The sequence below is a fragment of the Cupressus sempervirens genome, chromosome 4, assembly GCF_028749045.1.
Source record: "Cupressus sempervirens isolate cs-2001-9-10 chromosome 4, ASM2874904v1, whole genome shotgun sequence".
In the NCBI taxonomy this organism is placed as follows: Eukaryota; Viridiplantae; Streptophyta; class Pinopsida; order Cupressales; family Cupressaceae; genus Cupressus; species Cupressus sempervirens.
Genome location: NC_143121.1, coordinates 902509148 through 902581236, shown reverse-complemented (window position 1 = coordinate 902581236; position 72089 = coordinate 902509148).

The following is a 72089-nucleotide window of genomic DNA, read 5'->3' as shown; positions in this document are numbered from 1 at the left end:
CTTAGAGTATCCAATTGCATATTAGAGATATTGGTTAACTCTATTGACTTCTCTTCCTATCTTTTCTTCAAGATTCTTATGTCTTTTTCAATCATGCCTTTGTCTTCCATAGCTTTCTTCTTTTGTTTAGTTACCTCACATAGCAATATGGCTTGTGACTCTTGTTCTAACTTGAGATTTTTTATTTCCTCAACTTGTATTCTATTATTTTCCATCAGATCTATAATTAATAAATCAAATTCATTAGAGTCACCAATGGAAAATATCTTGATAGTATCAATCTCTTTATACTGTGTGTCATTTTCTGCAATAGCAATTCATTTCCTTCTCTTCAAGGACTTCTTTAATTCTTCTCTTGCTTCATCAAATTGATGTAGAATGAGTTCTATATCAATTCCTTGATTTTGAATAATATTTCCTAATTTTTAGACTTCCATTTCAGTATATTTTCTCAAATTTGCAAAGCTTCTCCTTCATAGAACTAGGCTTTGATACCAATTGTTGGAATTACAATAGGAAAGGTGAACTTCTGAGGGGGAGGGGGGTGAATCAATACTTCAAACTTGAACCAATAAAAATTTCACCATATATGCATCTCATATATTCAATAGATAATCTGAAATAATATGTAAAGAATATGCATCTAAATCATGTAAATATGCAAGCATTCACACTCATAACACCAGATATGATTACCCAAAAACCTCCTAGTGAGAAGGTAAAACTGGGGTGGGGATGAGACCCATAAATCTTTACTACTATGATAATAAAGTGTATCCAATGAAGGTTACAATTTTTTATCATGAAACATGATCTACCCTATGAAAGGTTTGCATTGTTAAAGGCTTACAAAGACTAATAAGTCTCACCTTATTAGAGGATTTCAACACCCTGTTAGAAGTGTGCCTAGTTAAAGGACTTTAACTTATAGCTAAGTAAGCACCCTATTAAAGGATTTTATATAGCCTGTTAGGACTACTCTATAAAGATATTTGGCTTAAATCTCTTGTTAGAATTTCTTAGCATAGATCCTACGGTTGGCACTTTCTTGCAAGATGACAAATCAGCTCTAAACAATATTTTCTTGATCCTTCTTGATAAGATGTCTCCTTTTTGTATCATTTTCTCTATCCTCTATTTTTCTCTAACTAATTTTTTAATGTAGTATCACTTCAAAACTTTCTAAATCACCATGAATTGTCTATTCCTACATGTAAACTTCTTTCCTCACTCCTTTAATTCCTTACACTCTCTAAAAGTTTAGATTTTTGTCCTCCTTAAGAAGACTTGGTGACTTAGGGTTAGTTATGAATCTATGGCTGAGATTCATCCACTTTTCCACTTAAACCTTCACATTTTCTCATTGGCTACATGTAATTGCATAGGGAATCCAAATATATATTCATCCTTATCTCAAAAATATTTAGATCTAATCCTAAGTTGGCTTAAAAATGGTATACATAGTTGTTTGTGCCATCATAAAAAAATATGTCAAAAAATATTTTACACGACATATGAAGTATCTGATGCTTGATATAAACTAATCTTTTTATTGTGACTCAACACATGCATTGTTTGAAATTCACTATTTACTTGGCTCTTGTGTCACTCGGCATCTACTAGCTACTTGGCACTTGAGTGACTTAGCACATGAGTGGCTTGGCACTCACCATGACTCGGCATGGAATAATACTTACATGTTGTGCATGGCATGTACTACTAGTTTGACATGAACTAAGTAACTATTATTTGGTGTTTTAACCCCAATTTTAAAACTTGGTAACTTGGTTCCCTTGATAAATTTTACATTATTTTTTCCTCAGCCTCCCTTAATCCATGTTGAAAAATGCTTTGTGGAGTCTTGTTTTAAGAAGGTAATATTCAAAGTAATTGTTATAAAAACAAGACAAGTCACACATGTGCTAAAACTTGAGATCAAGAAAATAAGTTTAGATGGTACAAAACATTCTTGAACCACTTTGTTCCTATTGAACAAAGATTAGTGATTGGATGATTCAAAATTTGAGTTTGCAGAACCTGAGTTCCATCTTCAGTTTTAGATAAATGCCATTTTTAGACTAGGAATGTGGATTCAAGATGCAAATTCATTTTTTCCATTTCAGACTCACACTCCAAATGTGGATTTTTGAGGTGTAAGTGATCAATTAAACCTAAAGAGTTGAGCTATCCAAAATGGAAGTGCAGTCTATATTTGAGTTCATAGTCCAAATTACATAAAAACTCATGGTGTTTGTTCAAAATATCTCCCATATTTCACATTTCAGTTGCTTAGCAAAGTGACAACTCTCCACTCTCATTTTGAAATCAATATATTGCTCTCATCATAACAATATGGAAAGCCATATTTCTTTACAATTAATATTGTTAAGACTAAATTCCAAGTTTATAATGGATGATGTGTATGTGAAGGATAATCAAAATAGGTTATATTGTGAGATTATATCATATACATGAAGCATCACAAAGTCATGATATGGTATAATAAAAAAGGCATAGTTGGGTTTACTCCCCATGAATAATTCATAAGTTCTATAAGACATTACCCAACGCAAACCCAAGATAATGCATCAATGCTTAAATGTTAGCATGTCACTAAATACTTTGTCTCTATAACATAATGTCACTTGGATTTGGAGAATTGGATGATGCAAATCCCAATTGAAGATATATGTTGGGAGTTTTAATTCAAACCATCAAACATAGGAACATGATTAATAGGATCATAGTAAATGACTACGAAAGGAACTAAGTACACACATAATGATAATGGAATAAGAAAATACATGTCACCATCTTTAGGGAGACACACACTTTACAAAGTGTAGTAAAGGATAGTTGTTATTAGGAAAAGATGAAAGATTTTAGAACTTTGAGTTGCATGTGGTTATGAGTAAATACCCATTAACCAAAACTGATATATGAAGTTATAGTCAACCAATGCATAACTATCAACAAGAAAATTCACTAGTTCATTTCCTCCATACTCCTGATGAAGAAGAATTGGATGTAGATGTTTTCAATTTCAATGGAAACTTGATGCATAATGGTGTGTTAGATAAAATCCACCCTCCAATATCAATGATGGCATTGTGTTGATCACCCTTTGCTAAAAACTAAGATCAATGGTGAGAACAATTAGGAAAGTCCTCACAAACCACCAAAGGTCATAATGTTGGGATCTTAGGAAAATTTTATTGTTAAAAATGTGTTTGAATTGCTTACACTCCAATATACTCACCCACAACATCACTCCACCATTTAAACCAATTTGTGTGCTCGGGTTTCTAAGATGAAGACCATAGATCAACACATAGAAAAGCATCATAATAGAAGGAAATATGAGCATGAGGAAGATAGACCAGTGGTCTTGAAGGATATTGTATTTTCTAGAAGAACCTAACCCCCATAGTCTTCAGTAAATGTATTACAAACCGGTAGATAGAATTTTTGAGCTTGGTAAACTTATGAAATCTAAGTAATAACAAAAGCCCATCCACTTATATGACATGGAGACTCACATACAGATAAAAAAATTTCACCTAAATTTATCTCATAAAGTTTCACTTATGGAGTAACCAATGGTCTTGCACTTGCACAAGGTAGATAACCAATCATTTGACATAATGCCTATGGTAATACGATAGTAATCTACAATGCCAAATGAGGGTCCAACTCAAAAATTGTTAAGGTTACTAACCATGAATGCTTATATTCTTCTACCTATGATGTGTCATCACATCATGTTAGGTTTTAAGTATTGTCATAATGTTTTATTTAAAAGAAAAAACCATTACATTACATCAATTTTTATGATGGTTTAAAATTGCTTTTGTGAAATTTCATAGAGGGATATTCATCAGTAAGGTCTAGTTTTAATAACTAAAAACCAAGCTTATCAAAGAAGAAAAAGGCCAAACTAGAGAAGAATTAGTTATGCTAACCATACAATGTACTCACCAATTCTATATATTGGAAAAGCATGGGATAGGGTGGGATTTTTCTTTCACGAGGGGAGATGCTTTTTCTTTTCTATAGACTTTATACTACAGGGGTAATTGGGGTTCTTCTTCTTTTTCTAAGCAAGAAAATTGTGCACTCCATGTAAGGGGGATTCAAAATGTATACGGTTAGTAGTTCTTGATGAATATCAGACTTTAAACTTTATTTAAAGTTTTAATGGCTATGCCATGTTTTAGTTTTCTATCATTGTACCTAAACAAGATTATTTTTGGAATAAGAAAGTTTGTTTTGGATTATTTGTTGTCAATTTAGTATTGAATTGATATTGAACTATTAAAGTCTCCTCCTGATGTTGGATAATTATATTGTGAATATGTTAGACAAGTTGTCCATTTTATCTTTTCTATTTCTTTTGGTTTTTTTTTAGTTTTTTTCCCACTATCCTAGAATAGTGTGCATAGCCTTTACTTTTAGGTTAAAAGCATTGTAAATCTCATTCTTTACAAATCTAGTCAGGAAGTTATACCATATAAAATTTAGAGGGTGCTTGCTCAATCCAATGGTAAAGTGACCCAACTATTGGTAGATTATTGTGTCTTCATTTTGGGCATTCTTGAGTCATTTTTATAATCATTTTGTGCAAAGAAAAATCTATTCACCAATAGATTTTGGTGATTCTTTTTGGGGAATTCAAAATTGATAGACCGATGGTTTTATTTCCTTGGTTAAAATTATTATCTCTACTTGCAAGAGATTGGAGACTCTTGTAAGAATTTTCCTTAGGGAAAAATCATCCAAGATCAAGGAACTCAAGCACAAGAACAATAGTATACCAAAAGAGTATGATCAATATGAGAATGAATATCTCAAAAGCATGTGCATACACACTAGGAGTGCCTGTATATCTAGAAAGAACTAGGAGAAAAGCATTACAACTAAACACATGTCCTCCATTGTGCCTTAATATATGTGGATCAATGAGAGGATAAACATGAGAAGGTGTCTCTCATGTAGAGATGTTCTAGACACCATGTGCATAATTAGAGTGATAACTCTTCTATTATCAACATAACTCACAATGTTACGCATACTCCTAGGTGATTAATAAATAAATAATTAAATAATGCATTAACCTAAGTAAATTAAGTATAAATAGTAAATACTTATCTACACCAACACCCCCTTAATTGCAACTTAGGGGAATGCACTTAAGCTTACGAAAGCTAGGATGAAATGCATAATGGGTCCTAACTACTAGGCAATGTTAGGTACCCATGTACAAAATCAAATGTTCTCTCTCATAAAGTAGAGAAAGAGGGAAAACTTCATGCAAAAAACCCTCCCCCAAAAAGAGAGATGAAAAGAAAAGATTCATGGATGGATGGAGTAATCAAGAACCGCCATTATGACATACATCAAGTATACACAAAAGAGAAGAATAAGAAGAAGAGAGACAAGTAGTCCCCCTTGCAAAGTAGAGTGTCAATCAGTGGTAGTTGTTCTAGAAGCTAGTCCATGAGTGCTGAATAATGTTCCTCTCCTTTACAAGAAATAATGGTAAAGGTACAAATGATATACTTCCCCTATGTATAGAAAGAATCTCATAGATAAATGTTATCTTTGAATCCTACTTAACTATCCTTGTGTTGATGCTAATAGTCACTACTTCCAACACTATTCGAAAGAATGAATGTAGAACCTATCCCAAAGAACCATCTATCTTCTCAAATGATAAAGAGACCTTCTACAAAAAAATTTCATAACAATCCACAATCATATCAACCTGTGAAGATAGATCATGTAGAGAATGGAGAGGAAGGTTAGAGTGATCCCACATGACCACTGAAGAAGATTCTTCTTCATAAAAGGGAATATGTATATCATCAATGGCATGTCCCAAATCCTCTATATTTGAATCCACAAACAAAACTAAAATATATGTCAAGAAGTCATCCACCGATACTAGAACTAGAAGACTAGGTGTACCATGTTGTGTTGGATCTATCATAATGTCAATGTGTGTATGTGGAATGTGTTGATGCTATGAACTCTCCCTACATATACCAAGAGGACCCCACATATTTGAATTTGTTGAAGCAATATTGCCGGTGTCATGATTAGTTTCCACAATGCATGAAGTAGTTTCCTTAACAAAGAGAAGATGAATGGAATCAATGATGTCTCCCACATCTTCAATGTGACACTCCCACAAATAGCCTTGCAATGTCTAGAAGGAAGTCATCCCATAAAGTTGAAGTAGGAAGACATGGAATATCCTATTGCACTAAATTAGGAGCATCTATGCCTATAACTAGATCAATAGAATTAAGAGAAGTATAACGAGGTTGGATCTCATCTAGAGTGGAAGGAACTATAGCTGAAGTGACTAATGAGAAAATGCCTTCTAAAAAAGGAGGAACCACGGGATCTCAATATTATTTCCAAAGAGCCATCCACATATCATAAGGTTGAATGAGCTTTTTAATAACATCCTAACAATTAGAAGTGATATTGAATATAATTATATCCAAGAGTCTATTAATAGGTGGTTTTTCTTTAGTGTCAAAGATTAGTTTGTTGGAACATAAATAAGGAAATACTTCCTTATGATCTCTTCTTAGATTATCAATGTATGCAATTAATGTATGTATGCACCCCCAAAAATGAAAAATAGATCAATTAACTCCCCTAACGTATGATTTGGCACTTTATACTTAGTGTGATTACAATAGCCAATTTAGGAACTATTTCTAAAAGTAGTATTTCTATCCACACAGGCCTATAATTTGATTGTAGATCTAGAAAGTAGACAAAACAAATATACACTTTCGAAAAGAGGGAACTTGATTATGTTTCCATATGAGCCTGTACTAAGAATTTAAAGTGGCCAAAATTAGGATTTTTGAGTTGTAGAGAAATTTAGGAATAGATATCTCAAACCACCTACACCAATGTGCAGATCAACAAATCCTATCCCCCAAAAAAAAAATTCTCAAAAAAAGGAGTCTGTGTGAGGAAGATATTGCTATTTGAAAATTTCTTCTATAATTATTTTTCCTAAATCATTGCTATTGTGCCTCCAAAAATCAAATGACTCTAGATTTCACCTCAGATGACTAATTTTGGTATGATCTAAAACTTAAATGTACAGATCTAAAATGATCGTACCAATTCTATAAATAGGGCCTTTGGGTTGCCAGTTTACAAAAAAAATGTTGCCTCAATTTTGACTATGGCCTAGGGTAGGAAAATTTATAGTCAATTCACTGAATCGATGCTCTAGACGCAATGATGAGGTCCACTTTGGCTCTAGACACTCTCAAAATTTGTGGATTCTCTAGATTTTGGTTGAGTTGTTGAAGTAAGAATGGTCTCAAATCAATAAGTGAAGAGAAATTCCCAAGTTTATGTATCATGTAAGAATTTGGTATAGCTTTGATACCATGTGATAATTTGCCTTAAGGAAAAATCACCCAAGATCTAGGAACTCATGCACAAGTAGAATAGTAGACCAAAAGAGAATGATCAATTTGAGAATGTATATCTCAAAAGCATGTGAATACATACTAGGAGTGTCTATATACAATGTCCTCTAAGATGCATATATAATGGTTGTAGACAGAACTAGGAGATAAGCATGACAACTAAGAACATATCCTCCATTGTGCATGAATATACATAGATCAATGAGATGATAAGCATCACAAGGTGTCTCTTGTGTAGAGATGTTGTAGACACCATGTGCTAAAATAAAATGCTAACTCCTATGTTGTAGAAACAATGTGCATAATTAGAGTGTTAATTCTTATGTTTTCAACATGATACCTCACAAGAGTATGCATACTCCTAGGTGACTAACAAATAAATAATTTAATATGCACTAACCTAAGTCAACTTAAGTAAGTGTAAATAGTAAATACTTATTTACACCAACTACTCTATATAAAGACCATGCCAAATGTGAGTGTTATGAGAAGGCCAAGGCCAAATCCTTCTCTAATGGAGCTTTATTCGATGGATGATAAAGTGTTGCACAAGTTTGTGGATAGTTATAAAAAAAGCATTTCCTGAGCTTTCTAGAAGAATGTGAACTTGGAAAAGGAATCCACATATTTGATATTGTAGAGAAGCCTTTGTGTTAAATACCATAAGTTGAAGACTTAGAAGTGCACAAAAGAAAAATATAATAGCTTGAAAAAGAACTTGACGTCGGTGATGAGGAGGCCCCAATGACTTCATCTCATTATATCTGTCATAGTTACTCAGTCCTAAGCATACAAGAAATCCAACTGAATTTACTCTAGCTTCCTACTGATACATTTCCAAAGAGTGGTGATATATCTAAAATCACTAGAGATGTGGTAAGAAAGAATGATGAAACATCATCCAAAATTTCTTTTTCTCCTCATATAGAAAGTTTCACCTACAAGACTTATGATGAGCATGCTTTCCTTAAAGATTCTATCAAAATACTTTTTGATAATGTCCTTCTAGAATATGAATCTTTTGAGGCAATGAAAGATGATGAAAATGGTGACTCTTTATGTGTGTATGATGGTGAAGGCCCTATTCTAGAATTTTTTCATTTTGAGGAAAATGCAGTAGTAAATATTATCGATATTGCTGATATTGAAAATGATGCTAAAGTTTTCTTTAAAAAGTACTTTGTGGTGACTTTAAGTTTTGCCAAAGGACTGAATGTGGGAATTAATCCAGAGTAAGAATTCTTTTTGGTTATTGGAACATTATAGCCTCAAGAAGAGAAAAAAAAATGTCCCTTGATACCTATTGTACAAGAATGTTCTCCTACAATGACTCTAGATGTTGGTACATTTTTAGCTTCAAGTTATGGAACTTCAAACTTGATTGTAGCCAAGAAGAATAATTTTCAAAGTGATAATAGTGAGAAATTGCAGCCCTTGGTAATGCTAGAAAGCCTTCAAAATACCTTGTGTGGAGAAGAGGAGATTATGAATTAGTTTTTTTTCTCACTCAACCAAGGATATTTTAGCATGTTACATTCTGGTATAAATTCTCTTTTGGTTGTGAATAAAAATGATTTTTTTTCAAACATGATTTTTATAGAAAATGATGATATAGTGCTCAAGAATGCTAATCCAAAGGACAAAGAGTCTACAAATGTTTGTGCTAGAAGTGCTATGTTTAACAAGGACAAATAACTAAGTGTTCTAAAAGATTTAAAAAGGCCCTTTTTAGTCATGTGTCAAAAATGAAGTTTAGAGCTTTATGTCTTTTGTCATAGATTCTCATTATCCAAAAAGATGTAATAATCAAGATGTGACACTTTCCCTTTTTCATGAAAAACTAATGGTGTGTGTGTGACTGATAAAAGGAATTCCAAAATTTATCAACTCCAAGATAACATAGTTTTAAACTATTGTAAAAATAGAAAAATGGAGGAAAAAGAAGAGTATTTAGTACAAATGGTGATTGATGTATCACCTGTAAAAGGTAAGGTTTGTCTACATGCTCATGTCACACTAATGATAATATTGGTATCATTGAAGATGTTTTCCTTGGGTTGGTAAATTAACATGATACCTTTGATATGGTATTTTTGTATGGTTCATGTGTTCATGATGATCATTCCTCTATGAAGAAGACAACTAACACATCCATTGAAGAGTAGCACTTGTCGAAAATTGCACACTACTATTGTGATGAGTCTTGTGAAAAGAAATGACATCAAATCTATGGCTGGTCAAGAGAAGAAAAGTTTAGTATTTGGGGTAGAAAATTGAGTATCTTGTAGTATAGGTCATGGGGACTCCAAAATGAGTGTGCTGATGTATTTGATCTAGGTATACATATGATGTGTGCTATTCAATTTGGTTTTGACCATGCTACTATTTTATACAAATAGTTTGAAGGTGGTGTGATATTCTCTTTTTGGATGTTGGATCACAAATCTTTTTAGTTTGAGCCTACTAATGATGCTGAAAATTATATGCTAGAAGACTTGGGAAACTCTAAAATTTATGATGAATTGTGGTCCTTCAAGCAAAATTTATACTTTTCCAAATTCTTGCACAACATCATTTTTACTTGCAGCAACAAAGAGTCTTTCCAAATGAAGTCATGCTAGGATCTTTCATGTAGATGTAACTTAATGTTCAAAAAAGGCTCCTACATTAGTTAGCTAGTGAATGGCTTTGTATAAGTCATTCCTTCACTCACATTCTTTTTGGTGAGGTCTCCTCACTAGTAAATATTTGTATATAAGAAATACCTTGCTTTGGTTTGTTGCTTCCCTACTATTAGTTTAGGTGCTTAGAGTAGGTTGTTTTTTTTTTCATCTTATTTTGTTGTTGCCTTTCTCTCCCTATTAGCAGCCCTCTTTTTGTCATGGACTTTGACTCTATTACCCAATGGATGACACACTGGTCTTTTGATCTAAGATGATGGATTCTTCATACACTTTTCAATATATGCTCCCCAGTTAGAGAAAATGTTAGTTGGTGTTTCAACCCCAATTTTAAAACTTGGTAACGTGGTTCCCTTGATAAATTTTACATATTTTTTCCCTCATCCTCCCTTAATCCATGTTGAAAAATGCTTTGTGGAGTCTTGTTTCAAGAAAGCAATATTCAGACTAATTGTTTTAACAATGAGACAAGTCACACATGTGCCAAAACTTGAGATCAAGAAAAAAAGTTTTAGATGGTACAAAGCATTTGTAAACCACTTTGAACCTATTGAACAATGTTTAGTGATTTGATAATACTAATTGTTAGAAATAATAGTTGACCAAGATAATTGGGGGGGGGGGGGGGGGGGGGGGTGAATCAATTATCCAACAATTGAAAAACTTATGTTCTTTAAAAAAAACTTAAGCATTGAAACAAAGTAAATAGAAACCATACAAAGATGCATATAAACAATTACACCAGATATGTTGACTAGGGAAACCCTTGATTAGAGGGAAAGCCCTGATGGGAATGATGCCCACAAGATGATGTAATAATATAAATATTCCTTGTAATAGGATGGACCCTATTAGGAGTCTATTACAACATTTATTACAATTAATCCTTGGTAGGAGATTCCAATCATGTTAGAAGTTGTGATACAATGTATGCAAGAAGAGCCCCACTACCCAAATGTGCAATTTCAACTACAAGAAGAGCTCATTGCTCAACCAACTAGTTTGCTATTATTTTCTTCCTTCTTTGTTCTTTCCTCTGTCTTTTCAACTAGGTCAATCATTGTCAGACCTTGTAGACTAAGTCATGAACCTCAGATCCTAATACCAAACCTCGGATCACTTAGCAAAACCTTGGCAATGAAATTTCCTTCACTTCCACACTACTCTGCTCAACTTCACATTTCATACTCTCTGTTGCTTTTCAAACATTCACAATTTACATATATTATATAGTGATAAACAAAAATATCATTCATTTATACCAAGTTCATCAAGAAATTATTTTATTCAGTTGTTAGTCCTTCTCAATTAATTATTATAAGACCACATTAAGAACACATTACACTTAGTGATAACACAAATCTTCCACCTTGCAACTTGAACAACTTTCTATACACACAATATTATTATGAGAAAGCTTATCCTCATCATCCTCAACACATCTCCATTTTCTTAGCCTCAATCCTCAAAATATAAACTCTACTAAGAGATATAAAAAGTTTACTAAAACATGCCTTTGTAAACTCTATGTTAGAATAGTTATCACCAAAACTTGCATAAATTCTTCTAGACTTATCCTTTTTACTTTTGATGTTAACTACATATGCCAGATACTCAAGTGTATCAACCATAACCTTGGTTGGTTATCATTCTCAACTAGTCATCCGTATCAACTTGGTCTATCTACTATTCTTCTATCAGATGCCACAAAAGACATTGAACATGCTATGTTGACATTAATGACAAACTTAGTCATGAATGTAACATATCATCATCAAACCAATCTTCTAACAATCTCTCCAATACTTCAACACTTAAGGAGGTTAAGAAGCATATACTGACACTTGATGATTATCCACTCCTTCATGATTATGTAGACAAGTTTCCTAATGAAATACCAATAATTGCACCACAATAAGACATCAACTTTTAGATTTATTTCATTCTAGGATCAAAGCTGATATCACCAACTTCTTATCACATGACTACTTAGAGTTGAGTGAGCTCTGATTGTAGTTGGAGGAATTGTTGGCCAAGGGTAATATTTATTCAAGTGTATCCCTGTGGGGTGTACTAGTTATCTTTGTCAAGAAAAAAGATGGATCATTGGGTTTAGGTGTTGACTACTAACAATTAAATAAGGTGATAATGAAGGGAGTGAGAGTGTTCTCAAAGATATATCTTAAGTCAAGATGCCATCAACTTTGTATTTATGAGGCCAACATTCATTGGATAAAATTTCATACATGTTAAGTGTATTATGAGTTCATGGTTGTACCCTTAGGGTCAACAAATTCACCATTGGTATTCATGAGACTAATGAATGACATATTTCATATGTACCTTGATCAGTGTGTCATTGTATTCTTGGATGACATATTGATATATTCTCAAACTATAGAGGAACATGAGGTCCATTTATGCTAGTGTTGAAGTTCTTGTGAGATCATCAATTATATGGAAACTTGGGTAAATTTGGATTCTTCCATTCAGAGGTGAAGTATTTGGGACACATCATCATAGGTGATCATATTGTAGTGGATCAAGAAAAAAGCTAAGCTATCATGGATTTGTTGATACATACTAGTGTTTCAAAGATTCATAGCTTCATGGGATTGGTAGGTAACTACCATTGATTCCTAAAGGATTTTTCATGTGTGGCTCATCCCATCACTTCTCTTTAGTGGAAGAGGAAGAATTATGTTTAGTTAAAATATTGTAATACAACATTTGATTCTCTTAAGGAGTGTTTGACTAGTGTACTAGTCCTTGCAGTGCCTAATCTTGTAGTTGACTTGTTTGTTTACAGGGATGCTTCTTCAAAAGGTGTTGGAGTATTCTTGATGCAAGAGGATCATGTTATTGTGTGAGTCCAAAAATCTCAAAGACCATGTGTTCAGATTAGCCAGTCATGATTTGGAACTTGTGGCCATAGTGTACACACCTATGGGACATAGGTTTGAGTTATATGGCAATCACAGGAGCTTGCAATATATTTTTATTTAGCCAAACTTGAATGCACAATAGCTCCACTAGATAGAGTTCCTATGTAAGTATGACTTTAATGTTCACTACATTAAAGAGAAATAAAATATCATTATAGATGCCTTAAGTAGGGGTTGACATGAGTTATTAGTTTTGTCTTTGGGAATAGATTTGTGATGTTGTATCTTGGAGGCTTTTCCTAGTGATACATGGTATGAGGAGGTGAGGGCAGAGACTAAGTCTAGATGTACCCATGAGGAGAGGCTTTTAGGTTAGTTTCTAGAGTCTTATGGACTGTTGTGACACTAGGGGCATATTTATGTACCATTTTCAAAAGCACATCATATACCATATTTTGCACATCTTAGGATCAAGAAGATGCATGCTAATCTTAGATAGTTGTACTTTTGGATAGGGATGAGTCCCAATGTTTCTAATTTTGTTTCTCAATGTCTTAATTATTAGAGAGTGAAGACAAAGCATCAACATATAGTGGGTCTTTTATAGTCGCATACCATTCCAAAGTGGAAATGGGATACCATATCTATTGGTTTTATCATAGGGTTTCTTATTTCATTATGATAACATGATTGGATTATGGTGATAATGGACAAGTTGTCCAAGGTAGCACATTTTTCACCCATAAGAACATCTTACACATCTTCTTCCATAGTGCATGTTTTCTTGGAAGTAATTATTCGATTGCATGGAATCCCTCATTGGATTATTTCAAATAGAGATCTATTGTTTACTATAGCACTGTGAAAATCTCTCTAGCATGCCTTGGGTGTGCATCTCAATTTTAGTTTGGCTTACCACCTAGAGAATGATGGTCAAATAGAGAGAGTGAACCAAGTTTTGGAAGACATGATTTGCGTTGATGTGATGGATAGGTAGGTGAAGTGGAAGGATTAATTTATACCTCATTGACTTTGCATATAACAATGGGTATCATAGTTATCTTGGCATGTCACCTTTTCAGGCCTTGTATGGTAGACAATATCATACCTCTTTGTGTTGGAATATTTGGAGGGCCAAGTAATTTTAAGTCTAGAGATGCTTTAGGATATGGAGCAATATGTTGTCTGCATTATAGAGAATTTTTACCTCTTAGGATAGGTAGAAAAAGTATGCAAATGGCTATAGCATGGATCATCACTTTTCACTTAGTGACACAAATTTTTTGATAGTGCATCAAAGGAAGAGCCCAATCCATTATTGTAAAGGGTCTAAGTTGGTGCCATGTTTTTTTGGGACCAATTAAGATCCTCAAGGGGATTGTCCATTTTGCTTATTGACTAGTTTTTCTACCATGCCTATTGTGCATCCATGATTTTTTCCATGTTTCTATTTTGAGGAAGTATATTCCTAATGTGACCCATGTCCTTGATTAGAATTCTTTTCAAGTGAAGGATGGGCAACTTTCTTTGGAGCCCATTTATATCCTTTAGCATTGGAGGCTAACTCTCAAAGGTTAGGACATAGAGAAGTTAATGGTCCAATGAGACCCGAGCAACAAGACTTCTCCTACTTGGGAGGATGCTACATGACTGATAAATTTATACCCCTATCTTTTTGTAGGCTTCCAAGAGTAAGCGTATGCTTACTGGGGGAGGATGTAGTGTCTCTCATGTTTTTAGTCTCTACCTTGTTATATTTTGATTTGAGAGATACTTGTTACTATGTTATTTTTACATTTGAGATTACCTAATGGTCAGATGTTATACTTTGATTTCTAGTATCATTGATGTTAGATTACTATGTTGTTCAATTGATCATACCTACACGATGATACCTTTTTCAGATGACAATATGTTTTATGATGATATCTAGTTATTTTGTTCTTGGACGTATCCTCTGATCATGTTTTTATGTTGTACTTGTTAGATATTTATCTCGTTATTGCTTTGTGATGCTTTATCAAAAGTGGGTGATGTAAATGGATTATGTTAGTATAATTAAATAACTGGCTAAATTAGGCAATCTAATATATTTATTACTTTAACTATATTATTATATGAAATTGCACTTTGTTGTATGGTTTAGTATTCAAGATTTATGTCCATGGTAGTGGCGCATTGAGTTAGTGATTTGACTATTCATATCTACCCAATATCATCCATGTATGGTCAATGTATTTTATTTAATTATTTAAATTAACCTTTTAGTGGTTTAATAAATTCACACTCATTTGCATTATGTGATTAGATCTGTGAGTATGTCTATGCATTTAGAGGTTTTCATTTGTTGTGAATGTTATTAAGGAAATTCTATGATTTTGGTTTAAAGGAATTTTGGGTTTATTTTTAATTTTATTTAATTCCTAATAGTTTTGTCATAGTTCAAAGCCAATTACTTGGAATGACCTATTTTTGTTTGGATGGTTTAGGCTTAAACTAGGTGACCTAGTTAATTAACCTAATCCATTATTCACTCAAAAAGTGATTATATATCCAAAAAGGAATTTTATTCCTTACCTGCACAAGGTCCCTCCCTCCTTTAGAGTCATGATTTCACTCTCAAGATCATAGGCTTGTAGCTTCTGAACTAGTTCCAACTTCTACTCATCTAATTATCTTGGTTTCATCTTCAACAACAACTCACTATGTTTTAATTTGTACAAAAGGCTCTTGAACTTAGTTGATTTGATGAATTTGTCATCCCCTATGAATTATTGAGCCTGAATGATCCTATCATCTAGCCTTGATGTTGTTAGTTCCAAGTCTATGAGTGTACTCTCACTCACTTTTGGTAATAGAAAATTGAGAGATTTTTTTTGAAATTCTCTTCTATAGGATCACATTTCTATTCGATGTAACAGCTACAGGTGTGGGATAATTATGTGATTGGTCTTGTTTGATCCAGCTCAAGGAGACCTTGGATTGTCATGATTTTTGGCAGTTTCCACAAGATTTTGATTTTACTATTTAGATTACCATTTTTTCCCTTTTGGCTATCAAGGAGGGCTCTCCTTTTTTTTTTTTTTTGTTTAAGCTATGTTTTTTCTTCCATTTTTTCTCTTTTTTTTGCAGGAAGCTGAGAACTAGTGTTCCCCTCCATTTATGAGGGCTAGCTCTACTTGGATGGACATGTATGAGCATTTATATACTTTCTAGGATGGGGGTTTGGGGTTTTACATTGTTATGCATATTATTTTTGCATACAATGTTGAAACCCAATTTTAATTAGATTTCTATGGCTGATTTATCCAAGGGTATAATAAGTTTTATTTTCATTCATTTTTGTCAACATTGAGTTTTTAAGGTTTTTTGCCTTGATTTGCATGTGGTGCATGGAACCTCCTCTTTTGATGCTTTTAGGTGTTTTAGGATTGGTTTGGTTGTCTATAGGTGTGCTTGAATAAATTATAATAGGTTGGATGTAAGTTTGGTCAACCATATGTTTATAAGAGCCTATTGTGCTCACTTGGTGACAAGTTGCTAAAAGTTGTTATTTGGTTTAGACTAGTGAAACATTGATATTTTAGTGTAGGATAGGTATAAGGAGTAATTTAGGACCCTATATATCTTATCTAGGATTGACGTGCTCACACTCAACCATCAAGTTGTCAAAATGAACCAAAATACTCATTATACAAAACTTGCTAGAAATTTTTTAAGTTACTCAAGCACATATATATCGACTTTTGAAAGAATGAAGCAATTTTTTGTTAGATCAATTATGACCACCCATGCTTGGGATATAAGCATTGATTTGTTTCTTGAAGAAGGTTAATAGAAATTTGGGTTGCAATTTTTTTTTTTGTACCTCTGTATGGATATATGTGGTAGTATTGTCCTATAACTGTATAGTTTCCTTGTTGTTGTACATCTTGTATGGATTGGTGGAGTAGACCAAGATCCATGGGAATGTAGATAATTTCAATAGTTTCCATTGTTAATAAGTAGTTTTCTTTCAAGTTACTAGTATATAGAGATAGGATTTTTTGTAGGTCTCTAGATTTTAAATTACAATCAAAGTGTTTTTTGACAAGGAATGGCTCTAACTTAAGAACCCACTTGTAGAAATGGATAAAACCATGGGGGAAGTAGGGTTAGATTTTCTACATAATGTTTTGTTTTCTTTATTTTTTTGCAATGAGTTCCTTGGATCAAACGGAAAGCCCTATGGCTGAATGTTGACAATAGGTGACCTAGGATAAGGGGTAATAATGCTTTTGTACATTCTCCCATAGCCTTATATAAAAGGATGAATAGTTTTTTTGGAAGCCCTAGACAATCCCCTAACAATATTCAATGGTGGAATGAGTACAAGAAAATATTGGAGACCATTTTGGTAATTGTTTATGCTCACTAGTCTAGAGGCCTAATTAATAGGCCTAAAATTATTGGCTGAAACTAGGGTTGTGGGTGCAACCAAAAGTTAAGATTTTGGAATCTGATAGTGTTCATAAGTACCTTAAATATTATCAAGGTTTTGTATGGGGTCATTTAGAGAATTTAAGATTTTTAACATCAAGTAGTGAAAGTAGGCCTAATAAGCATTTGGGTAATTAGGTCTCCTAGTGAATTTGAGACCAATTGGATTAGTGAAGGGACCAAAAGTATGGATAAAGGTTCAAAGTGACTCTATATGGGTAAAAAGGATAATAAGTATCTAAGTAAATTTTTGGAAATATCCTAGGTAGAATATTGGCATTCTGTGAGGGAAGACTATGAAGAGGTTTACGTATTTGAGGAACTAGTTGGACTAGTTCAGCCTTGAAATTATGGAATCTTTCAAAGATCAACGATACCTTGGAGGAGAAATTGATCCAAAGGATCTTGGAGATCCTAACAAGACTAACCATTGGATTTATAGAGAAAACAAGGGAGCATTTGGGGAGAGAAGAAAATCATGGATACCAAATCCTCTCCATTAGAGTGGTATCGGAGAAAACTTTTAGGTTGGTACATGTTTGATGATGAAGGAAGCTAAGAAGATGATAGTATGCCACCCAAGGCTATTAGAAAGGGTTCCATAGTGGACTTGGTCAAGGACCTATTGATAAAGGCCAACCAAGAAGAGACAAAGAGAAAGAAAAGGATCATAGGATGGGGAGATGAAAGTGATGAGGAAGATAAAGGCCTCACATGAGAGATGATAGAAAGTAAGGAGGAGGTGGATCATGATAAGAAGATCTTATTGGAGGTGTTTAAGTTTCCCAACAAGGATAGTATGGAACACATCCCTTACTTTAGTGGTACCCTAAATAGGGATGAACTATTAGATTGGTTGGAAGCCATTGATAACCAATTTGACAACAAAGAAGTGCAAGACAAGAAAATAGTTAGTTATGCTAAGGCTAGGCTCAAAGAACTAGCATTTGTATGGTGGAATATGATTCAAGATGACATAGTAGAATAAGGGAAGAAGAAGATAGTAACATGGGATGGTATGAAGATTTGAATGAAAGACATGTTCTTGCCCACTGATTATGAGATCTAGATGTATCAAAAGCTACAAAATCTAAGGCAGATGGACATTATAATAAGTTCTTACACTGGGGAGTTTAATAAGTTGAATCTCAGAGCTAGAAGACAAGAAGAGAAGGTGGAGAAGGTGGAGAAGGTAGCAAGATACCTTAATATCTTAAGGAAAGGGATGTAAGATGAGATTTCTATGATGGCCCCTAATAGAATGAAAAAGTGTTTCGAATGGAATTAAGAATAGTGGATAAATCTAGAAGGAGGAATGAGTCTTATATAAGGGGAAGAGGTAATAACAATACATGGTTTAGAGGAAGAGGTAACTTTGGAAGGGGGCAAGGTCTTAATAAACCTAATGAAAGTTAGCTTGCTGATAATAGTGGTGGTAACTAGTATAGGGGATCTTTTTAATGGACAACATATAGAGGAAGAGGACCTCTAAGAGGCATATTTTAGTCACAAGGAAGGTCTAATATAGTCTTTACTGGTACGTATTATAACTGCAACCAAGTGGGACATACAATAGGAAAATTTCCTAAGAAGGCTAGTTCCTCTTAAAGGGGTGAAAGGAGAAATCAATTGATTCAATAGGATCACACACAAATTCTTACTTCTCCCATTTCCAAGGTAGGTCCATTAGTGGATGGAGAGAACCTAATGCTATAGAGAACTTCGTTGAAGATTCCAAGTGTTGTAGAGCCTTCAAAAAGGAACAATATATTCAAGACAACTTGTAGGTATTATGAGAAGATTTGCAAGGTGATAATGGACTCTAGATTCATTAAGAATTTTATTTCCATGGAGATGATGGATAAACTAAAGTTAGGGAGGATACCTCATGCCACTCCCTATAAGGTTTCATGGTTTAATATGGGACAACAAATAATGGTGGATGAGAAAATTATGGATGAATTTGAGGTTGGTGATTATAAGGAAAAGGTCCTATGTGACATCATACCCATGGATGCATGCCGCCTACTCTTAGGATGTCCATGGTCATGTGATGTCAAAGATATTCATGATGGTGAGAAGAATACCTATGTGATAACTAAACAAGGAAAGAAATTCCAAATGGATCCATTGCAAGAACATAGTGAGGAGAATCATGTAGGAAGTAGTGTAATATTGTTGAGTGGGAGAGAGTTTTGCAAGGCTATGAAGAAGGATAGGGGGTTTATTGTGAAGTGATAGTGAAACATAAGGAGGAGACAAGGAGAAAGACAATATGCCACTAGATGTACAAGCATTGTTGGAAAGGTATCATGACATAGTGGATAATAGGTTTCCAAGTGCATTACCCCCAATTACAAATGTGATTCATTAGATCAACCTTATACCTAAAGAAAATTTTCCAAACAAAGAAGCCTATAAAATGACACCAAGTCAAAATGTAGAGATAGCAAGGTTGATTAAAGTTTTTTTGGATAAAGTCTTGATAAGAAAGAGTTTAAGCCCATGTGTTGTACCCATAACACTTGCACCTAAAAAGGATGGGAAATGGAGAATGTGTATAGACTTGAGGGCCATAAAAAAAATCACAATCCAATATGAATAGAAGATTTGACGGACAATTTATGAGATTCTTGTTACTTTTTGAAGGTAAATTTGAAGTTAGGATATCACCAAATAAGAGTAAGGCCTTGTGATGAGTTGAAAACAACATTTAACAAAAATGAAGGGTTGTATAAATGGCTTGTTATGCCCTTTTCCTTAACAAATATACCTAGCACATTCATGAGGCTCATGAATTAAGTGCTAGTAGATTTCATTGGTAAGTTTTTAATTGCTTACTTTGATGAAATTTTCAAATTTATTAGGTCCAAGAAGGAGCACATGAAGTATTTTGAGATGGTCTTAAGGAGGCTACACCATTAATTTGTAAGGAGTTTTCATGGCTTGGCCTCCTACTATAGGAAATTTGTAAGCAAATTCAATCATGTATGTGCCTTTATCTCAAAACTATAAAAGGTGGGATCAAATGTCAGTTTAAATGGATAGTAGCAGTAAACCAAGTATTTGAAATGTTGAAGAAGAGGATTTTAGAGCTACCTACCATTAGGTTCCCTAATTTCAACCATTTTTTTGTGGAGTGTGATTCCAACAAGTTGGCCATTAGAGCTATATTAAGCCAAGAAGGATAGCTTGTGGCTTTCTTCTCAGATAATTTGTATTCCACCTATGACTTGGAGTTATATGCTATGGTGCAAGTTCTTAAAAAATGAGACATTATCTCTTACCTAGGTAATTTTTAATCTATAATTAATAATCATGCTTTAAATTTCCTAAATGGGTAGGAAAAACTAAATCAAAGGTGTGTAAACTAGGTAGTGTAGACACCTAAATTTGATTACACTGCTTTGGTAATCTAATTTAGCCATCTCTAAAGGCATCATTAATTAAATTCTTATTTAATTAATCCTTTGCCATCCCTAGTTGATTAATTTAATTAATCATCTATAGTCCTAATTGATAAATCAAATAATCTATTATTTATCAATTAAATCCTTTTCTCCTATCTAATTCCAAAAATCCCTATTTATTAAATAAATCTATTTGATAAATGAAATCCTCAAATTCAAAAACCCCTAACCTATCTCTAATCCTCCATTTAGCCTAATCCACCCCATCCACCCATACTAACCAAGCTTAGCCACTAACTCACCCACCCTCATTAATGCCATCCACTTGCACATCTCTAACATCCCTAATCTAATCCTAAACCCAAGCCTAATCCACCCCCTAATGTTGTCACATTCCTTAAACAATTTTAAGACTTTCCTAGTCCAAACCAAAGTCTCCCCTCAAAGAAACCAACCACTAAGTCATGAGTGCTCTTACAAAACATAAAAGACTCTTACAAGTCCACTCATGACTCTTACACCCATCTTCCACACTCTTCCCTCTTCCACACTCATTCCTCTTACATCCCTCTTACATACTCAACCCCACTCATCATGCCTTTAACCAACCCTTTACCCTACCCTCGCACACTCATCCTCCTTGTGACAAGTGTCACCTTCCCATTGGTGCTAAACAAGCACAATCCATGTGCTCTCCTTTGAGTGCATCCTAGCCCTCCTTAAGCCTTCATCCATCCTTGCATCTAAGCCCTCCATCCCTCTACCCCTTAGCCTATAAATTGAATCCCATCCCAAGCCATTTCATCAACAATCTTTGAGCTAAAGTTACCATGCTATTTTGAGAACCAAAGCCATCAATCTTACCCTTATAATGCCAAATTGAGAGCTCACAAAGGTACCAATTTGCCATTACCCATCTCCATTGAAGCAGCTTTTGAGCATCTTGAGCATACATCCACAGGAAAAGGACACATCTACAGAATCCAAAAAGCATGGAGTGTTTTCTCTTGTGAGGTTTGCACTTCTTGTTTGCTTTCTTTGTCTAAGCATATATGTGAATTTAGTTTTTGGTTTGTGAATGTTTACTTTATTTGTTAATGTTCTTTGCATACTAATTCTTGTTCTACATTTTGGCACGCCCGGTGGGACCCCACTATGGGTCATTTAATCATCTATTTTCATCTATATGTCATTTTCCCTAACCATCTAATGTTTGTTGTTGTTTGAGTGTGTTGTGAGGGTGTTTTGCTTGTTTTTGCAGGTTAAAGAACACACTTAGGAAGAAGAAATACCATATGGAAAAAAAAATCGCATTTTTCAAATTTTTTTGCGTAGTTTTGGCATCTGCAACCTGTTTTATCTGCGAAAATTTGCGTCTGCGCAAATTCAACATCTCCGCCACCACCAATCCAAATCGTCGTCTACGAAAATCCGTATCTGTACAAATCGGCGTCTCTGCTTGTCACCTGTTTTCTGTGCCGCAAATTTGTTCTATTGTCTTTGAATACTAGCGTCTCTGTATTTTTACGTCTTCATATTTTGGCATCTCCGCTTGATAGATTGTCGTCTCTGCCTGCTTATGTTGCATTTTTGTTTTAAAATCTTTATTTCTACACTTTTAGTATAAATAAAAAAAAAAAAGAGTATAAGTGAAAATTTGACTTTTAGTGGTTCCGTAGGATTTAGACCATTTTAAGCATTTTTACGCGTAGAAAAAATAGCAAAAAAAGTTTAAAAAAAAATTTCCCATAGTTAAGCTCTCATTTTTTAAGATTTTCGCTAACTAACTAAATTGCTTTTTTTTTTTTTTTTGTCTCATTGCAGGTTGGAGCACATATGGAACCACTAACCATGTTTCTTGCAGGTTTTCATGGTTCTAAAAAATGAACTTGAATGCTTAACCATTTGTCTTTGAATGCATGTTGCTAAAAAATGAACTTGAATGGTTAAGCACATTTTCCATTGAATCAATGTTGCTCAAAACACACTCTTGAATGCCATGGATTAAAATCAACTTTCCTTGGAATGCATGCTTAAAACAACAAATCCAATCTTGAATTCCAAGGATCAATTAATCATTGCAATATCAAACACTTCATTTGGAGCTTCTAAAATTAAACAAAACAAATCTCTTTTCCACATGCAATCTAGGTAAAGTTTGATTTTTGGACATTTAAGAAACTTTGTTAAGTTAAAATACAAATTTACCAAAATCAATTTGAGTAGTTCCTTGGACTCACCTCTTTTCTAATCACCCATCAAATATTAACCATTGGTTGCAATCTTAGTGCCATTTATGGGGATGGGTCTACTTGAAAAAGGTGTTAAATGTTCCACAATCTAACTCACTCACTTGGTCTTTGAACGTTTGCTTTAACTTTATCAAAATTCTTAAATGACCAAAACTCTAGATTAAATCGATCACACTTCAAGTTTGGGCACTAAAATTGAACAACAACTGACATGGAGAGCCTCCGGACACGCGCTTGAAATTGAATCTCACACACTTTTGTTTTGGGCTTAAAACAAACTCACACTCAATCTTGAATGCCTTAAAGAAAATTAATCGATACTTGACGTGGAGGGCCTCCGGGCGTGCGAGTTTTCTTTTGTTGACCCTAACTCTTCTTATTGTTTGCATTCTTCAATTGATTTACTTTTGTTGGCGCTTCAAGTTGGAATTGAACATTGTCTCTTAAACATGAGTGCTTGCAAAGTCTAGATTAGCACACATAAGAGTCAGTTGGTAAAAGAACAAGCATGTTTTTTAGCCCAAGGTCATCCAAGTCTTCTCTCCCCTTGTCGTCTTTCGAGGCCATCTTGGGTGCATAAGATTAGGATCCAAAACCTTGTTTCTTTTTAGGAGGCCTGCTTGGGGATTTCATCACCCCTTGGATGACCTCAACTCCAGCGTTCCGGCAGAGTATAAGAATCAAAAGGTGAATCGAAAGACACCTCTCTTGGGATCAAGATTTTGTCATTCGGGCTAAGCCTCAAGGAACTTTATACCCTTGAGAAGTGAAAGAGGAGAAGTGGGTTACCGCTCCTCTTGGCTGTGTGACATCCTTTTGGTCTCATCTACGAATTTGGGCCTCACGTACCTTGTGTATATCGAGGACTCCCTAGCTAAACCAATTGTCAGCCTTGTAGAAAACCATCTAGGATGTTAATGTGTTTGGAGTGACTGATCGAAACATTTGTAGAACATACACACTCCTTGGCGCAAGTATCACATTCTGAGAACCACAAACTTCTATCTGGGTGTTCCTATCTATTGCTTGTTTTTATTTTACTTATTGAATGAATGTTTTCCAAACTTGGTCAATCCTAGCTTAGGGCACACTTAGTGTAGTCACTGCCTATTTTGGAAGTTGAACAAGTTGAAGCAAAACAACTGAGATTTTTCCCAAAGCTAAGAAAATTCAGGAATTTATGTTGGAACAACCCAAACCCCAACAGAAGTTTCACAAGGTCAAACTCAAGCCATCTCTAGCACACCAAGAACTTTCAGCCAAGAGAAAAGAAATAACACCAAGCCCACGAATTGCCAAACTCCACAAAGCAGAGGACAAAGCTACCGACGAAGCACTTGAAGAGGCCTGGTTAGAGCACACCATCAAATTTAGCCAACATCCAGGAGTTAATCATGCTTATGCCTTACCAACTAGGCATGATTTCTATGATTAGACACCCTTGTTTCTCCACATCTTCTTGGATAAGCTTCACTTTAGAGTCATCTTTGTAGAAAAGCCAACCATCTTAGGTTATCCCCTTAAGCATTATTAGCTCATCCATCTCATTTAGAATCATACCATCTAGCCAGTAATCGAAAATCTGCACATCTAAGCTTTCAAAATTGTTGTCACCTTGCTAAAAGTTTGCCATTCCTAAAATCTTCCAAATCCACCAATCTCACCAAGGCTATCCCTTTGACAGAGCTTTGTCTAGGGTAATCTAGCTTTGTCACTTGTTATCCCTCATCACCTTGAGCTAAAGGTTGGGATCTGCAAGTGGTCAATCTCGTGTTCTTCCTAAAGGATCATCAGTCTATCCTTAAGTTGACACAATCACCACCAAGCTTGCACATAGGAAAGCAGACCTTTTGTGCTTTGACAACATATCTTTGAAGTTAGAATACCCAACCCAATCCTCCTTAGGTTTTGTCATATAGCTTTGCCTCAACCTAGGAAATCATTTGCATAGAAAAGCCTTTCCCCTTTTGCATCTATTAGCATTATTGCATCTCATCCCTAGGAGCATTTTTCATGCCACCTGTCACTCGCTTAGCCAAGAAGAAAGAAACAATGGAGCCCTATCATTTGGATCGAACAGCCTCACTCCCCTTGAGCACTCAACCATCCTTCAGCCCAGAGCAAGCTATGCCATCACCTACTGACATCGAAGCTTTCATGAACCAACCAGGAAATGCAGTATTGGTAAACGCCATTATAGACAAAAAAAAAGAGACAATCATGGCTAATTTTCAAAGGGACAATGTAGGAACCTTTGACTTTGGAAGACCCCCTCCATTATCAGATCCATCTCACCCATTGTTTGGGCAGCTGCCACCACCCATAGGCTCTTATGATCCAAATTATCCTTGATATATTCCAAAAGAAGAGCCTCTAGCCAATCCATATGACCCAACAGACCCAAACATACCATCATCCACCCAAGTTGAAATCTCCATGCCGCAAGCCAACCCAGCCACCACCACTCCATCCTTGGTTCATACCTCTCCGCTCCAAACCCCCTTTACCCAAAAGACCTCACCGTTCACCCCCTTCACTATTGCTGCTGCTCCCCAACCTAGCCTTCCAAATCCACCCATCTCCCAAATGAGTGCTAGCATCTTTGGCCAACCTCAGCAATATACAACAGGGATGCCACCCATGGGGCCAAGTAATCAACCTTTCATCGCCCCCAGCTTGTTCACCACAGCCCAAAGTACAATCCCATCATTTCCATTAGGTCTTGGGAGCTCAATACCACCAGCCACAAATCCACAAGCTACTACCTTCACTCCACAAAGCTATCAAATCCCACAAGCTACTGCCAATCTTCTACCAAGCTCCCAAGTGACCCCAGCTCCCGCCACCACTATACCAAGCTTCCAAATCCAGCCACCAAGCTATCAAACCCCATCAATTCCATTCCCAAGCTTTCAATTCCCACCACCTCCACCACCAAGTAATCCATTACCTCCTATTACCAACTACTTTTCAATGCCACTTCTAGAAGGTAATCCACCACCCTAGCCAACCACCAATTATTTGTAGATACCGTTCCAAATGGGGGCACAACCCACATATATTGGTCAAACCCCACAAGCCCCCCGATCCTTTCCTCAAGCCTCACAACCATCTTATACCTTACCTCCACAAAGCAATCCATTTATCCCACAGCCAGCTTATGTTCCTCAATCCTAACCTCAAATACCATATCAATAGCAAGCCTCGCAGCACATGCAGCAATATGCGCCACCTCCCCCTCAACAACTTGTCATCCACCATGCAGCTGCCCAAACAATGTACAATCCCTATCAGAAAATCCATCATAACTATCCATATTCAATGGCCCCATCCAGTACATACCTACCTCAAGGCACTCCTACATTGGGGGCACCCCAGCCATCACCTATCAATTCAGAATGGGAGCAAATGAGGACAGCTTTGAAAGCCATCCAAGAGGGGAATGATCCAAAGACATTCAAGTTTGAGAATGTGTGTCCTTACCCATTTGACAGAGCCATTACCACGAAACCATTTCCCAAACACTTTGAGGTACCTAAATTTGACAAATTCAGAGGAAAAGGAGACCCTGTCACACATATCAAAGATTTTTACATGCACTGCCAGGACGTGGCATACAATGATGTCTTCCTCTTGCACCTTTTTCCCAAAAGCTTGGCTGGACCAGCTCTTGAATGGTTTTATAGAATCCCCTATGGCACAATTAAAAACTTTGCTGAATTATCTGAGGCATTTGTAGCCCAATATGCCCATCTTGTTGAAACAGAGCTATCAATAGTTGATCTTGTCCACACCAAGCAAAAAGGTGGAGAAAGCCTTGCTGAATACCTGCAAAGATGGCAAACCCTTACCACCTGCATATCCTGCACCTTGCCAGAATGCCATGTGGTGAAAATGTTTATTGATAATGCACATCCCAGCTTGGCTCACCACATGACCATGAACTATTTGCAGACCTATAAGGAAATCAAAGAGAAAGGAATGATCCTTGAGCAAGGACTCATCAAAGATGGTGTGGTAAAAATTTACAAAGAGGCCAACCAAAATCAATCACATTCCAATGACAGGTCTAGGTATTGGAACAAAAACAAGCATGTTGCAACAGATGGGGTTACTGACACCAGACATGTGAATATTGTTGGTCCTTCTCAAAACTAGTCTAACCCACCATATCAAACAAACAACCAACAAGCTATCAATTATCAACAACGAAATAACCAAAGCTATCAAAACCACAATACAAGACCCAACTTCCAAGGGTCTAACAATCAAGCTAATGCCATCAATGTAGCTGCAGGGCAAAAGCCCAGATTCCAACCTGCACCTAGAAACTATACACCCCTTGGTGAGCCATTGGATGTTATTTTTGAGAAATTGGCTAAGGAAAACCTCATCAAATTTCCTCCTACCCAACAAATTGATCCAAGCCAATCCAAAGCTGCATGGTACAAGGACAATGAGTATTGCAAGTTCCATAGGGTAAACGGTCACACCACCCTCAGATGCATGAAACTGAAAGACTATGTGCAGGACCTCATTAATAGGAAGGAAATCACTATTGGTGCCCAAACCTCTCCCAATGTAGGCTTACAGATTTATCAAAATGCTTTTCCTCCACACAACAACCAAAATCCTGGAAAAGCACCTATCCAAAACAACACCAACAACCGCCAGCCAAACCAACAGCATGGGAAGAACAATGACCACACTTCATCCTATATAGACTATGGTAGCCTTATAGGTTGTATATCTGAGAAAGAGCCTTCTATCAATGTTATCAATATTCGAGGATCAGACAATGAGTGTGTGGTCAACACTCAAAGAGTGCAATTTAACATCGCAGGCTCACCAGTTTTATCAGCACCATCAGCTCCATCAAAAAGCCGGTACAATATCTTGGAACACCTTGGGAACATGCCAGCCCAAATATCCATTTTAGACCTTCTCCGCACTAGTCCTATGTACAAAGACATCCTTGATAGTGCTCTCATAGAATCCCATGTCCCTTCTGATATCAATGCTACTAATTTTCGTAATCTTGTTGGACACCTTTCATCCTCATGTGCCCTATCTTTTAAACCCACCGACATACGCGCGGTTGAGCCAGATCACACCCTTCTGCTTTGCATAGCCATCATGGTATCCAATTTTGATGTGAAAAGAGTAATGATAGATAATGGATCAGCCTTGAACATTTGCACCCTAAAATTCATAAAACAAGCTGGGTATACTGAGGCAGATATGATCAGTGAGGTTATCACCATCAAAGCTTATGAAAACTTAGAAAGGACCACAGAAGGGACTATTTTGCTACCAATCAAGGTTGGGCCGGTCATTCAAGAGACATTTTGCCATGTTGTTGTTCTAAACCTACCATTTAACATCCTCCTCGGTCACTCATGGATTCATGCTATGAAGGTCGTTCCATCCACCTACCATCAGTGCATCAAATTTCCGCATCAGGGCACTGAGGTAACCATCCATGCCAATCCAAAACCCTTTGCTTACTGCAATGCGGTTGAAGCTTCATATACAAACCATTGCCCTGGAATAGACATCGGCACAGCCATCGCCAACTCATCCCACACTTGTAATGATGCAGAAACCATCCTTGCCTCCACCCTATCTACCGTAAAGATCAACAACAAAGGTTGTGGAGAATATAGTCTGTCAGATGCATTTGCTGTCGGAGCAATCCCACTTGATCCACATACCCATGGACGACCGACATATCACAAAGCTAGGGAGATTCCACCTCCTTGATACAAATAGTTTGGCCCAACCACCTTTGTGTCCTCAAAAACCCCTCTTCATGAAGAGCTCACTCCAGATATCAACAATTGGTTACATAAGGATGCACCTCCAAAAAATCAAGCACGCCTTGATCACTTCAGCCAAAAATATCCCCAACAACATAAGCTCATCACTAAAAAATGAAACTATCAAGGAGGCGGACTAGGACCAGAAGAAAGGGGCATGCAATGTCCCATCGAAGCACATAATTGGGAAATGAAGTCAGGACTTGGCTTTGGCATACCCACAACTGGGGGCACCAACAAGAACAGTCACACTTTTTTCGAACATCCACCATGACCTTGTCAACTAAGGTAAATCTGGGACTAGCTAAGGCAGCGAAGAGAAACCCTTAGCAAGAAAATCTAGAGCCACAAACAGAACATGAGGATTTAGTATTGCCTCCTCAAGATAATCGACCAGAGGTGTCTTCTATTCTAATAGAAGATACTAGAGAAGTCAACATTGGTTCTTCAGAGATCCCTAAAATTTTTCACATTGCTGCATCCCTATCACAAGACCAAGCTGACCTCCTCTTTGAGGTTTTATGAGAGAACATTGGCCGATTTGCATGGTGATATCAGGACATGCTAGGACTTGATCCAAAGCTTGTAGTTCATCATATTGTAGTCAATCCAAAGATCAAGCCTGTCAGACAAAAGCTTAGAAAAATGCACCCCAAGGTGGCATTACTAGCCAAAGCTAAACTAGAAAGAATGTTAGCTGCTAAGGTTATCCGACCTATTGACTACTCAGAATGGATCTCCAACATGGTCCCTGTCACTAAGCCTTTCGGTGACATCAGAATCTGCACTGATTTTAGAGATCTTAACAAAGCTTGTCCAAAGGATGATTTTCCCTTGCCTAACATAGATATGATTGTAGATCTTATAGCTGGACATGAAATTCTGTCCCTTATGGATGGATTTTTCGAGTATAATCAGATCAAGATTACAGAAGAGGACCAGCATAAGACAACATTCACTACCCCTTGGGGAACCTTTTGCTACACCATGATGCCTTTTGGCCTAAAGAATGCTGGGGCTACCTATCAAAGAGCTATGACAGCCATTTTCCATGATCTTATCCATAGCATTTTGGAAGATTATGTGGATGATATCCTAGTCAAATCTCACACCTTCATGGATCATCTTGCTGACGTGGAAAAAGTCTTTAATAGGTTGGCCCAATATCATCTCATGCTAAATCCCAAGAAGTGTGTCTTTGGGGTCACATCTGGCAAGCTTCTAGGCTTCATAGTTTCTAAACGGGGTATAGAGATCGACCCCAAAAAGGTCAAGGCTATCTTAGACATGCCTCCTCCCCAGACACTGCGACAGCTTCGCTCTCTTCAGGGAAAAATTCAATCTATCTGGTGCTTCATCTCCCAACTTGCAGATAAGTGTACACCATTTTCACACTTGCTAAAGAAAAATGAGAACTTCAAGTGGGATCTTTTATGTCAGCGTAGCTTCGATCAGCTCAAGCAGTATCTCACCAATCCCCCTATCTTGGTTCCACTAGTTCCTAGTCATCCCTTGATCTTGCATATATAAGCAACACCTACTGCCCTAGGGGCACTTATAGCACAACATGATGATTATAGCAGAGAGAGAGCCATCTACTATATTAGTAGAACCCTAGTTGGTTATGAACTCAATTACACTCCTATGTAAAAATCTTGTTTGGCAGTTGTTTTCTCAACTCAAAAGCTTCGCCACTACATGCTAAGTCATACCATCCAACTAGTCTCCAAGATTGACCCTCTCAAGTATATGCTCTCCAGAACAACACTTACAGGTCGTTTGGCCAAATGGGTTATGCTACTAAGTGAGTTTGACATCCAGTACATGGACAGAAAGGCAATCAAAGGGCAAGCTATAGCAGATCACCTAGCTGATGCACCTCTAGTAGATGCATATCCTTTGCTCATAGAATTCCCAGATGAGCATATCTGCCTAATTGAAGAACAACCCTCATGGAAGCTTTATTTTGAAGGCTCATACACATCTCATGGATCAGGGGCAGGAATATTATTAGTTACACCTCAAGGAGATTATATTCCAAAAGCCTTCAAGCTACAATTCCCCAGCACCAACAATATAGCAGAATATGAAGCTTTTGTAGCAGGGTTAAAGATAGCTACTGAATGGAATATCACTGAGTTAGAAATCTTTGGCGATTCCTAGCTCATCATCAAACAAGTCTTAAATGAATATCAAACCAAAGATGAAAAGCTATTACCCTATAAAGAGCTAGTTGATCAGCTGACCCAGCATTTTACAAAGCTTTAGTTTAAACAAGTGCCTCGAATGCAGAACAAGGCAGTAGATGCCATGGCCACTATCGGCTCACTCTTGGAAATTCCCCAAGAAGCTACGTAGTATGAGTTTTTAGTTGAGCAGCTCCTCACACCTGCCTATGCGAATGAGGATTCAAACCGTGTTTGTATCTTGGTTGGTCCCCAACGCCCTTGGTACCATGAAATTCATGCTTACCTTAATGATGGTATCATATCCCCTCACCTCACATGTACCGAACGCCAGAACCTCATCCAAAAATCATCCCGCTATGTTATCATAGCCAATACCCTATATCGTCGGGGTTATCACGATACTCTCTCTCGATGTTTAGATGAAAATGAGGTCGCGATGGCATTAAAAGAAGTACATTCTAGACTTTGCGGTGCCCACACGAGTGGTATTGTCCTAGCATGAAAAATCCTTAGAGCAAGCTACTATTGGCCTACCATTGAAGAAGACTCTTGTAACTTTGTTAGAAAGTGTCTCTCATGTTAGCAGCATGCAAATCTTGTGCATGCTCCAGCACAGGATCTACAGCCTATTGAACCACCTTGGCCTTTTGCTTGTTGGGGCCTTGATCTAGTTGGAACTATCACACCTCTCTCATCTGATGGACATAAATGGATAATAATAGCTACAAACTATTTCACTAAGTGGGTGGAAGCAGTCCCCCTAGTCTCAGCTACAGGAGTTCAAGTCTCCAAGTTCATCTTGTACCACATTGTTTGCCGCTTCGGCATCCCATCCACCATCTTCACTAACCACGGGGGTAACTTTGAAAATCTCAACATGGAAGAATTATGCACTTCCCTTCGCATCCATCACCACTTTTCTAGCCCATATTTCCCACAAGGTAACGGCCAGGCAGAGGCAACTAATAAAACCCTCCTCAAAATCCTAAAGAAAGTTGTCAATGATTCCGGCCGTGATTGGCACCTTCAAATAAATCTGGCTCTATGGGCCTATCGAACTTCCTTCCGTACATCCACAGGCACAACTCCATACTCCCTAGTCTATGGTGCCGAAGCGGTATTATCTATAGAAGTTGAACTTCCCTCACTACGCATATCTTTGCGAGGGAAAATCTCAGATGAAGAATAAAGAGTAGCTCGACTCACCCAGCTAGATCTCCTAGATGAGAAGAGACAACAAGCTTATGACCATCTCATAGTCTACCAAACTCGTCTCAAAAGGAATTTCAACAAGAAGGTGCTCCCATGACACTTTCAGCCAGGTGATATGGTCCTCAAAGAAAATATGAAAGTCCAAGCAGATCGAGAAAAGAAAGGCAAGTTTGAATCTACATGGCTTGGTCCCTATGTGGTTACTGCCTCCTTTGGCTCCGGAGCCTATCAATTATCTACACCAGAAGGAGAACTCTTGAATGATCCCACTAACATCATTCATCTCAAGAAGTTCTATGCTTGAAGATCTTTGGTATACCCAGCTTTTGAAAAATACAAAAAAATAGTAAAGAGAAATAAGCGTCCAATGGTGAAAACTTGGCAATTCAAGCACCTTGGACAGGTACCTTGGTGAAAACCTGGTAATTCAGGCACCTTGTGTGCTAAAGACTAATCCATTATCTATCACTATCCTATCCCTCATCCATCCACCCACCATCCCATAAAACACCTGCTTGTTCCCTTGGTGTTCCAATCAAATATCCAAAATCTGATGGAGCTTGTCAATACCTCCTGTACAGCTTGTAAATCTTGTACCAAAGCTTGTATTATACCTTGTAAATCTTGCACCATACCTTTTATATATCCGAATCTTGTCCAAAGCTTGTACCATATTCTAGCTTGTAAATAATCTTGTATCCTAGCCTGTATCCTATCACATGCACACACAGAATCCCATTTTCCTTAAGCTTTTCACAAACCATCTACCTATCCACCTATCAACTATTATAGACATCCCATCCTTCACAAACATTTCCATCTCACAAAAAACCAAAACATGAACAAACTTGTACATTTGTAACATATCTTGGTCTGTCAGCTTGTACATCCTCTTTAGCTTAGTATCATTGTATCTATCCGGCTTTCGTGTTAGTTCATCCTTGGTCAACATCTTGCACACATCGCACACCTTAGTTAGATATTCCAATGCATCCTTTAGCTAGATCTCCTATCACCAAAGTGTTATCCTTCTTAGTTCAGCTTGCCAGATGCATCACTCATCCAGATCCATCAGCTTAGGTGCTCTCTGATAGATCCTTGCAGGATATAGATTTCCTCATGTCTGATCTTGGTCCGTTAGTACCTCGTCCTACCCATCTCATTGGCAAATAGTTCTCTTTTGGATTTTTGCTTTCTTTTGATTTGGGATCTTCCCTTTTGGATCTTGAAATATCTTTTCCAAGCAATCTCCTTGTTCCCTCCTCAAGGTTGCCACGATCTTCCATATCATGGTATGCTGCGAATGGGGCAATTAGAGCGTAAGGTCTTTATCAGGTCTTTTGCTTGTTTTCTTTTTCTGCTTGTGGGTTACCTAGTGTTGTTTCCACGTTGCTTCCTCTGGGATTCATGTGTGATACTGGGGCAATCCTTGTGTTTTTGTTTTGAGTTAGTTCGTCAGTCCTCTGGACGGTTGGTAAAAAGGCCTTGATGTTCTTGGTAACCTTGGCAATTAACCAACAGTCCTATAGCAAATCTAGTGCTCAACTACATGGTGGTACTTCTCTTTGAAGTATCCCCCTGCTCAAAAAGCTTCAATGGATTCCCTTCATCTCTATTATCCCCCATCCATATCCTACATCTGTCGCGCCTACCCCAGCTTATCCATCGGTATCTCTTTGAATCACTCCTCATGCTTAGCTTTAGGTATCCACAATCCTAGTCCTAGGGATCTCCGAAACCCATCTTCCACCAGTCTGACTCTTTGAAATCCTGTTGCATCAGCTTTATCATTCTATCATCCATCTCCCTACCATGGATTCCTTTTATAGCACTCTGCTCCTCCATCTCCCCCCCCCCCCAATCCTGGAAAGTCTTAAGCTTGCTTTACTATTGTGCCTCTGATTTCCCTTTATCATTCTCCCGTAGTGAGATTTTGAGCTAATTCAGCCCCTTCTCTTTGCCAACCTACATCTCAACTCGTCTCAATTTCTTGTACTTTTCAAGAAGTTGTCGAGCCTCATTTCTCTCCCCGCCGCCTTCTTGAGGGGGCATCATCTAAATCTAGTCTCTCCTCTTCTTATCTGAGACTGGGGCAACCTTGTTGCTAAAACATCTTCCTCATGTCATCTTCATTCGAACTTCTTTGAAATAGTGTTGTCTCAACACTATGTCAAAGAGGGGCAAAATGTAGACACCTAAATTTGATTACACTGCTTTGGTAATCTAATTTAGCCATCTCTAAATGCATCATTAATTAAATTCTTATTTAATTAATCCTTTGCCATCCCTAGTTGATTAATTTAATTAATCATCTATAGTCCTAATTGATAAATCAAATAATCTATTATTTATCAATTAAATCCTTTTCTCCTATCTAATTCCAAAAATCCCCATTTATTAAATAAATCTATTTGATAAATGAAATCCTCAAATTCAAAAACTCCTAACCTATCTATAATCCTCCATTTAGCCTAATCCACCCCATCCACCCATACTAACCAAGCTTAGCCACTAACTCACCCACCCTCATTAATGCCATCCACTTGCACATCTCTAACATCCCTAATCTAATCCTAAACCCAAGCCTAATCCACCCCCTAATGTTGTCACATTCCTTAAACAAGTTTAAGACTTTCCTAATCCAAACCAAAGTCTCCCCTCAAAAAAACCAACCACTAAGTCATGAGTGCTCTTACAAAACATAAAAGACTCTTACAAGCCCACTCATGACTCTTACACCCATCTTCCACACTCTTCCCTCTTCCACACTCATTCCTCTTACATCCCTCTTACATACTCAACCCCACTCATCATGCCTTTAACCAACCCTTTACCCTACCCTCTCACACTCATCCTCCTTGTGACAAGTGTCACCTTCCCATTGGTGCTAAACAAGAACAATCCATGTGCTCTCCTTTGAGTGAATCCTAGCCCTCCTTAAGCCTTCATCCATCCTTGCATCTAAGCCCTCCATCCCTCTACCCCTTAGCCTATAAATTGAATCCCATCCCAAGCCATTTCATCAACAATCTTTGAGCTAAAGTTACCATGCTATTTTGAGAACCAAAGCCATCAATCTTACCCTTATAATGCAAAATTGAGAGCTCACAAAGCTACCAATTTTCCATTACCCATCTCCATTGAAGCAGCTTTTGAGCATCTTGAGCATACATCCACAGCAAAAGGACACATCTACAGAATCCAGAAAGCATGGAGTGTTTTCTCTTGTGAGTTTTGCACTTCTTGTTTGCTTTCTTTGTCTAAGCATATATGTGAATTTAGTTTTTGGTTTGTGAATGTTTACTTTATTTGTTAATGTTCTTTGCATACTAATTCTTTTTCTATAGGTAGAATATTTATAGGCTTATATATTTGGTATCAAGAATAAATAAGGAGTTAGTAACAAGGTATCAGATGCTTTTAGTAGAAGAGTCTTAACCATACAAGAAATATAACTACAAAGCATCAAGATGGATGATTTGAAGGACCTCTATAAAATGGACAAATGCTTCAGAGAATCCTATGAGGCATGTGTACAACTTGAATAGGGATTCAAGGTAGATTTTAGTGAGCTTTTGTGAAGAAAAAACTTTGAGGTCACTTTGGTGTGGATAAAACTCTAGAACAAGTCAAAATGTATTATTATTAGCTTAAGATTTAGTGTGGTTTAAGGAAGTTTCTAGAACAATGCCAAATCTCTCAGAAAGGAAAAGGAAAACATAGCAATAGTGGGTTGTATCTGTAGACACCTAAATTTGATTACATAAATAGGTAATCATATTTAGTCATCTCCTAGGACATTATTGATTAAATACTTACCATTTGATTAATTAATCGTCATCCCCTAGTTAATTAATTAATTTAATTAACTATAGTCCAATTGATAAACTCAAATTATAACCTAAAATCAATTTATCAATTAAATCCCTATTCTTATATTAAATTAAATAAATCCTCAAATCTATTTAATTTAATCTCATATCATCATTTTATTAAATAAATCATTTAATAAAATATCTAAAACCCTTAAGACACCCCTAAACCCTATCCTAACCCATAATCCAACCCATTTACCCATACTAACCTCACTTAGCCACCTAACTAACCCATTCCATCAAAGCTAAGCCACTTACCCCCTAACCCCCTTTCTAAGCTAATCCTAATCCCCCTCCTAAACATGTGCACAAACTTAAGCAAGGGTTAAGACTTGCTAACCCATGCCAAAGTCAACAAACTCATCATCACCCTCACCCTTTAGCATTTATGACTCTTAAACATCTCTTACATATCTCTTTATGACTCTTACATCCCTCTTACATACTCAACCTCTCTCATTACTCCTTTGACCAACCCTTATCCTATCCTCTCACACTCATCCTCCTTGTGAAAATTTTCACTCCTCTATTGGCCCCTAAGAAGCAAAATCCATATGCTCTCCTTTGAATGCATCTTGACCCTTCCTCACCATCTTATCATTCTTGCATCTTGGCCATCCAGCTCTCTACCCATTGGCCTATAAATGGAACCCTCTCCCTTTACAAATAGGATCCACATTTCATGCAATGTTATAATGCTATTTTGAGAGCTTGAAAACTACTAAACTATCATTATAATGCTGAAATCCCTCCATACCTCCATTTTTGAAACCATCCTCCATGCACACCATCCATCCACTTGAAGCTTGAGCATAATCATGAGCACACATCTCTACCTATTAGGGACACATCCACTTCATCATGGGTTATATGATAAGGAGCCTATCATTCTTGGTTTTCTTCCTTTGGAGGTGATAACCATATAGTCCTATCTTAAGTGTTGGCTTTTTTTAGTTTTGTTAATGCTCTTGTAAGTATTAGTTTTCAATTTACACTACTAGATATTAGGTGATATAGTTTCAACCACTTACCATACCCCAAAGGCCTTGGGAGCATCTTACTATGAATTTTTTGTTGGGCTTTGCAATGATAGCATGGGGTAATGCTAGTGTCTTTGTGGTAGTGGACCATTTCAGCAAAATGACACATTTTATTCCATGCAAGAAAACCAATGATGCTTCTCAAATTATAGGCTTATTCTTTTGGGACATTTTGAGGATTCATGGGTTGACTCTTAATATTGTAAGTGATAGGAATAAAAAATTTGTAGGTAGTGTTGGCACTTAAAATTGCGTTCTCATTTTGAACATCTATTTCAATTTTGAGTCAAATCAAGCCTCGTAAAAGCCCCATAAATGAGCATGTACTTGGCTATAACTTTGATGCCCCTAAGGTGTTTAATGTTTCTAACACCCTACATTCAGCTTGTATAAGTGTTCCATGATGATAAATTGAGATTCTGAACCATTTCGTGAAGTCTCATTTTAAGCAATCTCCAAATCTACATTTTCTCCCAAGTGTCAAATAGCGATAGGAGGCCATGTTTTCATGTGAATATTTCTCACCCAGAAATGTTTCATGACTTGTCACTTTGGGAATATCTAGTGTCCGTACCTGAGAAACTATGTTTCAAATTTTGAGTCATTTGCAGTTTGTTTGATTAGGTTTCAAACCCCTCAAAGTTGGTCAATCACTGTTTTCATGCATTTGCACTTTGCACATAATTCTGGGAGGCCCTATTCCACATGTTATAACTTTGACCCAGTTGACCCAAATGTTGAAATTCCTATTGCATTACATTATAGATGTTAGAGACTTGTTATGTTTCAAGTTTCATCTCATGATGAATCCGTTTGATCAGTTTTCAAACGTGATTCCAAATGGAACTTCTATCTTTTTACTGGTGTCATTATTTGCAGATTGATTAGTAGCCCTATTTGTGCCATTATATCTTGAAATCTGTGATAGGTGAGATCAAATTGATTGTACCACTATGTTTTCGTCAGAAAATACTCTAAGTGTGTTAGATTGCAAGTCATGACAAATCAATTTGCACACTTTTCTAGGTCAATTATATTTGCAAAAATCAAGTTCTTGTCATTCTTTCCAGTCAACAAGTCCAAGTAGCTCACTTTGACTACTCACCAAATGCGTCTTGTTATTTTTCACGAGCCCAAATTGAAGATCCATAATCTCCTCATGATAGAGAACCGATGTCCCAATTTTCATCTTCCCAAGTTTCAGTTTGCCCAATTTTTGTAGCCAAATCCAAACCCAATTTATTGTGATAGTGAATATCTTTTGACCTTGAATTCGTCATGAGACGAGATTCAACGGGGTGCAAGAATGCAAAACAAAGAATCAATGTGCCAGTTTCTAGAGCTCGATCAAGTGTTTTGGTTAGTTTTTAAGGCTAGTCAAAAGACCTCCTGGCACCAAATTCACAGTTACAAAAATAGATGAAGTAAGTTTTAAAGTGTTAAAAAGTGATACGAACTGATTGATTCTTCATAAAGTCTGTATCAGATGTTTAGCTGATCAAGTTTTCCATGTAAGTTGTTCAAAAAAAAAAAAAAATTATTCGGACCCACTTTGGGGTCTGACTGATTCCATTAGGCAGAGTGAGTCAAAGTATGAAAATATATTTGATATAATGATTTTCAAAAGTTTTTCAAAGGGGAAAAGATAACTATGGTCAAAACATTGATAGATGTCCTTGAAAAATTTCATTTCATCGAGCCCTATCCGTAACCAAGTTCATATGGCATTTCTATGAGACAATGGTTTGTTTTTAACTCTTTCATTATTTGGGATTTTCAAGTTCTTATATCAAGATAAGAGAGGAGATATTTTTTACTATAACACACTTCAGGGTCAATTAAAAATTAGTTTCCCCACTCCATTTAAAGAAGAAATTTTGATATTAAAGGAAAGAAAATTGTAAAAGCAAGCTCGGTGTATATTAAGGCCAAAGGATGTTCCAAAAGCATGTGGTTTTTAACATTCCCTTCCCACTTTCAACAATTCATTATATTGTTCATCGTACAATGTCTCAACTACATCATATGTGCCATAGGTTTGCAAATGGTGTCCCACCATAAAAAGGATTGCAAAGCCATATAATGATACATTTGAAGCCCATGTGAAGGGCATTTGACCAAGTAAAAGAAGCCATAGATTTGAAGCAATGTAGTAGCTGAAACGGCCTCCCATATATAGAGGATAACCCATGGCTTCAATCAAATGAAGGGAGCTATTTGAAAAGACCAACCAATGCATGCTAAGAGGACATCTCTCACACCTAGGCAACATAAAAGATCAAGATAAATCCAAGCCTTTAAGGAAGGGAAGCTCATGGCAGGGGCAGGCAATGTTCAAAAGCCCCATGCAAATAAGAAGCAATCACACACTTTTTAATAGGAACTCACGCAATGAAGAGTCCGGTTGTCAGCACCACTAAAAAGGAAGATCATGATTGTGCTATAGTAGACCATGCAATGAAAGAGATCCATGCTCACTAATGAAGAGCCATCTAAGGAAGGAAGTTGTGGCAGATTTGAAGAGTTGCCTATAAAACAGTGGAGTTTTAAAGAAAAAAGAAGAAGAAGAAGTTGCATAGTATAAAGAGGACCCAGACTCACACAATGTGCAGGGAGTAGTTACTAAGTAAAGGAACAACCAACATGTGCTAAGAAGGAGATGTTAACCAATGAAGCCTCCAATGGCAAATAACAAGGGGAAACGCATCCCATGCAGGCATATAAAAAGTGATACCAATTAAATGAAGACAAAGTGGCATGTTGGCATATACAATGACATGTTTATAATATAGAAAACAATGCCAAACATGAGGGAGCTGAATGGTTCAAAAGGAGCTTCCATTGTTTAAAAAGAGAGCCGTCAGTAGCAGATTTGGAAGCTTTAAACACATAGGCAGTGGATAAAGGAATAATAGTTGGAATTCAAATGAAAGACTATGCATTAACAAAGGAGCCAGTGTTAAAAATAAAAGCCACCATGCAAAGAAAACATACATGGCATAAAAGATGAAGCCCCAAGCAATAGATGAAGGAAATAATACCACATTGCCTATGTGGAGGGTATTTTTGGTTTTTAAATACTATTATGCACAATTGTTGTAATTTCTTAAAAGAAATTGCTTTTGTAAGCTACTAGCTCATGCAGGTGGGTCTCGTGTGCTAGTGAACACCAACTAGGAGTTAACACGAACAAATTTTGAACAAACTTGCATATTAGCTAAGATGATGTCAGCAACAGTAAGTTGTTAGAAAATCCAAAATCCGGCTAGTCGCTACCTTGCTAGCCTGAAAACCCCAGGTTTTTTGGATAGCAACATAGCGACTAGCTAGAAAACTTCAAAATTTGGTGAGGAGTTAATAAATCAACATGGGTCCCACCTGAATGTGTCAGCATGAACCAAAGAATGACAAGTGCCAATCGAGAAGTGATGTGGCGAGCAAGTTTCAATGATGCACCAGATCGTGCCATGTGGTAGATCTGATTGTAGTCATTATGTCACTAAGGAAAAGATGCTTGAACGTTAACATAGTGACATGGTGACTGGCCGACTTGTAGTAAGGTGGACAGATGACATGGCAAAAAATTAGGCCAATCATGAAGCAACATGTGGCACTCAATAAAATTGAGTTTGACCCCAAATTTGAAGGATAAGGAAAAATTTAGGAGTGATAAAAATAATTTTTTAAATATCTTCTCAAAGTAAATTGCAAATGAATAAGTCTTTTAAATTCAAAAGGAACTTTTCTAAAGTCTATACTTTAGAATTTTTTTTAATTTTTGAAAATTCAGTTGTAGACCAGATAGTATGAACATAAACCTGATTTTCAAATGAGTATAACTAGAGTAATCTTTATCCAAAATAGGCATTCAAATATACCACCAAAATTGGAAAGAGCTGAATTTTTCAAATATGGAGTCAGTTTGTGCATAGTTGCTCACTGGTTTGAGCTATAAGCCATTTGTTGAGTCCTAAGGCCTTCTCAGTGGAATGAGAAAATTTGATCATTGAGCATCAAAGTTTGTTAGAGGGTAGATTTAAAGACTTATTGAAGCTTGAATGTGGTAAAAATAAGCTAGAAAAGATTATTTTCCATTCTTGAAATCACTTTTCAACTAATTTTTACTTTTACTGTGAATTTACTTTGACATCAGAAATTAGTTATGATGGTGAATCATATATCTCAGATATTCCTTGCTTGTAGAAACAAAATGATGAGATTTTCATATTCAGTTATAGAGAGAAGGTAGAGAGAGGTGTTTTCAGATTCTTAGGAAGGAATTCAAGGAGACACTTGTCAGTTGTAGATTCAATCCAAGAAGTGCTTCTTTTCTATATCTTTCTTCCTTCTTCTCTTTTGCAAGGTTGTTGGTAGTTTTCTCTAGGTAATACCAGCAGGGTTCCAATGTTTTACTATTGAAACAAGGGATTGTAGATGGTTTTGCTTCCTATCTGTTGAGTTGTGCTCTAGCAATGAAGGCCACACATCCACCTCTTGTGCAAATTTTCAGTTCATTCTCACATGTTATTTCCTAAGATAAATGGAGATTGATGTTGGATTAAATTAATTATTTAGAGTTTCATTTAGTATTACTAGTTCATGTATTCAGTCTTTCAATGGATGAATATAAGAAGGGATTTAAAAAAATTATCTGGGTTTCCTTGTTCTGTCTCCTAATTCTTCATATGTCATCAACTTTGTGATTAAATGGATAAGGTTCATTTGATTTAAGGTAGCTTGGATGAGTTGTGTATCAGATCTGTTGTTGCTTCTAACTCAAGGAGTTATGTAAATGCTTCAGTATTCTAATAGGGTTTCTGGGTGTATGAAGGGGATTTTGCATAAGAATGGGATTTGGGGATTTCAGTTGATAAACTTGATTGTAATGCAAACAAGTTAGGTCATCCTACTAGTAATGACTCTATGTTTCAATGGATAAGGCACTGAGCACTAAATCAGATGCAAGCTGATATGAATGTCATTTGTACAAAATATTTTATTGAAATAAATTCAATTTTTCATGTCTTGTAGTGTGCTAAAAAGAATTAACCCTCACTCAAATTATGAATATCATAGGATTTGCAATTTTCTATTCTAGATTTGTGTTATTACATGAGTTATTAGGAGATATAGGGGTTTTCATCTATAGTAAATAGGTTTAGATTTATGTTTAAATGCACTTGTACCATATCTCAGAACCTCAAGGTTAACTTGCCTAGGTCTTGTAGAGCCTGAAGTGAAGAAGGAGTTATACCTTATAGTTGGCCCAAGATTGCAGTCAGGTGTATTTTTCATAGGAAGTTGCTATCCTTAGATGCATTTGTCTAGTTTCTTGGTCATTTTCAAAATTGTTAAATCAGGAGCCAAAAAATGGCAACTTCGCTGTGGACATAAGGTGGAAATCCATTTTGTTGAAAGGACAAGAGTCTCTTGTGTTCATTGAAAATTTCAGTCCTACTCTTAGTTGGGATTTTCCCATCCGAGTCACCAAAAAAATGGTGACTCTATTGGGGAATGCATACAGAAGAAGCTAAAATCTCTAGCATAAAATAGAGTAGATACAACAAATGTATAGCAAGAGGTGTTTCTTATTTCCTTGCTAAAGTTTCATGTACCCTAGTAAGTTTTTATCCATTTGCACTAGTAATCTCAGGGTTGAATACAGATTGTGTTACTAAGTTTTATTTCTAGCCAATTCAACTAGTTGTGGTTTTCATAGTACTACTAAAAATTTAGAGTCAGAATTGTTTTAAAGGGTTTTCTCTCTTCAAGGTGTTCAAAGTTTTGCAAAGTTCTACAAAGTGACAATTCAGTTTAGATCTGTAATGTTATGAATTATGTTTTAAATCTTTCTCACAATTGTGAGTGGTGACTCTCTAAAAGATCTCTAAACCATTGTAGATCAGTTATGTATAAATTTTTTCAATAGTTTTCAATTGAAATAGGTAGATCTAAAAGTTGTGTAAAAACTTTGAACAAGAAGTAAGATATATATACGTTCTTGACTAATAAGTTTTAAAGTGTTGTTTGATCTGCTGTCATAAGTTTTGAAATGATAAAAAATGAACCACAGTTGTGATTTCATTTAGTACTCCTCAAGGAGATGGCAACTCTACAAAGGATATGATGAATGGTGTGAGAAATTGAGATCAAGACTAGGCCAATTAGTAGATTAGTGGTTTCATGCAGCAACAATTGAGTTATTTCATTTTCATGATGTTTTTCTAGTCATGAAAGAAAGTAAGTTTTACATATGTGTTCTCCATCAAGTGAAGTTTTAGCACTAAGAAGAGGAGAATAGTTTTAAGGTTTTATACACTTCATTAGATCAAGTTTCAGTCAGTTTTATTTAAGTTTGTGAAGTGTGTTTGAATTTGAGATTGGTAGAAGGGTATAAATCAGCTACAATTAATGAATACTAAAAATAATCTTGGTGATTGAGCTTTAAGTTTAAAGGATGTCAAGATTCATTTCACCTAAGATGTAGCCTATTAGTGAAGTTCCAAGATCCATTTCTACCAAGAGGTATATTCCATTATGTTTTAATATAATTCATGGTTTCTCGAATGTCATTCCTAATGATATTAGAAAATGTTTGCCTAAGTTTAGTAGGAACCATCTTGTTTCAACTAGTCATCATGTTGAATTGTTTAGTGATTTAATGGGTGACTATGAGATTGCTCATGAGGATGTTGACATGAAGTTATTTGTTCAAACTTGGGAAGGTGATGCTAGAGACTAGTTTTATTTTCTACCAACATGTTCTATTTCATCTTGGAGTCAGTTGCATTCCACCTTCATGGAGCAATTTGGAAAATGGATAAGCATATCTAATTCTTATGACAAGTTCTTGAAGATTCATATTCAAAGATGAAATTGTCCCTCAATTTAACATCAAATTTGTAAGAGTTTTGAATGAAATCCTTGAGAGTTATAGACCTAATGATCAAATGTGTTTAGCTATATATTTTGATGCATTTGACAAGAAAATGAATTATTTACTAAGGGATAAAGAACCACAAAGATTATATCAGGCTGTAATGACTGCTAGGGATATTGAGAATAATATGAAGTATGGATTGATTAGAGGTCATTTTGCTATGAATGATTGTAGGTATAATGGTCATGAAAGAAAATTTGAACATGGGGTTGATGCTTCAATTCCAAATAAGCTTATCAATACCCCTACTATAATGTATAATCAGATTGAAATTTCAAATCAGAATGTGTGTGTAGAGAAGAATGAGTTTATTTCAAATAGAGACATATATGTTCGAGATGCTACAACAGTACGATATATTTCAGAATGTGATAGGGTTCAGCATAATGTTGATTTTATGAATCAAGGTTTAGTTATAATAGTAAGTTCTTCTCATGATAATTATGTTTATGATGATGTAACTACCATTTCAAAGTTTGAATTTGATGTACCTAGATCTCAGTCTTATACAAGTGAGGAGGCTGAAGGTTATCTCTATACTCATGAGTTTATTGTTGCTGATCCAACATGCCATAGAGAGATGACACAAGATGTAGACTATGAGACACATTTATCTCAATCACATTTAGAGGAATAGAGCACATATGTTTGTAATGTTTCAACAATAAATGATAAGATGGATTCACTTGACTAGTCAGATATTAAGAAATGAATGCTCTTATTGAGAGATTGCATTATGTTGAGAATGTCATAAAATTTGAAGTTGCAAAATGTTCATCTCAATATGAGTATGAAGAAGCTGAAAGTTATCTTCCAAGTGATAATGAAGTTTCTGATCCGATGTATTGTGAAGAGGCATCATGTGAAGAAAATGGTGAGGTTGTTGTTCGAGTCAAGAAGAGGATAGTGATAGCACATGTTTTTCTTCATGTGAATCAGATACAAATTAGAAAAAAGAAAGAAATGACATGAGTGAGTATTCTTATGTCAGTAAAGGTATGAGTTCTATTTCTAAATCTACAAGTGAAGTTTCATTTTAGAGTTATACAATTCAGCTAGATGTTGAATGTTGTGAAGAGTTTTCTGCACAATACAAGGATAAAGAAATTGTTTATAAGGACGAATTACCTAATTGTGTAGATGAATGTCTTGAGAATGAGTGCAGTGATGATTAGTATATGAGTGATCGTAATATTAATGTATCAGCACCTATTGGTAAGATAAATGATGATTTTCTTGCAAGACATTTGAATCACTGACATGAAGACAATGAAAGTAACTTTGATTTATATTCTACTTGTTTTGTTGATGGAGTAGATAGTGAGTCTACATGTAGTTCTGATTTTTCTTCACATGCTAAAAGTCTCCGTGAAGATAAAATGGATAGTGGTTTTAAAGTATATACTAATGCCTTATATGATGAAGGTTGTGATGAAAATCAATCTATGTTTTGTTAAGATTTTCAACAAGGATCACTACATGGACTTATTAACCTATTGTTTGAAGAAGGCATGGAACTTTCAGATTTGGTTGAGGATGGGTTTAATGATGATACCTTGTCTTACTGCTGTAAGAGGTTAGATTGTTCTACTTTTGAGTTTGATAGTGAGAAAGACTATAATTTTGCATTTGATGAGATTGATAATAAGGTGTTTGACGAAGTTATTAGTGAAAATCAACGTACACCTCATAGCAAGTTTTGTGATGAATACTTTAATGTAACAACTAATCCATTTGCTGATTGTGAAGAATCATTGAAGGACTCTGGATTAGTTTTAAATTCTGACATTGATGATATATGTGAGTACAAGTCAGAGTGTTCATTTGAGTATCATCTATTTATACATAAGGATACACAATTTGAAGGTATGTGTGATTCATTTCCCCAAGTTGAGTTTGAAGCCTTCATATTCAAAGTTGATAGCATGAATGAATCATTAAATGAAGAGGATTTTCAATTTTAGTCTGATATGTTTGAGCATGCTGATTAGTACTCTCATAATGAGCAAGTGGTTGAAAATGAAGTAAGTTTTTACATGCATTATGGAAGTAAGGATGTAGGTTTAGTTTTGCTAAGTGGTGAGATTTGAGATGCGTATCTAATTGGTGAAACTGATAGAAGTAATTTCAGTTTACCTCATGAAAGTTTAGATGAGAATCATGTTTATGATAGACGTAAACAAATTTGTTGAAGTTCAATGGCCTGAGGCCATCGTTTGTACACAATCTTAGTGGTTGTTTTTTGGTTTCAATAAAGCTATTCGAGAGAGTTTTTGTAGTCAGGCGTGTCGTCTACTTTACCCAAAGATCTGAAATCTTGCCATGACCATAAGGGACATGCATCTCTAGAAAAAGCCACCATTGGTGCTCAAAATTGCATTCTCATTTTGAGCATCTATTTCAATTTTGAGTCAAATCAAGCCTCGTAAAAGCCCCATAAATGCACATGTACCTGGCTATAACTTTGAGGCCCCTAAGGTGTTTAATGTTTCTAACACCCTACATTCAGCCTATCTAAGTGTTCCATGATGATAAATTGAGATCCTGAACCATTTTGTGTAGTCTCATTTTAAGCAATCTCCAAATCTGCATTTTCTCCCAAGTGTCAAATAACGATAGGAGGCCATGTTTGCATGTGAATATCTCACACCCAGAAATGTTTCAGGACATGCCACTTTGGGAATATCTAGTGTCCATACCTGAGCACCTATGTTTGATATTTTGAGTCATTTTGAGTTTTTCTGATTAGGTTTTGAACCCCTCAAAGTTGGTTAGTCACTATTTTCATGCATTTGCACTATGCACATAATTTTGGGCGGCCCTGTTCCATGTGTTATAACTTTGATCTAGTTGACCCAAATATTGAAATACCTATTGCATTGCATTATAAATGTCAAAGACTTGTTATCTTTCAAGTTTCATCTCATGACGAATCCATTTGATCACTTTTCAAACGTGATTCCAAATGGAATTTCTATCCTTTTACTAGTGTCATTATTTGCAGATTGATTAGTATCCCTGTTTGTGACATTATATCTTGAAATTTATGATAGGTGAGATCAAATGGATTGTACCACTACATTTTCCTCCAAAAATACTTTAAGTGTGTCAATTTGCAAGTCATGATGAATCAATTTGCACACTTTTCCAAGTCAATTTTATTTGCAACAATTGATTTCTTGTCATTCTTTCGAGTGAGCAAGTCCATGTAGCTCACTTGGACCGCTCGCCAAATGCATCCTATTATTTTTCATGAGCCCAAATTGTAGATCCATAATGTCCTCATGACAGAGAACCAATGTCCCAGTTTTCATCTTCCCAAGTGTTAGTTTGCCCAATTTGAACCCAATTTATTGTTTTCTGACATGTTTTCTTGCAGGTAGTTTTGAGAGGTCAACTTTGACAGCAAATATCTTTTGACCTTGAATTGTTCATGAGACAAGATTCAACAAGGTGCAAGAATGCGAAACAAAGAATCAGTGTGTTAGTTTCTAGAGCCCGATCAGGTGTTCTGTTCAGTTTTTAAGGCTAGTCAAAAGACCTGCTGGCATCAAATTCACAGTTGTAGAAAGAGATGAAGTAAGTTTTAAAGTGTTAAAAAGTGGTACAAACTAATTGATTCTTCATCAAGTTAGTATCATATGTTCAAATAATCAAGTTTTCCATGTCAGTTGTTTGGAAACAAAATTACTTTTTAGTTGGACCCACTTTAGGGTCCAACTGATTCCATCAGGCAGAGTGAGTCAAAGCATGAAAATTTGTTTGATATAATAATTTTCAAAAGTTTTTCAAAGGGGGAAAAGATAACTATGGTCAACTCATTGATAGATGTCCTTGCAAAATTTCATTTCATCGAGCCCTGTCCATAACCAAGTTCATATGGCATTTCTATGAGACAAGGGTTTGTTTTCAACTCTTTTATTGTTTGGGATTTTCAAGTTCTTATATGGAGATAAGAGGGGAGATCTGTTGTATTATAATGCATTTCAGGGTCAATGACAAATTAGTTTCCCCACTCCGTATAAAGAGAAAATTGTGATATTAAAGGAAAGAAAATTGTAAAAGCAAGCTTAGTGTATATTAAGCCCAGAGGATGTTCCAAAAGCATGTGGTTTTTAACACTCCCTTCCCACTTTCAATGCTTCATTATATTGTCCACCGTACAATGTCTCAACTAGATCATATGTGCTAGAGGTTTGCAAATGGTGTCCCACCATAAAAAGGATTGCAAAGCCATATAATGAGACATTTGAAGCCCACGTGAAGGGCATTTGACCAAGTAAAAGAAGCCATAGATTTGAAGCAATGCAGTAGCTGAAAGGGCCTCCCATATATAGAGGATAACCCATGGCTTTAATCAAATGAAGGGAGTTGTTTGAAAAGACTAGCCCATGCATGCTAAGAGGAAGTCTCTCATGCCTAGGCAACATAATAAATCAAGATAAATCCAAGACTTTAAGGAATAGAAGCCCATGGTAGGGACAAGCAATGTTCAAAAGCACCATACAAATACGAATCAGTCACACGCTTTTTAATAGGAATTCACACCATGAAGAGTTTAGTCATCGACGCTAAAAAGGAAGATCACACCTATGCTATAGCAAACCACACAATGAAAGACATCCATGCTCACTAATGAAGAGCCATCTAAGGAAGGAAGCTATGGCAGATTTGAAGAGTTGCCTATAAAACAAGGGAGCTTTAAAGGAAAAAAAAAGCAAGAAGCTACAAGGAATAAAGAGGACCCAAACTCACGCAATGTGCAGGGAGTAGTTACTAAGTAAAGGAACAACCAACATATGCTAAGAAGGAGATGTTAACCAATGAAGTTGTCAACAACAAATCACAAGGGGAAAAGTATCGCACACAGGCATATAGAAAGGGATACCCATTAAATGAAGACAAAGTGGCATGTTGGCATATACAGTGGTATGTTTATAATATAGAAAAAAACACCAAACATGAGGGAGCAAAATGGTTCAAAAGGAGCTTCCATTGTTTAAAAAGAAAGTTGTGAGCAGGAGACTTGGAAGCTTTTAACATGCAGGCAGTGGATAAAGGAACAATAGTAGGTATTCTAATGAAAGACTATGCATTAATGAAGGATCCAACGTTGAAAATAAAAGCCACCATGCAAAGAAAACATCCACGACATAAAAGAGGAAGCCCCACACAATAGATGAAGGAAATAATACCACATTGCCTGTGTGAAGGTTATTTTCTATTTTTAAATACTATTACACATAGTTGGTGTAATGTCTTAGAAGAAAGGGCTTTTGTAAGCTATTAACTCATGCAAGTGGGTCTCATGCACCAGTGAATACCAACTAGGAGGTGACACAAACAAATTTTGAACAAACTTGCACATTAGCTAAGATGATATCAGCAATAGTAAGTTGCCAAAAAATCTAGAATCTGGCTAGTTGCTAACTCACTAGCCAAAAAACCCTAGGTTTTTTAGCTAGCAACATAGTGACTAGCTGGTAAACTTCAAAATTTGATGAGGAGTTAATAAATCAACATGGGTCCCACCTGAATGCATCAACATGAACCAACGAATGAAAAGTGACAATCGGGAAGTGATGTGGTGAGCAAGTTTCAATGATGTACCAGATCGTGCCATGTGGTAGATCTGACGACAGTCATTATAATGCTAAGGTGAAGATCCTTGAATGCTAACATAGTGACATGGTGACTAGCAGCTTGCAGTGAGGTGGACAAATGATGTGGCAAAAAATTAGGCCAATCATGAAGCAACACATGGCACTAGGTCAAACTATGTTTGGCCCTGAATTTGAAGGATAAGGAAAAATTTAGGAGTGATAAAAATAATTTTGTAAATATCTTCTCAAAGTAAAATGCACATGCATAGGTCTTTTAAACTTAAAAGGCACTTTTCTAAAGTCCAAAATAGGTATTCCAATATACCACCAGAACTAGAAAGAGCTAATTTTTTCAAACATGAAGTCAATTTGTGCATAGTTGCACACTGGTTTTAGCTATAAGACATTTTTTGAGTCCCAAGGCCTTCTCAGTGGAATGAGAAAATTTGATCATTGAGCATCAGAGTTTGTTAGAGGGTGGATTTGAAGATTTATTGAAGCCTAAATGTGGTAAAAATAAGCTAGAAAAGATTATGTTGCATTCTTGAAATCACTTTTCAACTGGTTTTTACTAAATTTACTTTTACATCAGAACTCAGTTATGATGGTGAATCAAATATGTCAGATATTTCTTGCTTGTAGAAACAAAATGATGAGATTTTGATATTCAGTTATAGAGAGAAGGTAGAGAGAGGCTTTTTCAGCTTCTTAGGAAGGAATTTAGAGGGGACACTTGTCAATTGCAAATTCAATCTGAGAATTACTTCTTTCTATCTTTCTTCCTTCTTCTCTTTTGCAAGGTTGTTGGCAGTTTGCTCTGGGTAATACCAGTAGGGTTCCAGTGTTTTACTATTCAAACTAAGGATTGTAGATGGCTTTGCTTCCTATTATTTAGAGTTTCATTTAGTATTACCAGTTCATGTATTCATTCTTTCCATGGATGAATATAAAAAGTGATTTACAAGAATTATTTGAGTTTCCTTGTTCTATCTCCTAATTCTTCATATGTCATTAACTTTGTGATTAAATGCATAAGGTTCATTTGGTTTAAGGTAGCTTGGATGAGTTGTGTATCAGATCCATTGTTGCTTCTAACTCAAGAAGTTAGGTAAATACTTCAGTGGTCTAATAGGGTGTCTAGGTGTATGAAGGGGATATTGCATAAGAATTGGATTTGGGGATTTCAGTTGATAAACTTGATTGTAATGCAAACAAGTTAGGTCATCCTACAGGTAATGACTCTATGTTTCAATGGATAAGGCACTAATCACTAAATTAGATGCAAGCTGATATGAATGTCATTTGCAAAAAATATTTTATTTAAATAAATTTAATTTTTAATGTCTTGTAGTGGGATGAAAAGAATTAACCCTCACTCAACTTATGAATATCATAGGATTTGCAATTTGCTACTATATATTTGTTTTATTACATGAGTTATTAGGAGATATAGGGGTTTTCATATGCAGTAAATAGGTTTAAATTTATGTTTAAATGCACTAGTACCATATCTCAGAACCTCAAGGTTAACCCACCTAGGTCTCGTAAAGCCTAAAGTGAAGGAGTTATGCCTTATTGTTGGCCCAAGATTGCAGTCAGGTGTATCCATCATAGGAAGTTGCTAGCCTTAGATGCATTTGTCTAGTTTCTTGGTCATTTTCAAAACTATTAAATCAGGAGCCAATAGGTAGCTTTTGGAGGACCTTATGGAAGAAACTTGGCAAAAAATTTCCTTTCTCTTTAGCCTACAATCCACAATTATATGGTCAAATAGATGTGGTGAATAAGTCACATGGGAATTTTCTATGATGCTTAACCATGCATTATGGACTATTATGGGATCTATTCATAGGGCAAGCTGAATTTTCCTATAATGACTCCATCAATAGGAGCACTAGAAAAAGACATTTTGAAATAGTTTTTGGAGCTCATCCTAGATGGATATTAGATCTAAGGGATCTCATCATATAAGAAAAAGGGAGTGCACAAGGGGAGTCATTTATAGAACAAATGAAGGAGATAAGTGATGAAGTTTCCAAAACTCTGCAAAAATAGTTGGAGAAGTACAAGGTGAAAGATGATCAAATAAGAAGAAAATGGGAGTTCAAGGTAGGATCTAGTACTTTCTTACCTCAAGAAGGAAAGGCTACCCAAGGGTCAACCAACTAAGCTACAGATGAAGAAGATGGGTGCATTGAAGATTTTGCACAAGTATGGTAAGAATGCCTATGAGGTGGAGTTACCTCTTTCTTTGGAAATTTCCCTAATATTTGATATTTTTGATCTGTATCCCTATAAGAGATCACCCTTGGAATCAGTTCATTTCATTCTTGGAGCTTTGGAGGATGCTAATTGGGTAAAAAAATAGCCTGCTCCAACACCTATGAAGTTGAACAATATCTTGGATTCTAAGGTCCTTAGTAAGACAAGGAAGGTTAACTTCAAGGAATATCTCATCAAGTGGAAGAGAATACCTAATTATGAGGCTACTTAGATGATAGAGACAAACATTCTCAAATGTGTGGTCACCATTGAAGATATCCTAACTCAAGCGAGTTCAATTTTTGTCCCAAGGGAGTATGGTCTAGGGAACCTCCCATTTTTATTCTTTAAGGTGTTTTTAAGGTTGGTTTAATTATTTTTGGGTGTTCTTGAATTAATTACAATGGGTTGGATGTAAGGTTGGTCAACCATATGTTTGTCAAAGCCTATAGTGCTCACTGGGTGACTAGTTGCTAAAAGTTATTATTTAATGACCCTTGGTGGAATCTGAGTTAGGAAAATGTTTGTTATGTTCCTTTTGGTTTTAGGTCAAAAGAATGAGGTTGGAGAGAAAAACTTGATGCCCTAGGCATGCAAGATCCATGTGCATGCTAGAAAGTTATTGTAACATCTTCCATAACTCACTACAAAGAAGGTTTCAAGGCTTGAAAATTAGTATGTGATTATCTTACATTATTTCCCTCATGTTCCAATTTCTATTTTGAATTTTTTCTCAAGGGGTAGGGTACTTCCTTTGTTAATGGATGCATAATTGCCTACATTCCTAAGTGAGCCTTAAAAAACTTAGTTGCTACATAGTTCTCTTGAGATACCAAGGCTCTAGTATGTTGTATAAAACCAAAAAGGGTATCCAAATCAATGATTATTTTCATTGGTTTATGAGAAGATGTTTTCCATTTTCCATGTTCAAGGCTACAAGCCTAGTCTTGAGTTTGTGAAGCAACTAGCCAATGAAAGTTGCATAGTTTGAATCAAATGTTGGATTCATGTTAGTTTGGACCTAAATAGACCCTTTCCATGCTTAGAAGTCACCCCTAGTAATTATTATTATTTGTGGGATTTTGTGTCAAATATGACTATGGGCCACTTTTTAGGCATAAAAATGAGCAATATAGGTGATTTTTCAAGGAAAAAAAAGAATTTCGTGTTTCTTAAAAGGTTACAAATGTCCTTAGGTTCATTAGGTTAAGTTTTAGGTGGCTAGGAGTTAAGATGTCAAAAATTGCAAAAAATTGCAAAAGTTGTCAAAGCAAAATTGTAAAAATGTTGACAACTTTGTAGGAGTTTAGAGATTGGTAAAGGGATGAGCATTTGGAAATAACTTATTTTACTATTTTCAAACCTTTTCTAAGTCATAGAATTGGAATCAAGTGAAAAATGTAAAAATTGCACTTTTTGTGCAAAGTTACATTGTTGAAAGTTGTGAAAGTTGCTCAAATTTGCAACTTAGTGGAAAAAGGGACGTGGGATCAAACTATCTACTTCATTAGCTTTAGGTGGTCAAGTAAAACCTATCCCCAACCTCATCTTGTTCCCTTTAGTGCTTGAATATTCTCAGGCATGCCGAACTGGAACATCCCTAAGGGTCACTAAATGCCATAGGGTTGTGATCTTTGATGGGCATATCTCAAAGCTCGTGCAACGTATGGATGTGATTCTAATTCCTACAAGACCATGTTGCAAAGACTTACAATAATCTGTCTCACTTTTTGGATATCAAACTCCATTTTCATTGTATGATGCCATCTCATGTGATGCTGAAACTTGTAGTGTTGGTCAACACAAAGTTTTCAACTGCGAAATCTCTCTCACCTATCATCATGGGATCAAAATATCTTCTTTATTATCTTTGGTTGGCTGGGTAAACCCTATACCAAAGCTCATCCTATCCCTTTCATCACTTGAATGTTCTCAAGCATGTCAAACCAAAACATCCCTAAGGGTCACTAAATGCCATAGGGTTGTGATCTTTGATGGGGCATAGCTCAGAGCTCGTGTGAGTTATGTATGTGATTCTAGTTCCTACATGACCATGTTGTAGAGACCTACAATAACCTATCTCTCTTTTTGGAGATCACACTCTAGTTTCATTTTATGATGCCATCTCGAGTGATGTTGAAACTTGCAGTGTTGGCCAGTACAAAGTTTCCAACTACCAAATCTCTCTCACCTTTCGTCATGAGATTGAACTATTTTCTCTGTTAGCTTCAAGTGGCTAGATACACCCTATCCCTAACCTCATCCTATCCCCTTTAGGACTCAAAAATTCTTGGGCATGTGAACTGGAACATCCCTAAGGGTCACTAAATACCATAGGTTTGTGATCTTTGATGGGGCATATCTAAAAGCTCGTGTGAGGTATAGATGTGATTCTATTTCCTACAGGACTATGTTGTGGAGACCTACAATAACTTCTCTTTCTTTTTGGAGATCACACTCTATTTACATTTTACAATGCCATCTCTGGTGATCCTAAAACTTGTAGTGTTGGCCAGTACAAAGTTACCAACTACCAAATCTCTCTCACCTTTTGTTATGGGATTGAACTATCTACTCCATTAGCTCTAGGTGATTGGGAAAACCCTATCCCCAACCTTGTCCTATCCACTTTAGTGCTTGAACATTCTCGGGTATGCGAAACTGGAATGTCCCTAAGGGTCACTAAATGCCATAGGGCTGTGATATTTGATAGGGCATATCTCAGAGCTTGTGCGAGGTATGGATGCAATTCTAGTTCCTATAGGACTATGTTGTAGAGACCTACAATAACCTCTCTTTCTTTTTGGAGATGACACTCTATTTTTATTTTACAATGCCATCTTGGGTGATGCTAAAACTTGCAGTGTTGGCCAGTACAAAGTTGTCAACTGTCGAATATCTCTCACCTTTTTTCATGGGATCAAATTGTTTTCTCTGTTAGCTCTGGGTGGATGGGTAAACCCTATCCCAAACCTCTTCCAATCCCCTTAAGTGCTTGAACATTCTTGGGCATGTTGGACTAGAATGTCCCTAAGGGTCACTAAATGACATAGGGCTATGATATTTGATGAGGCATATCTCAGAGCTCATGCTAAATATGGATGTGATTCTAGTTCCTACAAGACTATGTTGTGGAGGCCTACAATAACCTCTCTTTATTTTTGGAGATCACACTCCATTTTTATTTTATGATGCCATCTTAGGTGATGCTAAAACTTGCAATGTTGGATAGCACAAAGTTTCCAACTGCCAAATCTCTCTCACCTTTCATCGTGGGATCAAAATGTCTACTCATTTAGCTCTAGGTGGCTAGGTAAAACCTATCCCCAACCTCATCCTATCCCCTTTAGTGATCAAACATTCTCGAGCATGCCAAACCCGAACATCCTTAAGGGTCACTAAATGCCATAGGGAAGTAATCTTTGATGGGGCATATCTCGAAGCTCGTGTGAGGTATGGATGCAATTCTAATTCTTATAGGATCATGTTGCAAAGACTTACAATAACCTCTCTCACTTTTTGGAGATCACACTCCATTTTCATTTTACGATGCCATCTCAAGTGATGCTAAAACTTGCAGTGTTGGCTAGTAAAAAGTTGCCAATTGCCAAATCTCTCTCACCTTCTATCATGGGATCAAATTTTCTACTATGTTAGCTCCAAGTGGCTAGGTAAACCCTATCCCCAACCTCATCATATACCCTTCATTGCTTGAACATTCTTAGGCACGTTGAACTGGAACGTCCCTAAGGGTCACTAAATGCCATAGGGCTATGATCTTTCATGGAGCATATCTTAGAGATTGTGTGAGATATGGATGTTATTCTAGTTCCTATAGGACCATATTATGGAGACCTACAATAACCTCTCTCTCTTTTTGGAGATCACACTCCATTTTCATTTTACAAAGCCATCTCGGGTGATGTTGAAACTTGCAATGTTGGTCAGTACAAAGTTTCCAACTACCAAATATCTCTCACCTTTTGTCATGGGATCAAACCATCTACTCCATTAGCTCTGAGTGGCTAGGTAAACCCTATCTCAAACCTCATTCTATCCCCTTTAGTTCTCAAACATTCTCAGTTACACCAAACCTAAATGTCCCTAAGGGTCACTAAATGCCATAGGGCTACAATCTTTGATGGGGAATATCTTAGAGATTTTGTGAGGTATGGATGTGATTATAGTTCCTACAAGACCATGTTGTGGAGACCTACAATAACCTCTCTCTCTTTTTGGAGATCTCACTCCATTTTCATTTTATGATGCCATCTTGGGTGATGCTGAAACTTGCAGTGTTGGCCAGTACAAAGTTTCCAACTACCAAATCTCTCTCACCTTTCATTGTGGGAGTGAATTGTCTACTCTATTAGCTCTGAGTAGCTGGGTAAATGTGGCTAAATCAATTTGGATAGGTAAACATGCCAAATCTCTCTCACCTCTTGTATGTCTTTCTTGATGTGTTCCTAGATTCTAAATATTAATTTGAACTTAGTTGATGTGGTTGTAGTGATATGTAGGCAGTACTTTACAAAGTGTTTAATGGTTATCTAATTTCAACTTATTATATCATATAGCTAACCTATATTCATATAAAGGTCCTATTACTGGTATCGCCATTCTAGGTAGTGAAGATCTACCATAAGACAAGGAGCTACAAGACCTCCCTCAACCACTAGTACAAGAAATTGAATGCATTCCAGACAAGAGGATAGCCAAACAAACCAAGAGGTCTACTTACTATCAATACCTAGTAAAATGGAAACACCATTTATTATAGGATTCTACTTGGTTGACACTTAAAAACATTAAGAAGACTGCTTTCAATTTAGAAGAACTCCTAACTAAAGGGACTTAAGTTATTTGGTCTTAGGGAGTATGGTTTTAGTTGTGTGATCATATCTGTGGTGATTCTTATAAACTAAGTTGATTTTTTGAAGATTCTTTGTGTTATTGTGATATTTTTAATTGGTTTGAGATAGTTTAGTTTTGATTTAAAGTGTTTAAGGAAAGTTTTCTAGAAACAATCTAGGAAAAGGCTTGTTAAGTGCTCATTCCACAAGTGAAGCCCTAACTTGTATTTGAACCAATGGAATTCTCTAAGATTCTAGAAAATTCAAGAAAGGAGGGTATAATTATAGATTCCTAGACCTTAAGAAGTGTCTTGATGGAAAAACCATGTTTGCATTAGTCCCTAAGTTGAATAGCTTAGTGTATTAGGGTAGGATTGAGACCAAAAATATTTAAAAATGTTGTGATGGATGTAGTTTAGTGGTGGATTTGAGTTATTTTTTATTAGTAGAGGAGGTCTAATGCCATGCACTAGTTCATACACAAATTATCTTGTAATTACTTTGAAAACCAAACCTAGTGTGACCTTATTAGGTCTATTTACTTTACATGGGTTAGGTGCCACAAGAATGGAATTGGGAATCTAGGCTTTGGAATCTTAAATAAATTCCAAAACAGTGTCTAAATCTACCCATAGAATAGTTAAATTTCAATCTAAGAGGAATTTAAGTCCAAAAAATTAGAGTAGGAGACCTACAAGGAATTCTATGATAGTCAACATTTTGTACTATATGACAATTGGAGGGTTAAACCAAGAGTTGATTCTTGATCAGTTCAACATAAGGAAGGTGTCCCAATAAATTTGGGGTTGGTGAAGAGTTACAGTTATTGGCTTGGAATAGGGCTAGTGTCCCTAAAACAAAAATGTGCAAGATATTGATTGGAGAAGTACTCACCTTGGAGGAGTTCACAAATGATCCTATCACTTTGGATAGGCCACAAAAATGATATCCTAAAGGATTAAAATATTAGGAAGGACACAACTTTATTTTGGTAGATTAGGAAGAAGAAAGTGCTTAAACCTCACTTCTTTCTCAACATCTCTACATTAGCGAGGGGGAGATAAAGAGGATAGATGGCTACATAGATATGGGAAAAATAGGAATATAAAGAGGGGGGGAATAAGAGGGAGTGAGATAAAAGGATAGAGAGATATGAAAAAAAAATTATATAGAGAGATAGAGATAGAGAAGTAGGGAAGTATAATTATAAAGGGAGAAGGAGAGAGGGAGACAAGGAAATATGCATAGAGATAGAGGGAAAGAAAAGAAGGTGTAGGTAGACATGAAGATTAAAGGAAATAAAAAGATAGTGATAAATTAATAGAGATATAAGAAGAGGATGAATGTGAGATAAAGTAGAGAGAGTTAGGCAGACATAGAGAGACATCTAGATGGTGATATAGATTCATAGAGATCATCACATTAATACTTAGTTTTCTCTAATTCAAAAAATATTGAAGATATCATGCTAGAACTCTCTTATTGATTTTGTATCAACTTCATACTTAATTTGTCTTCTTTAGGTCATCCTTTTTAGGTTTAAGTGTATGTCCATACATTAATGATTATTAGCAATTGTAAAACTTGATCTTCTTCTTATGTAACAATATTTCTATGCTTAGATGAGTACACTATTTATTTGATTATATATCTATGAAATTGATTTGTACAATGAAGGCCAACCATCTACAATCCAAGGTGTTAATTCAGCTAACAAATGGAGAGCTTCTCAAGCTACTAATTTATGTCATGGAGTTCCTAATAAATCACAAGGTTCTTATTTAGGTGACTAGCTGCTAGGAAGTCCATGAATAGACCTACTAATTTTCCACTTTTGGTGTTGGGAGGTCTTGGAACATCAAAACCCACTTTGTTACCCTATTGAAAGGTCATTGCTGATCCTATAAGGGGAAGTTAGATTCTTGTCTCGCTTGGGTGAGTGGAGTTTGTAACCTGTTGGAAAGTTGTATTATTTATGTTGTATTGGTTTTGAAGTGAGTCATAAATCTTTTTTAGTCCTTGTGGAGTTAGGAGAATTTGGGTAGTAGGTTGATTTGTTTGGTGCTTCCTTGTGCATACTCTGCATCATCCCCCATCTTGAGTCCTTTCTATGACATGCAAGGGAAATCTTAGATAGTCCAATTCTAACTTTTTTAAATATTTAAATTGTTGATTAATACTATTCTCTTATATCAATTTTAGAGTTGACTCAATGCATGTTTGTGCAATAATTTTTTATATGTTGGTAATAAAATATATTAATTTGATAATATTTAAGATTAACCTAAATAATTAAATTTACAAATTGTTTATATAGAAAGAATCATTTATAACCATTGCATTGTACTAAAATGAATCTAATCTACACTTTAATCTAGGACACCTACATGGTTGATTATTGTTTGTATGAATACAAAGTTGGTGTAGTTGAAGAATTTGACCTTGGATAACACAAGATAACACAACTCTTGCAATCTAGTGATCACTTCAAAGGTATTTTCCATACCATTAATCCTAACAAAAAACTTAAGACATAAAATATATGTGTGAAATAGAGGGTAGGAGCATAGTTATAATATCACTTTGTGCATTGAGTTAATACTATAAAGGCTAGGATTGATGCAATGTTGATTTGTAGGTAATACTATTATAGATCTTGCATTGTTACTATGCTTATTGGGGCTTGTATTATATTATTAGTTGTTTTATCTAATGTTCAGTGTATATTGAATTTGATTGCTTCGATTTGGAATAAACTAGTAGTAGATATTATTTTTGTTAAGGGAAGTGTTACGTATATTACAGTTGTTGGCGCTCAAAATTGCATTCCCATTTTGAGCATCTATTTGAAATTTTTAGTCAAATTAAGTCCTATAAACACTTTTAAATGCACATGTACCTAGCTATCAATTTGAGGCTTAAGAGGTGTTTAATGCTTCTAGCACCTTTCATTCAGTATGCCTACTTGTTCCATGAAGTTAAATTGAGATTCTGAGCCATTTTGTGAGGTCTCGCTTTAAGCATTTGTCAAATCTACATTTTTACCCTAAGTGTCAAACAACGATAGGAGGCTATGTTTGCAAGTGAATATCTCACACCTAGCAATGTTTCATGACTAGCCACTTTGGGTATATTAAATGTGCATATCAAAGAACCTATGTTCCAAGTTTCAAGTCATTTTGAATCTGTTTGACTAGTTTTCAGAGCCCCAAGTGATCAATAACCTAGTTTATAGTGCCAAAGTCGAGCCTAGTTTATGTTTTTTAACATTGTTTGTCTACGGGATAATTGAAGTATGGATGTTCAGAAATTAAAATATTTTGACTAGGAATTTTTTAGGGGTTGAGAATTTGCAGTATGGTAGAGTGTGTAGGATTGAACACTCATGCTGATTTCCATGGCTTGGCTACTTGATTGAATCAGTTTTTAAAGCCAACTAGCGAGCCTCTAGACACAAATTCATAATTTGCAAATTTGATTAAAAGTAAGTTTTAAATAATGAATTAATGATTTAATTTGAATCCTGTTAGTCTGAGATGTCCAATGGGGTCAAGTGAAAAATATAAGGATGCCAGTTATTTGTAAGGAAATTTTTTTTTAGCCGAACCCACTTTGGGGTGCAACTAATTTCTTCAGGCATGGGTGATTGGGAACATTAAATAAACATTATTATAATTCAAGTTATTTGAATACATGATTAAAGTTCTCAACTACATTGAAAGAGTGTCTACTTGATGAAAGCACCCCATGGCATCGAAGCATGGATGAGGCTGCCATTTTTGGGAGGCAATGTAGTTTCAATTTTAAATTTAAAAAATGAATGCGTGACTCTTTGTAGAACTCACAAGAAGGAACAATCACATAAATTAAATAAAGTAGCCCCCATCTTGAAGCTATGAATAGTAGGGGAGGAGTCAAATGAGCCCTCACAAATTAATAATATCAAATAAAATTTGGGATATGCTTTGATCTAATTTGATTTTATGATCAAACTATGGAGTAGATATAGTTTGACAAAGCATTTCAACCATATGAGAAGTATAGTAGACAGTTTGATAAATAGCAAGTAGGAAAATTAGTTTAATAAAGATCCTATAGCAACAAAAGATTGGATTAAGGAGAAATCAAGAAAAAATTGCATATGTATCATAAATAGGAAGAAATTCTAATGAATGGAAGGCAAGCTAACCTAGAAGAAAGTCAAAAGAATCACAAGTGGGCAGACATATTTATAAATCATGAATAGAAAATGTCCCAAGTGCTATATGGAACATGGTGCTATTGAGAATAAATCTAAAGCAAAAAAGATCAGTCAATGGTAGCAAGTAAGGAATGTTTAGAACATAATAGCACCTACATTAGGCAAGAGGAGCACACTAGTCAAAATAGAGGAAAATGCAGCCAAAGGAGACAAAAATGCAATGTTTATTGTTTAATATTCTTAAGTTTTGAAGAAAAATTTCAAAAAGGCAGCCATTTCAAAGTTTGGAACCTGTTAGAAAGCATATGCAAATTACACTATGGAAATTATGCAAAAGAGAGAAGTGGCTTGGAAGATGCAAGAAGTAGGTTAACCGGCAGGAGATTCATCTCATGGAGAAAGCTATAGGAAGAAAAAAGATGCCATCTAGAGAATGGCAAATATTTTGGAAGACCATTCAATATTGTTAGCACATGGATTTCATTATAATTTGAAAGTGATTTTGTGGAGGCACATAACTCCAATGTGCAGGCATAAATGCATGCTTTAATAGGCATTCGATACAATAAATGCATGCACTAGAAAATGGAAACCTATATAGAATAAGGAAATCACAATACAAAGGAACCAATGTTAAACCATTAATCCCACATTGCACACATTGTGGCTATTTCATGTGTTTAAATTCAATAACATGCATATCTTATGTTGTCTAAAAGACGTTAGTCTTTTTTGGATGTGAAGGCACCTACTATGGGGCACGTGGCCAGCTAGCAGGCCGCCCAAGTCAAGAATTTTAAATGTGCACGTAAAATAAGAAAGTCACTGAAAAATAAAAAATTTGACTAGTCGCTATCTCGCTAGCTGGAAAATCCTAGGTTTTCTGGCTAGCAACATAGCGACTAGCCAAAAAACTTCAAAATTTGGTGAGGATTTAATAAGCACCGTGGGTCCTGCCTGGGTATGGAACAATGAACCAACATGGCACAAGTGGTAGTATGTGTGAGTAGGCGATGATGTGGTGAGATTGCAGATAGAGGAAGGAGATCATGCCACGTGGCACATCTAGCAGTCCTTGCTATCTCGCTAAGGAGAAGTTTCTCATGCGATAACATGGTGACATAGCGAGGGTAGAGGTGGTGATGACACATGGCAGTGGGTCTCGATAGTGCTAAGATGGTAGATGCGAGTTTCAACCAATCAAAATGCACCACATGGCAAGCTCAGTCAACAGAAGTTTGACCCTAGATTCAAAGGGAAAGGAAAAATGTGAAGGCAATGAAAAATTACTTCTTAAATTATTTTTGACAAAGTGGGTGCATGTTTAGAGTTATAAATTCTAAAGGTCATATTCTAAAGTTTGAACTTTAGAACATTTATATTTTTCAAAATTTAAAATCAAAGATGTTGCAAACTCAACTGAGTTTTACTAGCAAAAGGGCATTTTTTCAAACTAAGTTTTAATGGGTTTTTGGAAGGAAAAATATGTGATATTATATATAGCTGGAACTAGAACGAGATGAACTTTTTGAATTTGAGGTTGGTTTTTGCACAGGTTCTCACTAGTTCAAGCTATAGGTCAATTTGTGTTTCCCGGGGTATTGGTAGCAAAACAGGCAAATTTTAACACTGATAATTAGACGTGGTTAGGAGGAAGATATAAGAGTATTTTGGAGCTTGATGGTGAAGAAAATCAACTCAAAAAGGTTTTCTTATTTTCTAGAAGCCTGTTAACTGATTTTTCTCTCTTTACATTGAGTTCATTTTTACATGAAAATTAGTTACATCCTTTCATCATTACGTTTTGAGATATTTTATGCCTCTGAGGCCAAGTAATGGGATTTGATATGAAGTTGAAGAGAGAGGGTAGAAAGAGGTTTTTTCATCTTCTTAGGAAGGAATTCTAAGTGAACACTTGTTAGTTGTAGAACAGATCCAAGAATTCACTTCTTCCTATATCATTCCCTTTCTTTCTCATTGTACAAGTTCTAGTTTTTGTAGAAAAAACCACTCACTGTTGTGATACTAGGCTTTGGTTCCAATTTTTGATGTGTTCCCATAACTATGACTCCATTATTTCATCATAATTCTCTTGTATGAATAGTAGTAGTGAAGTTAATTTAGCTAGTTTAAGATCTATTAGGTGTTTTTGTTTTTGAATTTCATGCATTTGAATGTATAATTTCAAGGAAATCAATACAAGTGAGCCAAAATTTCCTTAGTTTCATTTTGATTCTCATCTCCTATCTTAGTAATTTGCAGTCTTATATGGTCTAGTAACAAGGATCTGAGACCCATTTTCATCCCTTTAAAGTTTTATGTCACATATGTTTTGTTGTTGGAACAAAGGGCCAAGTAAATGCTCGATGTGTTTGATAGGCTTGCTAGTTATTTTGAGAAGTATATTTCATAAGAATGAGGTCTTAATCAACACTGATGTCTGAATCACAAAGTGATAGGATGGATTTGATATCTTGGTGTATGAAATATGTCCTAGATATCACAAATGTATGTATTCAATTCATGGAATTGCCCAATGGATTAGGCACTGATCATTTGTAGGATCAATTCATTCTTATTGCTGCATGTTTGAGGATTTGTTGAAAATCAACATCAATAAACAATTGTGTTTCCCTTTCATGTTGAAGAACCTAAATTTGATGCCCTCACTCAGCTTGTGAATATCATAGAGTTGCAATTTGCTACTGTAGATCTGTGTTATTACATGAGTTAATAGGAGAAATAAGGCTTTTATATGCTTTATATTAGATTCAGTGTATGCTTTGATAACTGGTACCATATAAAGAATCTATAGGTCCACCCACCTAGGTTTTGCAGACTCTGAAGAAGAAGAAGGGTCTAGCCTTATAGTTGGCTTGGTGTCTAAATGGGCATGTTGAAAATGGGAGTTAGCTGCCCCTAGATGTGTTTTTTTCTCATCAGGGTAATTGGAAATTGGTAACGTTTTCAAACACCAACAACATTAATTTTTTTTTTTAGGGCATTTTATCCTTTTGTGACTACCTCAGAAACAAGTCAAGCTATCAAGCAACACCTCTTAATCTTTGTGAGATCAATCTTGACTGATAAAGTTTATTGCCAACCAATATTGTATCAAAAATTCAAACTAATTAGGTATTGAATTAAACTTGATAAACGAATGACAGACAAGGAAAACTTTAAACATGAACAAGATCATAAATCATATGATGATAACATATTGGAAATGATTAACTTATGCTTAAACAATGATAAATTTTATTGTTAATCAATATTCTATCAAAGTTTTGAACAGATTAGGCATTGAATTTAATGTCATACATAAACAAACATATAATCTAGAATGATAACCAATAATGTTGTATATGAACAAACATATCATATATTAACCAATAATGTCATAAGTCAAAAAATGTCATACATCAAATATAAAATGTCATATATACATCAAATGTGTATTGAATATGTCCACTAATTCCTATATATATACATATCTATCAACTATATCTTTTCCTTCCCACAACGGGAAGGAAAAAAATCTCTCGAAGTCTTTTGTCGTCTTGTGGGGGGAGATGGTGGAGATGATGGGTGATGTGGGAGCATCTTGACCCTTCATACATTATGATTAATTTCATAATATTGTAATATTTAAGTCATTTAGATTTTCCTATAACCATGTTGAAGAAATGGTTAAAGTGCTTAACTTTGCATTGTGATATATTAAAAACTACAAAAAAAATGCATTTGCATTGTAATGGGAGTGCTTAAAGAAGCATTGAGAAATGTACAAGGGTTAAAAGAATGTATTGGGTTGGTTTAAAAGGTGGTTTCCACCATACCCATTTTAAAATAATTATATTGGTCATTCCAAACAGAGAGAGGGGTGAATGAGAAGAAGAATAGATCATTTTGAAACAATTGGTTTCTCAAGAACTTGTCATTTTTTATTGGTTTTAACTATTTTAATGTTGGTTGTAGGTCTTGTATGGCCATGTACAGCATGGAACCCTTGTATTTTATATAAATTTGAAGATTAGGATGAATAATCTTCTTTTTCTTTTTGGTGTTGAACAATTTTGTTAAGTTTTGAAGAAGTTATGCTAGTTTTTCTAAAAGTGGTTATTTTCATATTTGAGGATGCCCAGCTACAGTCAATTTTATATTTTTGGTTTGGGCATATTTGGATAAAGAAAAAACTCTAGTTGTATTCATTGGAAATATATGTGAACCAAATTTGATTTTCAATTGGTTTGAGTTGTTTTCATTTAGATATGTGTCAATTATGTTCATTTTAATGAAGACTGGTTTTTAAGGATTTTTTTTGAAGTTATAGGCAATGATTGGTGCTTGCAGAACAATTTATGAATTGGAAAATTTAATGGCTTATATATTCAAAAAATAAACTCATATAGAGTTTATAGAAAATTAGTTTGGTTTTATTTGGAGTCATTTTGAGAAAGTTATTAGATGCCCAAGGAAGAGTTACTAGTTTTACTTCTGATTTATGATAGAGAAAATGGGTCTACATGCAGAGACTGTAACATGTAATGGATTTATTATTTTTGGCTAAAATTTAAATATGTTTTAGTATTCTTGATTTGAAAAAAATTATCCAAAGGGTTTTGAAATAAAATTTCAAAGTTGAAAGTTATGAATAATGTACATAGGTATAGAAGTCAGGATATGCAATTCAAGAAGGGTTGATGACTCTTTGTTGGAAAATGCTTTGTTTTGCCTCACAATATGTCTAAGAATGAAATTTATTTCATGCTTTGTTGTGCATATACCTTATGTGTGTAAGTGACCTTAAGGGTTATTGTTATTGAGTACATAGTTCTAGATCTGATTGAATGATCTAAAGGTGAAGGAGTATAACATATTGGATAGAGGAAGAAGTAAAAGCTTTTCACACATATATTATTCTAAAAGGAATAGTACTAAGGTCAATTGGATAGTGGCTTTGTTTATCTAATCCTGAAGCTATTTAGACAATGGGTTCAACTACCTTTCACAACTCCTAACAGGTTTGAAATCTCTTAATAGGGATTCAAAGTCTCCTAAAAGGGACTCATATGTACTGAATATGATTAATCAGACTCATAATAGGGTCTAGACTTTCACAAAGAACATTTATATTAGTACATCATTTTGTGGGTACAATTAGGTAAAGAAAATCAAAACATCTCATGAAATTTGGAAAACTTTAGAACCTAACTATGAGGGTGACACACATGCAAAAAGAATTAGATTACAAAACTTGCATTGTGCATTTCAAGATGCTAGAATGATGGAAGATGAATATGTAAGAAGCTATATTAGTAGAATATCTAAGATTGTTGCAAGAATTAGATCCTATGAAAGAACCAAATCCAATGATGAAGTAATATAGAAGATCTTGAAAAGTTTGACACCACCTTTCAAGATAGTAACACAGATGATTCAGTTGATAACACATGTACTAATAATTTCACCAAAGAAACATTGCTTGGTAGATTGGAAACTATAGAATTTGATCTGAACCAACTCGAGGGACTAGCTAAAGTTGAGACTGCATTTATTGCATTCATTGTTAAACCTAGTCTAGCAAAGAATACAAGGACACAAGAAGATATTTCTAGTAGTAGCAAAATCATTGAGGAAAAGATCAAAGAAGGAGTAGTTCTTCTTTTGGAAAGAGGAAAAGATGGTAAGAACATTTTTAATTGTTGGACATGCAATGAATATGGTCATTATGCATCTAAGTGTCCTAAAAGAGAAAGAAATTATAAGGGAAGATTCAAATCTAGAAGACCTAGAAATTGCTTATATGCTAATGAAGAAGAAGAAGAAGAAGAAGAATCTGACTAAAGCAAAAGTGAAGATGAATTGGGATTTGTAGTTGTAAAGGAATATGATCTTGACAAAGAGATTAGAGGGGAAACTACACTAATTTTACAAGTTGAAAAGAAAGATTGGATCATTGATAGTGGTTGTTCCCATGACATGACTGGTGATATGAGCAAAATTGTCAAATTCAAAAGCCATGACAGAGGGATTGTCAGAGTAGGGAACAATGTAGCCTATCACATTATAGGAATTGGATCTATCACACTTGATGGTAAAACAAATATTGATGATGTTTACATTGTTGATGGACTAAAACATAATTTGTGTTAGGATTAAACCATAGACAAAAAATAACAATTACATGCAAATATGACCAATAAAAAAAACTAATAGATCACATAGAAAAGAACACAAGGCACTTGAATTTAATGTGGTTCACCCAATCCCTAGGCTACTTCCACCAAACAAAAAGTCTGATTTTATTATGATCTAGTGATTACAACATGATTACAATCTATAATCCCTTACAACTCAATATTGCCACAAGAACCAATTTTTCATCACAACTTAATGAAAAACACCTAACCCTAAGCCCCTTTTATACAAGTAGTTTTATGTTGCTTTAGGGTTACAACATGTTGGCCATATGTTGGCCATATGTACAGTACTTTCCTGATTAGTCACCACAAACTAACAATCTCCCACTTGGGGATTGATCAAGCTCCACACTAAACAACAATCTCCCACTTGGACACTGATCCTACAACATTACTACTACCACATCGGGCTACCACTAGATTAAGCCACCCTAGATTCTACTATTCTTTTATTCATGTTCAGTCTAGAAGACCAATCGAAGCTGAACAGGAATTTAGCTTCTCCCTTGTGACTACCTTTGTCAACATATCTACTAGATTATCATTTGTATGTATCGTCTCTAGATTTAACTATCCATTCTCCAAAATTGATCAAATGAAATGGTACCACAACCATATGTGTTTTGTCTTAGAATGTAGAGCTGAATTCTTTGCAAGGTGAATGGCACTCTGACTATCTATGAACAAATAATTATCCTTTTGAAGATGTGCCAATTCTTCCAAGAAGAACTGAAGCCATATCATCTCCTTGGCTACCTCTATAGTGGATAGAGCATTAATCTTCTATAACCTAGAAACCCAGCTCACGGCTGCCCCACGAATAGTAAAGACATAACCCATAGTACTCCACCTAGTATCAAGATGCCCTACCAAATCTGAGTCAACATAGCCTTGTAAATCAATAGTAGAGCCCCCAAGGTGTAAACAGTTCTTGGATGTACCTCTCAAATATCTGTGAATCCATTTGACTGCATTCCAATGCTCAATTCTTGGATGACTCATATACCTGCTAACAACTCCCACTGTATGTGCAATATCTAGCATGGTACATGTATATGAGCAATGTTAGTATGCTAATAGAAACCAAATTTAAATAAAGCTTCTACAAACTAAAAAAAATTCATAAACTCCAAGATAGACTAAGATGAGCTCTTAATTGAGAATATGAGCCACTAATGGGCTCTCTCAATAAGAAGCTCTCTTGTTGAGTGGCTTTGTCTAAATAGATAGGGTGTATGCTCAAGCTTATGCTTCAAAAAGGGCTTCAAATGGAATTGGAATTTGGGTGTGAGTGTATGGTTTTGATGTAAAATGACTTCTTAAAATAGCATTACGACTTTACTTCATAGATTATGTTTTTTTGCAAAAGGGAAGGATCCAATTTATAGGCAAGAGGCTTGAGGGATTGAGGACTAAGATGCAAGGATGGGGAAAATCTCATGGAGGGCTCAGATTACATGAGAGCAGAGCACATGGATTGTGCTTCCTTACAGCCAATCAAGGAGTGACACATGTCATAGGATGAGAGGATGGAGGAAAGGGGAAGGATGAGTCAACAAAGGAGGCTTAAGGGATAAAATCTTCATAAAGACCCTCATAATGGCTTGTAAGAGAAATGAAAGGGCTTGGAAGAGTCATTTATGGCGTAGTAGGCTTCATAAAGTTTTATGGTTGGGATATTTTGAGGGAGATGAGAGGAATTTTGACTTGGGCTTGATTAGGAAGGTTTTAAGCTTGCTTAGGATTGTGCAAATGATTAGAGGATGGATTAGGATGGTTTAGGATTAGCTTAGGGATAGGCAAGTGGATGGCATTTAATGAGGGTGGGTGAAGGAGGAGATATTTGTTAACTTTGGCTTGGGTTAGTAAGTCTTAACCCATGTTTAGGGAATGTCACAAGGTTAGGAGGGGATTAGGATTAGGTTTAAAGACATCTTCTAGAAGAGTCTAGACTTTGAATGAGGATAAAGACTTTCTAGAATAGTTTAGAACTTCCTAGGATGAGGATGAAGACTTTCTAGAAGAGTCTACAACTTCTTAGGATGAGGATAAATTAGATTTTAGGAAATAAATAAAGTTTTATTTATTTCAAGGGTTTGGGTTGAGGAGATATTTATTAAAACTTTTTAAATAAATATGAGGATTAATATTTAATCTTAATTAAATATTTTGAGTTGGGACTAGGGGTAAGAAATGATGGAATTAGCCTTTAATCAAAATTAAAGAAGGATTAGAACATTTTGGAAGAGGTTAGTGGTCTTAAGGAAATTGGCCAAGTTTTGGGTAAAAATTAAATTTTTTATTTATTTTGGGTTTTTTGGTCAATTTATTAATTAAATAATTAATAAATAAAGAAATAATGTTTAAATAAGATTTAAACATTTTTGGGAGGGATTCCTTAATTAAATATTTTTAATTAAGATAAAGGGATTTAATGGCATAAAAATAAATAAATAAATAAAATAATTAATTAATTAATAAATGATGATGTCATCAAATTTTTTTTCAGAAAATAGAAATACTTTATTTTCTAAAGGATTTAGGTGTCTACATTTTGCCACTCTTTGATCTGATGCTGTGAGTGGCATGGCATCAAAGATAATAAAATAAGATGCCCAAGGCTAGACCAGAAGAGGAGAGAATGGACTGCGAGATGCCCCTTCAAGAAGGCAGTGGGGTCAGAAAGCGAGGCTCGACTGCTTCTTGAAAAGTACAAGAATTCAAGATGAGCAAGGAGACTCAAATTGGCTTAAGAGAAGAGGTTTAGTTAGCTCAAACTCTCACTACGAGAGAATGATAAAGGGAGAATCAGAGGCACAAGAGGAAGCAATGTTAAGATCTCAGGGATTGTAGAGGATGAAGGAGTAGAGTGTTATAAAAAGGCATCTCAGATAGGGAGATGGATGATGGGATGATAAAGCTGATGCAACAGGATTTCAAAGAGTTAGATTGGCAAAAGATGGGTTTCAGAGATCCCTAGGACTAGGATTGTGGAGCTCAAAAGATGAGACTTGGTGGATTGATTGGATTGGTGGATCCCAAAGACTAGGATTGTGGATCCCTAAAGCTAAAAGTGCATATTGATTCAAAGAGATACTGATGCATAAGTTGGGGTAGGAGAGATAAATGTTGGATATGGATGGGGTATAATGGAGATGAAGGGAAACCATTGAAGCTTTTTTTTTTAGCAGGGGGATACTTCAAAGAGAAGTACCGCCATGTAGTTGAGCACTAGATTTTCTATAGGACTGTTGGTTAATTGCCAAGGTTACCAAGAACATCAAGGCCTTTTCACCAACTGTCTAGAGGACTGACAATGTGACTCAAAACAAACACGCAAGGATTTCCCTAGCATCACACATGAATCCCAAAGGAAGCAGTGTGGAACTGACACTGGGTAACCCACAAGCAGAAAATAAAAATAAACAAAAGACCTGATCAAGACCTTACAGTCAGATTGCCACAATCGGGGTATACCATCATATGGAAGATCATGGCAACTTTGAGGAGGGAACAAAAAGATTGTTTGAAAAGATACTTCAAGACCCGAAAGGGAAGATTCCAAATCAAAAGAAAGCAAAAGTCCAAAAGAAAACAATTTCCCAACGAGATGGGTGGGATGAGGTAATAACGGACCAAGATCAAACATGAGGAAAGGTATATCCTACAAGGATCTATCAAAGAGCACCTAAGTTGATGGATCTAGATGAGTGATGCATCTGGCAAGCTGAACTAATAAGGATAACACTTTGGTGATAGGAGATCTAGCTAAAGGATGCAGTGGAATAGCTAACCAAGGGTTGTGCGATGTGTGCAAGATGTTGATCAAGGAGGAACTAACACGAAAGCTAGATAGATACAATGGTACTAAGCTAAAGAGGATGTACAAGCTGACAGACCAAGATATGTTACAAATGTACAAGGTTTGTTTATGTTTTAATTTTTGTGAGATGGAAATGTTTGTGAAGGTTGGGATGTCTGCAATAGTTGATAGGTGGATAGGTAGATGGTTTGTGAAAAGCTTAAGGAAAATGGGATTCTTTGTGTGCATGTGATAGGATACAAGCTAGGATACAAGATTTGGCATATAATACAAGCTGGAATATGGTACAAGCTTTGGATAAGATTTTGACATACAAGCTATGATAAAAGGGATGATACAAGATTTACAAGCTGGGGTACAAGATTTACAAGTTGAGGTACAAGATTTACAAGCTGTACAGGAGGTATTTACAAGCTTCATTAGATTTTGAATATTTGGTTGGAACACCAAGGGAACAAGTAGGTGTGTTATGAGATGGTGGGTGAATGGATGAGGGATAGGATAGTGATAGATAATGGATTAGTCTTAGTACACAAGGGGCCTAAATTACCAGGTTTTCACCAAAGTACCTATCCAAGGTGCTTGAATTGCCAAGTTTTCACCATTGGACACTTATTTCTCTTTACTATTTTTTTTTAATTTTTCAAAAGCTGGGTATACCAAGGATCTTCAAGAATAGAACTTCTTGAGATGAATGATGTTAGTAGGATCATTTAATAGTTCTCCTTCTGGTGTAGATAGCTGATAGGCTCCAGAGCCAAAGGATGCAGTGACAACATAAGGACCAAGCCATGTAGGTTCAAACTTGCCTTTCTTTTCTCAATCAGCTTGGACTTTCATATTTTCTTTGAGGACCATGTCACCTGGCTGAAAGTGTCATGGGAGCACCTTCTTGT